Here is a 59,007-nt window from a genome sequence, read left to right on the forward strand (position 1 = left end):
CTTCGCATCCATTATGAACATTTACGTACACACAATATGAAATAAAATGGTAATATCGTTTATGTATTGAATCAATTCTTATGTAAATATTTTTCATAACAAATGATTTGTACTAAAATTACCTATTAATCCTGTTTTTTGCAAAGTTATAGATTCTTTAAACCAAATTTCGCCAACTCGCCTGTTAATCTTGTCTAAAACAAATCAATTTATTGTCAGATAACATATTTCTTCAGGCATTACAGCTTAATTGTAAAGACTTGTCATTAAACTAAGAAAATCATCTTGTTTTCTTATGTGTAGATGACTTTTTAATCGTAAATTTCTCATTAAATATATTTCATCAAATGTTTGTTTCTAGATAAACTCCTATAATTATCGTTAAACTTACTGCAGCAGTGTAATTTATAGTTTCTAAAACAAACAACAACAAATTGTAGACGTGTCCAAAATGTTTATAAAGTGTGGTGATTACTTAGTTTTAACCGAGTTCCCACGACGCTGTTACTGTTAACCTAACTGCCTGTAAGCGGTGCAACCATAATACTTTAAAATTAAAAGTTATTGTTATATGAAATGTGTGAGAATGTTTAATTAAATAAAGTGGGATAAACGGAACTAAGCGCTCATTATAATCCAATGAAAGTGACGACATACACTTACCTAAACATCGTGGAAACACAAAGAAACATAACACAATTACGTAAATATAACGCTTCTGAGAAAATCACAATCCTATTGAGCAATTTCCAATAGCTCGATAGTGTGTTGCATTATCCGCAACTCATTTGGTACGAATTGCGTACATAATACTTTTTGAAAAATACATCATTAAACATTTCTTTCAGAATCGCTTCCTTTCCTTATTAGTCTGAAGTACGTATAATAATAGCCGACTTATAATGGACAAGCTTCGCCGTGTAATGAGTTTTCGAAATAGCCTTAAGTATATATCAACTGATGCAAATTTATGAGAAAACCTGTACATTAAAATAACAATTGTACTGTTTTGTATGTCGAAAACAAACATTTGCCCTGTATTATATCCATGATAATATTTTAACCATTTTTCGATTATATTCGCCGCAGTCCTTATGTCGTCTACTCAAACAAAGATTAGTTACGCATTATTTAACGTGTATCCGAAACTTATCGAAAATTAGTCGGGTGGTAGTTGGACAGGAGCACGCCCTCCGGTGGCGGCACGGCGCGGCGCGGCGCGGCGTCATGTGCTCGCAGTAGTCGGAGTGTAGTTGGAGCGCCGGCCGCCGTCCGTCGCTCATTAATGAGTTGAGCTACAGCAAAAAATATGTTCGTCTATACAATACGGCGGCGCATGACTCGCCGCTCCGCGATCAATTATTAATAAAAAAGCGGGCCGCTTCATTGAAAGGGCGATTAGCTCAATATTTATATGGAATATTCGGTATCAACGGCGCTTTGTGCTCATAATTCGGTGGGTCGTGACGCGGCGTGTTTGACTCTCTGCCGCCCAACGCATAGACCAACTGCTACCCACCGCATGTAGAGGAGATACGCGATTAACAACAAAACAATTTACACCGAACACTGGAATTATCATATAGCGCCTCATTTGACAATATCACTTTCTACCTGCATTCATTCGTAACAATTATAGTATCTGTTTAACAACGACTACGTTACGTATAATTACTATATAACGAAATGCTAGAGAGTACTATGTATTTTTTTCTGAATAGATCCCTTGATCCGTATAAAAATTAAGAATCATCGTTTCTAAAAGAATCTACCTTCACCAATCACAGTCAATAGTCTTCAATGTAGAGTCAACTGAATCTGAGTTCCAAATTTTTATATCAATAACTCTTCAGGTAATCTATGAAGTATTCCTTCTGTCGATATAAATCTGAAAGTCTCCCCGAGTTTTGTAGACAGTAGGCAATAATGAATCGGTTTGTCTGTTACGGTGATATACGAACACGAGCCTACTGCGCTCCGAAACACTTATTATATTGTACTACCGAATTGACTCGCCGACTCTGTAAAGAATTCTTCGCCGTGAAAGCATCACTATATCGACGTTTTATTTAATCTGATATATTTCCACACACATCAATCACAGAGCGCATGCTTATCAAATCAGTAGCGAACTATTAACGGAAATTAATGTTACCTTACATTTAAATATCGACGATACGGTACTTTAATTGCAAAACACTCATTATTATGTCTATTGTGAAACTAATTTAAATGGTATGCAGCTACCGAAAACGTATACTGGTTGTGGACCATGTCGAAAAAACACTATAGGTAAGAGTAAAAACGTGTGTAGATCAACGTACAACTACAAAGTTCGTAAACGAGAACTAGTTTGCTTAATTATAGGATACCGAATAAGTCTAATTCGCAATACCTTTGCCATTGTCTACTTTCGCTACTGTACGTTAAACAAATTAATATATAATGGTAAATAAATTCGCGTACAATTCGAACAGAGCGGTTGCCAGAACGATTTTTCAGTAAAGCTGATGCTAATGAAAAGGCATTTTCACGAGCTTTGGCCCCGGCCAACATGCAAATGTAGTGTTTAATGACGCGCGAAGCCGACGCGCACTACACTGTGGACACAATAAACGTTACATTACAGATTATTGTCAAAACTTGATTCAGACGGAATGTGTGCGGGTCGAGGCGAATATTTTCGACTATTAGTCATATCTTTTGGTGTCTAATTAGAATTGGAAACTACGTCAAGACAAATTTAAGTCGACTCTATTTTTCGTAACGATAAATCTTTATTACTTACTTCACCGTATTCATACAACTTCTGTTTGTATTTATTTTAGATAATTGTCCAGGAAGCACCCAATTTTCAATATTAATGCAAGTTAAAAAAATACAAAGCCAAAAAACTATCGCACTGATTTTTTCACTAGGAATATAGACACACATAATTATTGAAGTCTAATTAATACGTATAAGTCACATAATATTTAAACAACCCAAGGGAAAATCAAAACATTGGCTGCCAAAGCTACTGCTTACTCGTGAAATTACATGAGCACGTCTCTATTAACACACCCATAAATATATTGAAGAAGAAAAGCCCTTCAACCTTGAAAAGGGCAGAGAATGCGGCATGAAACCGCCTCACAATTCTCTGTTAATTTGTCATTATGCAGCAATAAAAACATGGTAAATGAGAGCGACAAAAAACTCGTTCAGACTCTGACAAAAACCGCGAGCTGGGGCGAAATTTGCAAATCATTCCGCCATAATGACGGCCGCTTGAAAAAAATTTAAATATCAAAAGTCCGGACGGGGCGCGGTAATGGTTTAAAATCATTTTTCATTCGAGTCACTCGTGAGTCAGAGAGACTGAGAAAACGGTAGCCGCCGCCGCGCTCCCATTAACTCTAGCCGCCCGCGCTGCGCCACACTCCGCCACTCCGCCACTCCGCCACACCGCCGCGCCACGCCGCCACACTCCGCCACACCGCCACACCGCGCCCGCTGCGGGGTCGCGATTACAATTTTGGACGAGCTCCATCTTTAATTTGTTACCTCTTTCCAAATAAATCTAACAAAAAGTAGCCATCAAGGTCTTGCTCGGGTCGAACTGTAATAGTCTGCAGTTTCTTTTCATCTTTTATTCACAACTTTTTGTCAGCAATTTCGTTCACGTGAACCACTAACACGGACCAATTTAGCACGCAGTTAATAGCATACAGTTAAATCATCTATGTTTTTTGAATAATTTCTTACAGCCTCGTGATTCAAGGAATGTGATGACTTGGATTTCTGTCAGAGGTAAATTTGCATAAGCAAAACATCATTAAGATCTTAATAAACCAATCAGTGTGTATTTTTTGTAAATTTGTTTTTATTTCTAAATAATCATTACAGATGCAATAAAAACGTATGTTATTTACAATTTAAGATTTTATTGTTCCTTATCATTAGTTTTTCTTTTTCTTGTAGGAGGGTTCAAGGGGCGGCAGGCCGCTGTCGAACTCGCTCGCCGTGTGCATGGAGCTCTGTTTGTTCATGACTCTACTGTTAAAACCAATCTTCACTTTTCCAAACCTGAAACAATACAATTTTCATATTAAATCTAGATAGATACCGTTTACTCGTAAACATTCATAATGACAGAAGAATTCACAAATAATAATAATTATTACTTTTACGAATAACTAAGGTCCTTAACAGAAAATATAATCATAACACAGTAACTAATAAATATCCTCTCACCAAGCACCCCTAAAACATTACTTACCCTGGCCTCTTCTTGTCGACCTCATCAGGTACACTAAGTCTGTTCGTTGGCTTCTCTTTCTTCAGTTGGGGATCGCTTTTGCTCCTTCTCGCGAGCGCTGCGGGTGTGTCCCTTAAGGCAAAGGACTTAGCCGCGTGTCCGAGATGCAACTGCTTCGCATCCAACCATTGCCGGACCTCGCGGGGGTAGCCAGAGTAGAACCGCACCCATGAGGTATATGCTACGAAAAGGAACATGCATATAATAACGAAGAGGGGTAGGTTTACAAGAAGTATGCTAGTGAAGGCCCTATGCACATGGCATATTTTTAACGCGCCGACGACTTTTTAAAACGTTTACGAGGCTGTAGATTGTACACAAAGCAAAAACCGCGTTCAAAGCTCGTCTGTATTGCGTTTGTTTATGAACTGTCGAAGAACGGGATGTGGGGGAGGTGCTACTAGTGTTAAGAAGTCTCGTGGTGAAAACGTAAAAATACCTGTATTACAACATATACGCGCCTGTGCTGCCGTATCAGCGCGTTTGTATCAATTCAAATGAGCATTTACCATGCCACAAAATTTTTGTACGCATGCGAAGATTTATTGTCAACTTCTGAATTTCGTATAAAGCACGTTAGCGCACGTCATCTATATGTAATCGTCGCGTTAAAAATAAGCCTTGTGCATAGACCCTAAAACAAATATATCAAAACAAGAAGGGTTAGGAAGGGTATTATGTTATACTATGATTCGTAGTGTTCTAAGGAGTTTATTCGATTATTTGAACGCTACAAATGTTCATGTGACGATAAATGATAGTAAACTAAAACATAAATTATCGACTATGGAGCTAATGACCTTTATTCGATTACCCAAGTTTGGCAACACTTCTATAGATTTTTTAACCCCATTGACCGATGATCGCGTCTCGTCTTAGGCAGGGTGAAAAAAAAACTGCAAAATACTATAAAGTATGATGCGTAGACTCCACAATGAAATGAATATAAAGAAAAATGTAGTCCGCCTACCTCTACTGGCCCTGGCGAGCCACTCGGCGGAGCTGTGCGCGGTGTGCTCGAGCTGCGTCTGCAGCGCGATGGCGGCGCGCGCGCGGTTGGCGGCGGCGGGCGCCACGCTGCGCAGCGCTTCCAACGACTTCGACTCGTCCGCTTGCCGCAGTCTATTGCGTTATGGGCGTTATCTTAATACTTAGAATTGACACAACGAATGGTTTTAGTTTCGTTCAAGTTCACATAAGACAGTCAAATAATTGTTTTTGAAATATTTTTTTTAACTATCAAGTACTGATACTTATGCAGGTTCCTTTTTATATCCTCATATTATCATGAATATATTTTTTTAAATATATACTTTACAAAACTAAACTCTAATTACCGTAAAACGGGCTAAAGGGAATAGTTAATAATTTTGTTCCTTTTCACACTTCCAAGGTTTATTTATCCCGTTTCACTGATGCTTTTCTAAAGCTAACAATCGAGCTGCCAAAACTCATACCGTATCCGCTTTTGTTCTAAATGTCGCACGAACTCTGCCTCGCTGGGCAGTAACATCAAGACGGCCGCGCCGACCTGCGCCGCCCGCCCCGTCCGCCCCACCCTGGCACCATGGAAACATCACCATTAAAGATAAACTTACCTTCTATCGCCCTTATGACATTTTACATAATTATTATGTTAGAAATTTCAATGTCGACCAATGAAAACAATAATTACGTAACATAATGTGTGGCATGCGATTGGTATCAATTGAAAAAATAAAATAGACTTTACAAACATAGCTGTAGATTCCTTATTAATTGACAAATATTAAAATCAAGATTATTATATGTGTAGCATGCTAAACTTTATACTGTTACCACGAAACAACGAAAATAATGTGATATACCGATGCACGTAGTCCGTCGCGGAGGCCGGAGCACAGTACTGCAGCACGAGGTCTACGCGTGGCAAGTCCAAGCCTCTCGCAGCCACGTCCTATTATAAACACGAATGGTTTACTCATAAAAGTGCAGACCAATTTTTTTATGATATTATTTCATGACTACTTTATGAAATATAAAAATTATCTATAACATAATGAAAAGTTAGACACGTGATGGGATTATAATGCACGAGAGAACACAGAGACGAAGCAGTTTGGAACACAAGATTTTCATCGGAAATTGCAAAATTTCTGTTGAGTCAGTATTATCCCAATACACTAAGATAAAAGGTAATTATGATTTTAATTACATACATTAAACATCAAGCCGACACTTTTCATATTTACAAAATATATACCTACCCATCCTTTACTTATCCCATCATTCTTCAAAACTCTGAACTCTAACAGTTCAACATGTAATAACAAAAACGGATCAAAGATTGAATAAAATATGACAATAACAACGCATTAAATTAAAACGGATACAAAGTATAACATGCGTAATATAACAGCGGCACACCGTAACATTGCGGCAACACATTGTAAATTGTTATTTATCGCTACTACCGAAAGTTAGGTGGCGCGGGCGGCGGCGGCAGTGGCGTGCGGCGTGATAGATGTAATAAATACAGATAATAGTATTTAATCGAAGCGTATTGTGTGCTCTGTGGGAGTCGCGCCGACAAACGCTCGGCAGATCGACGGCAGCGGAGCTAGATGAATGACCGACTAATAGACACGCCCGGCCAACAATGCACCGCGGACGAGCAACGCCGACGCACAAAGACGCGCGGTGGCGGTGCCTAGTGCCTGCTGCCAATGCGCACTCCACACTCTGTACCTCTATACGCTCCCGCCAAGAATCTAATGATTCATCAATGTCACGCACTACATTTGGATTTTTTCTTTAAAAAGCAATTAGAAAACGTATTTCATTTATATTTGCAATATATTTGCTAACTTTGTTTCCGAATAAAACTGATGCATCTAGAAGCATACAATTTTATGTCCCTACTTATTCTCCATCAAAAAATGTTTGTCTTGTAAAATGTTATTTAACCATAATGAGATGAATTTAGTTTAAGTAAACTTAGAGTACTCCATACGATGCGAGCAGGTTTTTTTGCACTCTTTCAATTACGTTACCAATTCTAGTCCTAAACTAGCAGAACGAATATGTAACAACTAACTATTCCAGAAAGCTATTAAAAGGCTGATTGGATGTAAAAACGTTTACACTGGTACCTCGGTAAACAGATGGACTCTAGTAGTTTTAATTTGTATTTGTATTTTAACGGCACAGGGATTTTCCTGTTATTTTTAATATTTTATAAGAGCAGTATTTCAAGAAATGTAATTCTAAACATGGGGCCTAATTTATTTAAGTAGTAACACATCCCTTTTACCCGAATAACCATTTTTTTCTCTAAAAAGCAAAAGCTTGTTTTTGCTTCAACAAATTGCCAGGACTCTACACCACCATCACCTAGAATGCTGAAAAAGTAGTATTGTCAAACACTTACCGTGCAAATAAGAACACCGTGTCTAGCTTCTCGGAATTGTTTAAAAACTTCTATCCTTTGTTCGTGTTGCATCGACCCGTGTAGGCTGAACATTTCCAAATCAACAGGTATCAACCCTCCTTCAGACGGCTCATGGTAATCCACTTCAAATTCTGAACTGCTTGACTCCGATCCATCCTTAAAACCACAAACGAGTGTTTCATAATAATAACTATATTTCAAGTTAATTGTTTAATTGAAACAAATTAGCTAGAATATTATGTGCATAATTTGTAATTGTTCTGTTCGGAATGAATTACCTCATCTTTTCCCATCCTATCCGCTTTTCTCTTCTTCGCCTTAGATTTTTCTTGGTCTTTCTTCTTTTTCTTTTTACCAGTCAATACTGTTTCAATCAAGTCAGCGTGATAGTCAACCATTTCAAGTGTTGCCATGAAAACGATCATTTTCCCGCCTTTCTTATTTAAAACACAATGTTCCACTATTAGTGAACAAAGTGTCACTAATCGTAGTTTCATTGGTACTACTAAGAACGTTTGGTTCACCGTTTGTGGCATTACCAATTCATCTTCGATTATTGCCGATTTTACTGCTTCCGTAAATTTATTTCCAGTTTCTTGTGGGTTTATATCATCAATCTGTTCTTTGATATCTTTTGCAGTATTTTTTTCTTCTAATTCCTTTTGAACTTTGAAATACTCATAATCAGAATCACTGTCACTTTCTTCTGTTGTGTCTTTCGGAACACTTTCATATTTTTTATTTTCCTTCTTAGCTGTGGTTTGGAACAAGTCATGTCGATTTAAACCACCAAATTCCTTTAGACCTAAAACACAATATGGTTAGAAAGTTTCTTATAAGTAAAGTAAGCCAAAAATATGACATACCTCCTCTGCGTTCACCTTCTTCTTCCTCAGACTCACTATCGTCTTTGGTCTTCTTTTCTTTTTTATTTTTATTATCACCTACTTGGGTGTTATCATCTTCTATATTTTTATTAAGAGGAATATCTTCCTTTTTATTTGCAATTTTGTTTTCGTCAACCTTTTGTGGTTTCAATGAGTCTGCTACAACTGCTCTGCCCTCTGATGTATCAATGAAAACTGGATCCACTAATGTGATGCCAGCCAAATTTTCCACCGCCTATAGAAATACAAAATAACTAAATGTACGACAAGACAACACAGATATACACTTACACCAGACACAGTCATACTTACTTTTGTAAGCGTAGCTGATAGAAGAATTGTCTGCCTTTCTTTAGACATCAATATATCTGTTAAATGATGTTTCACCTCAGATTTTTCTTCTTTATCATCAATTTGTTCTTTTTCGTTAACATCTTCATCTGGAATCTTTTTTTTTATAGTTTGTTTAACCAAAGCTAATGGATCATATGTGGCTGCTTTTTTATGATCCTCAATACTTTTCACAATAGCTGCCACATCTTTTTCATATCCCATGTCTAATAAACGATCTGCTTCATCTAAAACCAGACAACTACATACAAAGAAATAAATACCACAAGCCATAAAATTATAAATAAGAACAAATATTATACCAATATTGTGCTAACATACCCAGTTTTTGCAAAGTTCAAAGATTGTGTGTGCCTCAAATGATCATTTATCCGACCTGGTGTGCCTACAAGTATGCTTAGGCCTTTTCTTAGTCTAGCTTTCTCTGCTTTCCTTTTTTGCCCTCCACTAAGCAAACCCGGCACAATCCATGTAAAGGGCTGTTTTTAAATATAATATGTATAAGTAAAAAGTAATGCAATACATTGTAAAGACTATTAACAGCATAGTAACAACATTTCTCATACCTCCACAGAAATAAAAATAGAAATGTCCTACCTTAACCAATTTAACAAATAATTCATATGTTTGCACCGCCAACTCTCTTGTAGGCACCACCACAACCACTCTGATGCCATCATGCCTATTTATTTTAGGCCTTATTGCCTGCAACCCTTCAACAACTGGTAGAGCATATGCTAATGTTTTACCTGAACCCGTTTGTGATCTGTTTAAACAAAAACCACCTTAAATCTGTGATCTTGATATGGTATTTGGTATGTTTATTTTAAGTTAACTCCAAACATAAACATTAACCCTCTTATTCACAGACTTTTTATCTAGGGACGGAGTAAAGCTGTGATAACAAGTCTGTTTCTCAATGCTAACGGCATGGCAGCCTTCACAGTGCGTAGCCATAGGGCCATTGTGATTGGCTAATATTGTTATTTATTTATTTATTTACATATTTGTTAAAAACTTACACAGCATATTCTTCTACCTAATGCAATCATAAACTCAGTGAGTTTTTCCGTGCATTATATAATTGACAGAAATATTTTTTTATAATTGTTGTGTACAAGGTATATTACAATAATTTAAATAATATGATATTGTGTATCACCTACTGAGCCGGCCGTCACACTGCGTATCGTTAAAAAGTATATAATCCGGCGGTAGATGTTAATTACAAGTTGAAACAGAGGCTATTTGTTCCTAAGATTTTTAAGTTTCTTTTATCTTTCTTTTTTTTTGCTTAATATTGTAAGCACTTACTTGTTTAATGAGGTCTAAGTATTTTTATCATTTTCTTAATTTTTTTTTTTTAGTTTTTTATTTTATTTATGTTTTGCAAAAAGTATTTTTCAATATTCTCTCATCTATAAATAAGGGGTTAAGTATGTAAAAGGCCTAATAAAAAATGTTACAATAATATAAGTATATACACTATTTTTTAATGATCAAAAATAAAAAATAATATTATTTACTACCTACTAATAATAGTATTAATGCACAAATATTTGACTAAAAAAAATACATATAATTAACCCTAAATATAGGTTATTTTTGCTCAACATTTCATTGAACCATAATTCTGGTTTTCTAGTGTCTATTGGTTCATACAACTTTATAAATTTTACTGTGTCTCATAATTGTCATTCTTTAATAATAGTCTCCTATACGCATTTAGTATTCATAGATGAACATTAATCTGATGTGCGATCTTTAAGGTATTCATTACATGTTATGTCCATAATTTTATGAATATTTTAATTCATTATAGCTTTGTCATTTAGTTATAAACAATTTTAACTGCATGTTCATAATGTCTTATGTCTTTTACATACTCCATTTCTTTTTGTATATGAATATTATTGGTGTACATACAATATAGACACAACAAAATACAAAATAAAATATGACTTTGTTTTAAATGTATAACTAATAATAATATTTTTGTGTAGAACATGATGCCAACTGTTAAAATATTCCCATAGCATTCTTATTTAATAAAAATGTGAATAATTGAATTGGGTGATAAGCCTCCTTATTTCATTATGGTGTACTATAGACGTGACAAATCATACTTGACTTGAACCACTTGTTGCATTTTGACGCTTGAAAGGCAATCATATCTAAACAACAAATATACTTAAAATGTACTCTATAAATATTTAGAATCGCCATATTTCTCCTCATCATTTGATTTAGGTTTTGTAGGTCTAGGACAATTTTAAAATCATTAGGCTATATCTTTTTAAAATAAAAATTTGAATAGTTATGGATTTTCATATTAAAATCAAAACTTTAAATCACACTACGCAAAAATGCACTGATTGTCGCTTCGATATTATTGCCTTTCAAGCGTTAATATACTTTGAAACTTTGAAGTCTATTACCAGCAACAAAAGGCCTACAGACTTGCATATTCACATCCAAAAAGGTAGACAGTGATGATGATGTGTAAGATAGGGATTATGTTTATATAAAAACAAATACAATTAGATTCATACCAATGTATTCCCTATTAATGTAATGTCTATTTACTTGTATGACAAATAACGCAACAAACTCCACTGTACCTGATAAGTATGTCTCGGCCCTGCAATATGACTGGAATAGCATTCTGCTGCACTGTCATAAGCTCTTTCAGTTTTAAATTCTGTTGCAAATTTGCCACACTATGTGAATGTATATTCAAATCTGAGAATGTTTTGCCTGTAAATACTTTCTCTACTATCGGCTTCACGGCTCTCTGGCCTATTCGAGGCACGTCTGGGTTATTTTTGAATAGAGATGATATCCAACCACCACTTCGTGGTTTCTGTGCTATCTGAATATCATCACTGAGTTTTTGATAGTTTTTCCCTTGAAATTTGCCTTTGTTTTCACTAAGATTCCTTAAATTGGCTTCCAAATTATCATTTTTTTCAGCTGGTGGTTGTGTCAACTTGGCTACTTTTTTATTTGGTTCTTCTTCAGTTGTTTTCACATAATTTCCTTTTTGGGCAATAAACCGAGGTCTCTTTCTAGCTATAGTTTTACCAGTAAACTTAGGGTTAGACACAAACTTATATTCAGACGCATCTTTACGCACTGCACCAGGTTTCTTCTTATTCTGAAGAAGTATAGAAATTAAAAAATAATTGTTTCTGCGTATAACTTGATATAATTATAGGAATACGGCACTTACTGTCTTAGCAACCGATATATTTAATTGTAAATCCTCCATAACTTAAAATTAATACAATAATAACAACGTTTTGAGGTTATGTACGCACGTTTGACTGACGTCTCTGACGTTTAGTAGATAAAACGTCCGTTCTAAAACTAACTGTGAAATAAAGAAACACAGCATACATAACTTATTAAAATATTATTTCATAAAAATATCTGTAAAATATAAAAACAGGATATAAGAAAAAATATTAATAAAAAAAAATGGTACAGGGTAGACCTACTACAATAATAATATTCTGTTGTTGAACGAAAATAACAGTGGTATCTTGTTCTTGCCTTATTTCCGGTTGATCATGTTACAAAATAAAATAGGTAAATTAGTAGTTATTTTCATGTAAATCAGCCTAGAGTACGCGAAAATTTATTACTTATAATTAGATAAAATGATATATAATTATAAGTGATAGATAATTAATTATAAATTAATTATATGTAGCGTTCGCATACTAATAGCGGTTGTGAAATAAGTTTAAGCTACTTTACGATCAAAGTTCGATTTTCAGACCTTCTGTAAAGATTCACCCCCTTATTCATAGACGTTTTTTATCGAACGACCGAGTAAGGCTGTGATAACAAGTCTGTTTCTCAGTGCTGACGGCATGGCAGTCTTCGCAGTGCATAGACGTAGGGCCGTTGTGATTGGCTAATATTGAAATACAACAATAATAACCAATCACAACGGCCCTATGTCTATTTCTCAGTGCCGTTGAGCACTGAGAAACAGGCTTGTTATCACAGCTTTACTCCGTCCTTAGATAAAAAACGTTTATGAATAAGGGGGTCAGTAAATATACCTATTATTGTAAGTGTCAAAACATGCTATCGATTAAACGCATAATAGCACTGTTTTGCATCCCAACAAAACAGATATTATGTGTAGAATAAAACACACAGCGTTGATGTGAAGAAGCTGTCTATGGTTATGCTTTGTCTATAGTTATATACCTATATAATCTGTGGATTCTGTTTACTTACACCTTCTTCTCACCAGAGGCGCCACTGTCGTGACGCTTGTGGCGAGTTGACAGTTATTTGAATCATACGTGTCTTCACTCACCTGCAAGAGCCTTGCTGAACGCTGTGTGTTTTATTCTACACATAATATCTGTTTTGTTGGGATGCAAAACAGTGCTATTATGTGCCTTCATAAAACACACAGCGTTGATGTGAAGACCTGTTTGTTATCTGCTGGTGAGAAGGGAGAAATTAAATACCCAAACGCTATGTGATTATTATATTTACCACAATTATATATATATATATATATATATATATATATATATATATATATATATATATATATATATATATATATATATATATATATATATATATATTTTTATTTAAGTAGAAAATATAAAAATTAAAATCGTATAATTCTATCATTTTGATCACAGTTATAAATTCTATTCTCATTATAAAGTAAAATAATCAAACAAAACAAAAGGATAATAATAAAATAACAATTCCTTATTATAAGGTAAAATAATCAAACAAAACAAAACAAAAATAACAATAATAATAAAATAATAACTATTGTTTATATAACTGAGAATGTTCTCTGCAACAAATCTTCAGAATGATCATTCCGTCTTTGTACTCTGCGGCAATAATGATTGGTGAATGTTGACATACTCCTCCAATTACCTCTGTCTAATATTTCTTGTACAGGTCTATCTTCTACCCAACTCTTTGATGCTACTGCTGATCGAATGCTGCCAGGGGTGCATCTATTTTAACTTCCCTGAAAATGGACCTGATCCATCCAGCTATAATTGTCCTAGAAGCTGGTTTAATGACTCCCATAATGGAAATAAAAGGCTTATTATATTACCACCACTGGCTCGACGGTTCTTGGAAATTTTTAAGAGTTTCATGACATGTCGGACTGGGCAAATATTAACATTCTGGTTCTTTAACAAAAGCCAACCTGATTGTTGATGTGTTCCTGTGTCAGTTTTTGAACCAAATTTAGGCCACAAAATAATCTTGTCATTTTCAATAACAAGACTTTCCTCAGTCACCTCTAGCAAGGTTAGGTCATGTATTCTGCGACCAGATGCCAGAAGCAATATTAAAGCTGTACGCCTTGATATGTCAAAAAGTGTCTCACAATGCGGAGTAGCTAACAGCCAGTCAAATAATATTTTAGTATCCCAGATAGGCGTCTTTTTAGTTGGTATCCTAGCCAGCGATATGGCTTTTAATATTTGCTGAATAAAAAAGTTTTTATTATAATTTTCTTTCCACGGTCTACAATGAGTAAATATGGCTGACTTGTGTAGAAGAATTGTATTAAATGCTAGGTTTTCTTTAAGAAAAAGGTTTGCTAAAAATCGAGCAATATCTTCACCCTTTGGAGATTTATCATTAGTGTCATTTGATTTACACCAGGATTGCCAGCGCTTAATCGGAGCCTTATATGTTTCCAGAGTTGAAGAACGCCAGCTGCTATTTAATAATTTTTGTTCATCTACACTCCAATGCGAGATGTGTTCCGACCACCCCCAACCTTCCAAGCCTGGAGATGTATCTTGTCCACCTGGGTAGGTGGTTGCCTGGTGGTCTGATCTATGAGTACCCTCTGCAGGTGCAATATGGTTATTGGATCCTCTATTGCTCGAGTTTGTAGGTCTGGTAACCAGTAACATTGGGTCCACTGGGGTGCTATCACTATGTAAAGACCCTTCGCGGTATTGAGGTGCGATAGAACTCTGGGAATTAGATTGGGTGGTGGAAACACCCAAGCAAGATTGTAGTCCCACTCGCGACTGAATGCGTCGCAGTATACTGCTGATCCATCTTGTGAATCCAGCGTGACGTAACTGGTAACGACGGCGGTGCTTTCGGATGCGAACAGGTCTATATCCGGAACTCCCCATTGTCTGAATATGGCCTCCGTGGCCTGGGGTAACAAGTGCCACTCGGGTACTGGCCGACCCCTCGACAGGCGGTCTGCAATGCCGTTTAGCCTCCCCGGGAGGTAACATGCCGACAGCGTTATGTTGAGCTGCTCGGTTAGCTCCAGAAGCCTGCTGGTGAGATTTAGCAGTGCTATTGAGCGAGTGCCACCTTGATTTTTTATATACGCCACTAGTGTACGATTGTCTGACTGCACTAGGATATGCGCATTTGACAAATTTACCTGCCGACTCTCTATGGCCGCAAAAAACTGCGTACAATTCCTTTACGTTGGAATGCCAGTTCCGCTGGCGTGATGTCCACCTCTTGGCCAAGAACACCCCATTTAGTTGGGCACCCCAGCCTGCATCCGATGCATCTGTGGTGAGGAAATGAGTAATTTCCTTTCTTTGAAGAGAGACCGTACTGTGCTCTATCTCTTTCAGCCACCAATTTAGGTCTTGTATCACACAGGGGGTTAGTAGCCTTCTCTCCCGAGGTCTGGTCTGTTTGAACTGTCTGAGAAAAACCTGGAATTGGCGGCAATGTAAACGGCCCTTGGGTACTGTATGGTTGGCAAAATTTAGTTGCCCTAGCAAGCTCTGAGCCTGTCTTAAGGTACAACTCTCTACCTCTAAAATGCCCCGAATGCTCGTTTGTATTGACTGAACTTTTTTGAAGGGTAAGTTTACTGTCTGGACTTGAGTATCCCACCTGAGACCCAGATACTCTAACTGCTGGGTAGGGATTAGTGTTGATTTTTGGTAATTTATATGCCATCCTAGAGACTCTAAGAGAGTCACGGTTTCCGTAACCTGTTTGGTAAGGCTGAGACAATTCTGGTGGGCCAAAAGGTAATCGTCTAAATATACTATAATCCTGATTCCTCGAGCCCGAAGGATTTCCGCAATCCAATTTGATAGGGCTGCAAAAATTTGAGGAGCAGAGGATAGACCGAAAGGTAAGGCTGTTAATTGCAAGATTTCTTGCTTGTATATGACGCGCAGAAAACGCCTGTGTGTTTCCGCTATGGGTAGATGAAAATAAGCCTGCTGAAGGTCTATCTTCGTTAACCAATCCTGACTTTGAAGGAAATCCATAACGTCCACCTGAGAAATTAATTGGAATCTTTTGTAGCAACATAACTGTTGAGGTTCCGGAGGTCGAAAATAGGACGTACCCCCCCATCTGGCTTCTGAATCAAAAACATTTTTGAAAAGAAACCAGAATTTATTACCAATGGTTTCTCTAGAATATTCTGGGATTTTAATTTGATTATGACCTCTGACATTTGGGCCGTTGTCTTGGTTGTTAAAGCTCTTTGTATATGGCTGTATGGATACTGCAAGGGGGTTTTCGTTTGAAAGGTATACGGCCATAGGTTATAATCTTTTGAATAAATGGGCCTGCGCCCAATTCCTTCCAAACTTTTAAATGATTTCTTAAACAACCCCCTTCGGAAGTGATAGTCACTTTTGTGATGTCTTTGGATTGTGCTTGTATTCTGAGCCTTTTTTACTGTGACGAAAGGGCTGATTCTTCTTAAAATCTGGCTTATTCTTTGGAGTGCGGTGGAACTTATTATCATGATATTTGTTCTTCCTAACATCCTTATTATGTGTAACACGGTTAGAATAAGAAGATGTTGATGGTTTGTCCTCTTTTATGTAGCTTGGAGTATTTAACCAAACCTGTGTACCACCCAAAGACTGTATGACTGGCAACAATTTCTCACGTCCAAATAAATACTCAGAGCTTGGCGGGATTCTCTGTAATGTGGCTTTTAAATTGGGATTGGCTATCTCTTTTAAAATTCTATCACGCCTAGTCTGTATACATTCTCCCCGCTTACCACAAATAACCTGCATTATAGTCTCCCACTTCTTATTACTCTCTGAGTTAGGTCCAAAAAGACCCGTTAGTTTTTCTACCAAGGTATTAGAATTTATATTTTCAGGGTTAGCGGCAGCCCAATTTACCAGACTCTGAAGACCTGTTTGTAATAGCTGCCGTTGCTCCAAGACAGAATTTGACAAGCCTGCTAACACCTGTTCTGTGGACTGCAAATAATCTTTCTGATTGTTGAAATGACAGAGTTCCTCATTAACTTTTAATGCTGTAAACCCTGGGATAGCAACACACGTTTGTAATGCCTTTTTATAACGGATCGATTTCCACACCGGTGAATCAAACATTTGCAACTGTTCTAGATTCCTGAGACGATCTTTATCGGCTACAGGAATAACCATCTTACTATCAAAATCAACGTGAATTTCACCCAAACTAACGTCCGTCTGAGTAGGATTATTTAAAAAGGTGTTTGTGATGTTGATGGAGTTCCTATTAAATTATCCGAAGGTTGGTTTGCAGTATGTAAATGGTACGGTAAATTCGTAAGATAATCTGATATACAAGCTACCTGAGTCATTAATGCGTCTATTCGTGGATCATTGACGGTAGATGAGCTATGTCAGTGATCGTGTTTTGATCGTTTATTCGGCGGTGGGCTAGCGAAACCCTCCTCATCTTCCGAAGATGAGGAAGAAGATGAACTGTGTAAATCTTCACGCGAGCCCGTAGCCCTGTTTTGTTCTCCCTCCGGAGCAACAAAATCAGGCTTATCTTGGTCATAAACACGATTATCACTCATCTTAAAATATGCTAAAGACTTACCGAAGTAAATGATGAATAATTTGGACTTGATGCACTAATTTTGCACATAAAGTTGTTTGCAATTCTTTATCACTGAAACTTCGCGGCAAAACACAGCAAAACCACAAACGCTATGATTCAAATAACTGTCAACTCGCCACAAGCGTCACGACAGGGGCGCCTCTGGTGAGAAGAAGGTGTAAGTAAACAGAATCCACAGATTATATAGGTATATAACTATAGACAAAGCATAACCATAGACAGCTTCTTCACATCAACGCTGTGTGTTTTATGAAGGCACATAATATGATGCTTATATCTACTTAAATAGATTATATTGTATGAACATCTTTTCCAAAGCATACTTATCCTTTTGCGAATCAATATATTAATATTAGGTATCTTATGCCTATATAAAGTAAATTGGGTTTATTACGTGTTACATATATGCGCAAAAAGGAGAATGCCCATTTTTGTATGAGAGTTAGGCTACGCTTGCGTCTGTACAAAACCTTCACAAAACTATAGGGAATATATCCTAATTTTTATACAAATTGAAAACAATTAGATATTCGATGGGAGTTCGGAGTAATCAGAATTTTTATAGCGCGGTTATTTTGAGGTTAAGTATGGACTGCAATAATGTAAGGTAGAAAGTACCTACGTGCCTGATTAAGTTCAATATTGCAGTACCTACTTTTTATTGCTATAAGCGATTAGTGGACGGTCTTTTCGCCTAGCTTCAATTGCCCTCATAAGAAACTGATAGGTACTAACATACTTATCTGATAAGACGAAACTCCAATAAAACTTCTAACATAGTATGGCGGAATATTAGTTTTTCACGGAGCATAAATATGTTACCTAACCTTTTGTGTATATGTTTTTCTGACTTACTACTTATTCTATTACATGGATTACCTAATCTTTATTTCCACCTACCATTATCTCACTCCAATATGGCGTCAACACATATTGTAGAATAGATTCAGCTTAGTTTTTATGACCGGCCTTATACCTGACGCCAACCCTATTTGGAATATTCCGATCCCAGGCAACTCATGTTAAAAATACCGAAATAAAATGTTGCTTGGCCTGGAAATCGAACTCAGGTATTCACTTCACAGCCTTATTAGGCTAATAGTTAATTATCATAGGGAAAGAAAAATAAAACCAGAAATACGAAATCCGATGCATATTTTTATATAGATGTATATTTTTAATAGAGGTATATATTCTTGGCTTCCCAAAATAAAAACAAGAATTTGATATAGCTGCAGCACTTTCGTATATACTCCTGAAGTGAGTGAATGACTTCTTGCAGCGCTGGTCGGGTCATGTCATATTGTTGTTTGTGAACTTCTCTATTAGCTGATCTCCAGCAGGCAGCATAAACTCATTCCAGCCTTGAAACCTAAAATATAATGTAGAAGTTGAGTAAACATGCTCAGATTATTATTATTGTTAAACTGTATTATTTAACTTTGGCAAAATATTTCCCACATTGTGGGTATGTTAATAATAATCTACATAACTTACAAACTGGACAGCTCGTCCAAGGAATATACTTGTCGTTGCTGTGGCGCCGCAATGGTGCAGTCAATACACCGCCGGGATATGCCGTCTCGATTAAGGTGGTAGCTCAAGGTCCATACATTTTTAGTATTAGTAAAATTTAAATTCACGTCTAGTTAGTGATTAGTTCTCGCAGTTGAAAATGTAAAAATAATTAATAATCATGGATATTTCTGCCTTTAAAATTTCGTCATATTAAATTTTAAAGGCCGAAATATCCATGATTATTAATTATTTTTACATTTTTCTTTCAACTGCGAGAACTAATCACTAACTAGACGTGAATTTAAATTCTTTACTTGCCAATACTTGTTTAGTTACCCAGATTAAAGCCGAAACAAAATGTATGAAAATGGACCTTGAGCTACCACCTTAACTGTCCTGGGTCTAGGCTCTAGACGACATTGTGTTGCTTACTAAAAGCCTTCCGTCTCAAAGTTTGAAACGCACACTATACACGTTGTTTTTGAACAGAGGATTTTTCGATTCAACATTAAAATACATAAGAAAAACACTGCAATCTTGAGTAAGATAAAATATATTAAAATATTTTAATGATTTAACATTCAAACAAATCTGAAGTGTCAAAATGTCATTAATTTCAGTTGCCAGTGTAATAAAAATCTGTACCCATATATTCATTAATTAAAAATAAAGTCCAGACATGTTTTAGCTGACTATTGTATTTCTGTCAATGCAAGTACAATTCGCTATTTGTTTGTTTTTGGAACAATTAATATTTTCTCTTCTTTTACCAGCTATTTGGAGTTTGGTCATAATTATTAAGTAAAATATATTATTTTATGACAATATATTTGAGATGAATAATATTTTTAATACATATATTATAGATTCAAGTACGGGCACATTTATTGTACATAATATTTAATTTTTTATTCCTTTTAAAAAGGGTATTTGTTATGAATTGGTATCAATTCGCCATATTAGCAGTACATTATCCGGTGTTTCATTTCCAACAATTAAACAACTTTTTTTTTCATATCTTTTAAACCCCCATTCTCTTATGACTGAAATAAATACGAATGAAGTAATAATTAAAATGATGATTTTTCATGGATATTTGGTTAAGACGCATGACTGACGCAAAGATAGCCTGGTTTTGGGCATTGTCCTTTCCTCATAAAATAATAATTCATAAAAATAAATACTTAACGATTTAATTTCATCAAAGTTAATACAAAAGAGACCTCTGCAACGGGTCCCTCGCCTCTCCTTCGGATTAGCAGAAACCCAAATTCAGTGCATTATACTGAAGAATGGGAGACATTATTATTAAAATTAACCGTCGTTTGAATTCTCCAAATAGAAGATAAACTAATAATAACCCTTGAAATTAAACTAATTTTCCGGATTCTATCGCGGTTTTTTGTTTTTTATTTTTCTCCCGACGTTTCGAAGTGTTAAAGTTTACTGTGAGCTCATTCTGCGTAGATCGGACCACCAACAGCTAAAATTTTAAAAAGTTGTATAATTGTAAAATGTAGGTAGATATTGTAACTTTGACTTTGCGGATGGACAACACCTCAGTCCCCCCCGTGACCATGAAGGCTGCAAAGTCTTCGAAACGTCGGGAGAAAAATAAAAAACAAAAAACCGCGATAGAATCCGGAAAATTAGTTTAATTTCAATGTCTAACATTCGCGTAAACATAATAAATCATTATAATAATAACCCTCTTCAATTACCCCCCTTTTTCACGAAAACCTGTATCCGGACCTGAATATCACGAGTAAACAGTATCAATGTATAAATTATGAATATGCATAAACATTTCCAAGTGTAGATTTGCAAGCACGTGCCACGAATACGAATTTTGGTCAAATCACGTGTCGACACGTGCCATAAAAATATTGCTTTATGCTGTCTATGGGGTGGAATAAATATTTGTAATTTAAAAGGCTATGTTTACAAGAGGTAATACGATTACTTATGAATAGGCGCATTTAGCTATTCAAAAGAAAATAAAGTACGAGAAAATGAGCAAAAATTGGCAAATCGCTAGGGAATTTAATGATTTAACCTACTTGCCTCAAATATTTATTACTTAGGTATATTAAGTTTTGGGATTAATTCCAGAGATTTCATGGGCAATTAGAAGAGATTTAATAAATAAATTAAAGGTGATCTAAATCTAGGCAATTATAATATTATTATGAAGCAAAACTTTTTATTTGTTTGAACGCACTAATCTATACAACTATTTGCTCTGAATCTGAAAATAATTTTAATATAGCAAACTAAAATATCGCAAAACCCGAATTGAATAGGCTATTTTTAACCCAGCAACAACATTTACGCGAACAGGTGCCTCAAAGTTTAACTCGGAGCTTCTACAGAGCCTATTCTATGTAACATGAAAAAATATGGCAACAGAGCACTATGTTAGAAAATTTTGAAATTATAGAAATAATCGTCGCATATACAACTGTCGCTATACATAAATAAATGAAATCTCGGCTTAAAACAACCTTAAATCTGCACACTTGAAATTCTGATAGCGAACGCTGGGCACACAGTGTGTCGGGTTCTGAGGGCCAAGGGAGGTGTGAGGGCGCGACGTGATTACCCGCGTCCAACCGGCACGACCCGACAGACCTCGGGAAGTGGCACCCTCGCACAGGGTTTATTAAAGGATGTTTATTTGTTTGCCATTCGTTTTCTAGAAATTATATCCTGTAAAACTTTTTCATGGGAAACACAAGCAACCATAATATATTTATTGGATAATAAATGTTTTAAAAAATATGACCAAATCTTTCCCACTTGATGTCGTTTTGACAAAATTTTTCCATAATGCTAAAATTACTTGTTGTCCAAAATTTCACCATTAGAGGACACTATCCGTTATTTCGTGCCAAACACAGATTTCCAAACACCTAGATAGGACCTCGTTTCCTTCCTAACGTATGGGCATGTGCCGTTGCAGCGATCTGTAATCACCATTGACTCCGACCTTTTAGATGTATTGAGTATTCGTAAACAGACTATATTAATATCAGCTCTATATTATATACTGTCCCACTGTTGGGCACGGGCCTCCTGCACTGCTGAGAGAAACGAAAACAGACTAATTTGTAAACATATTGACGATGACAGATAATAAGTACCTACCTATCTAAATTTTATTTAAATGCGATCGCACTCGTCGCCAAAGTTCCGGTGATGAGAAAAATGAGTTGTCACTCAGCGTTCACCATACACCATCTCACCAACACACGTGCTTGGCCCTTGCGTAACTGCTCTGTATAGGATCTATGAGTAATGTTATAGCCAAAATAAAATCTTAGAATCATATTAAGTATATTATAGTAGCAATCCGGTCCAGCTTCACACGGGTAGAACTAATTATCTATAGCGAAATGACTGTTGGTTATCCGAACGCCACCAAGCTTCACAGGATCACCCGCAGGTAAATTCAAAGATGACCTTAAAACATCATTATAATCGCTACGACCATTTTGAAGTTCTACGAAACGTACATAGGACATATTTATTTTTATATATTATAACCGTCTATGATTTTAATCCATTTAGGATCTAACCTCCATGTTTTTGGTTTCGATGACATCCGAACTTTCGTTTAAAATCTATCATTACAGTTCTAAATTTAAAAAATATGAACAGTCACGCCGATGCAAGTAAATAAATTAATTAACTTATACAATAATAATTAATTATTGATAAAATAATATAAGAAGCTTCTTTTATTCACTGTTCAAGAAATAGGTATTGAATTTCTTCTTTAATTTTATAGACTAAAACTTAAATAAATATTTATTCGCTTTGTGAGAAATGGCTTTAAAACCGACTACGTGTAAGGAAGCCATAGCTCGATGGGAAAAAGCAAAAAACGAATCTGCCGCTGATGCCAAAGTGGTAGAGCTGCAATTTCAATGGCCTCCTATAGAAAAAATGGACGGCGCACTGTCTACGCTGGTTAATTGCGAGTAAGAGTTTTTATTAAAGTATTATTTAGTGTTTTATTGGCTTGCTTATATTTTATTGCAACATTTTTTTTCACATTGATGCTCCGCTTCTGTTGGTCATAACGTGATGTTATAAGTATAGCCTTCCTCGATGAATAGGTTATCCAACACTAAACATTTTTTTCAATTGGAACCAGTAGTTGCTAAAATTAGTGCGTTTAAGGAAACAATAAACAAACTTTTCAGATTTGTATAATAGTATAGATTTGTAATGTGTAGTTTACTTGCTAATACCACCATCTAAAAACCTTTATAAATTTATAAGGCCTTTATTTAGTGTAAGGTAACAGGTATACAATATTACAACTTTACCGATGTAGATACTATTTCATTATATGTAATACATAACAGGGGATTACAAAATAAATCTATACTATTATATAAAGCTGAAGAGTTTGTTTGTTTGTTTGTTTGTTTGTTTGTTTGTTTGTTTGTTTGTTTGAACGCGCTAATCTCAGGAACTACCGGTCCAAACTGAAAAATTCTTTTTGCGTTGGATAGCGCTTTGTTCGTGGAGTGCTATAGGCTATATATCATCACGCTATACCCAATAGGAGCGGAGCAGTAATGTCTTATCTCAGGAACTACCGGTTCGAACTGAAAAATTCTTTTTGTGTTGGATAGCCCTTTGTTAGTGGAGTGCCATAGGCTATATATCATCACGCTATACCCAATAGGAGCGGAGCAGTATTGTCTCATCTCAGGAACTACCGGTTCGAACTGAAAAATTCTTTTTGGGTTGGATAGCCCTTTGTTTGTGGAGTGTGCTATAGGCTATATATCATCACGCTATACCCAATAGGAGCGGAGCAGTAAAGGCTAAACTCAGGAACTACCGGTCCCAACAGAAAAAATATTTTTGCGTTGGATAGCCTTTTGTTCGTGGAGTGCTATAGACTATATGTCATCACGCTATACCCAATAGGAGCGGAGCAGTAATGGCTAATCTCAGAAACTACCGATTCAAACTGAAAAATTCTTTTTGTGTTGAATAGTCCTTTGTTTGTGGAGTGCTCAAAGTTATATATCATCACGCTATGACCAATAGGAGCGGAGCAGTAATGTCTAATCTCAGGAACTACCGGTTTCAACTGAAAAATTCGTTTTGTGTTGGATAGCCCTTTATTTGTGGAGCGCTATAGGCTATATATCATCACGCTATGACCAATAGGAGCGAAGCAGTAATGGCTAATCTCAGGAACTACCGGTTTGAATTGAAAAAATCTTTTTGTGTTGGATAGCCCTTTGTTCCTGGAGTGCTATAGGCTATATATCATCACGCTATGACCAATAGGAGCGGAACAGTAATGAAACATGTTGCAAATCGAGGAAAAATTATTAGTTTTGAGAGCTCCCGTTGCGTGCGCTGCGTAAACGGTTAAAGTTATGCAACAATGATGTATGACGGGATTGTTTCTTAAAAAGTTCTAAAAAATATATTATAAAACAAAGTCCCCCGCTGCATCTGTCTGCCTGAACGTGTTAAACTCAAAAACTCCCCAACGTATTAAGATGAAATTTGGTATGGAGACAGTTTGAGACCCTGGGAAGAACATAGGCTCCCGGGAAACTACTACTTTTATAAGGGAAAACTTTAGCCTGAAAAACTTTATAACGCGGGCGGAGCCGCGGGCAAAAGCTAGTATTAAATATACACTCAGAAACAGTTTCTATTTTAAATATAGTTTTTTTAAATTTTTATTTTATTCAAAATACAGAATTCTATGACAACGAGCTACAAGTATCGATGACCCTTAAATATATAATCACACAGAACTTCGGCCCTACGCATAGAAATGAAAGTTACAATTTTTTTTTTCAGAAAATTAAGTTTATCTTCGAATATGATCGACAAAATAGCTGGTATCGCCGGTATGAGAAGTCTTAAAATTTTGTCTCTTGGGCGAAATTACATCAAATCTTTAGCCGGAATAGTAAGTAACATTATTATGGTTTTCTATTTCCATGATACCTATATGATACAATAATATCTTGCATTTCTGACTGAAGTTCAACAAAAACCTTCGGTATTACATCGTGCTGTAAAAGTCGATGTAGATTTAAATATATAGCTCTATTTGCAATAAATGTACAATGTTTATTTTTATATATTTAGGAAACTGTAGCCGAGACACTGGAAGAGTTGTGGATAAGTTACAATCCCATCGACAAGTTGAAGGGAATCGGCTCTTTGAAGAATATGAGAGTTCTCTACATGTGTAATAACATGGTTAAAGAATGGGTCGAGTTTAATAGATTGCAGGTAAAAATGACTATCACAATAACAAATAGCGACCATGATCCTTATATTTTGATAGAACTTACGGTGTAAAGCTTGTAACTGTTTTATATTGTCTGAGATATTTATCGATTAAGTAGGTATTTGAAATACTGAATATTTTTTGTTTATAATATACTATACAGATTTAATTATATTCTTTTATACTTAAATGGTGCACTCTACATATCATGATAGTAAAATATTTTTGCTATCGCGGTTTTATATATTTAAATCGGTTAAATACGAAAAATTATTTTATTTTGATGACAAACATTCGCGTAAACATAGCGAATCATTACAGTAACACACAATTATATTAAATATTTGAAATATGGATAAAACTGTAAAGGTGCAACTTCATACCTGCTGTCGGCCTTACAGTATTTGATTCATACCGATGTCGGGCTTAGAACACAATTTGTACATCTCTTAGTATATTGAAGAGCTTATATCCGCTTTATTTGTGGTATATCAAAGGATGACGTGTGTTTTTTTAATCCTAAAATCTAGCGACAGCTTTTATGTTGAGATCTAAGTTGAGTCGTGTAATAGATGTTGAATAACCTGTCGATGGAAGGGACATTATATTTTTATAATTTATACTATACTTTATATAAGTACTAAATACCCCAGATAAAAATTACTCTCCTGGGCCAGTTCAATATAATTATTAATATTATATGATTATTTATTTCTATTTCTTATTTTATTATGTTTTTTGTATAGGGAATTTAATTAATTTATTTTTATTTATAGTGTATGTAGTCAGTGAACACAAACATATCTACTTTTCAGGAATGTACTTCGCTCCGTGAACTAGTGTTCATTGGTAACCCGATATGTGAAAATCAGCCAGACATGGAAACTTGGCGAACTCAAGTCGCGAACAGACTGCAACAATTAATAAAACTGGACGGGATACCCATACTCAGGGAATAGAAATTAGACGAATACTTGAGTATTATTTCACTATCTATATATTGGTATAATATCAGTAACTTAATAAAATGTTTTCTCAGGTAACTAACTCAGTACCTACTTTGAATTTTATTGATAACTTGCTAAGCTTTGGCTACATCATCGTCTGCATGGACTTAAGTGGGTTATAGACGTGCGAGCTTGAAACTCGCGGATCCCAAGATCGCGTACTTACTCGGCTCGACGTCAGCAACACACGACTGACTTGCTCGTACTGTTTGTTTATACTGTTATTTAAAATAAGAACAACGATGTAATTGCGGTCTGGGAAAAGGTATGGTTAATTAAAAGAGAGCGTTAATCGCATATTAATTTAGTAAAACAGTTAAGTATTTAGTAATTATTTACTATAGTCTGAGTCATTATATTATGAAAAACTCTTGAGATTCGTTACATCTGTTATAAGTAAAAACAATACACGTATGTAATTATTTATTTATTGTATCAAAATTGTGACTCGCGGTCCGCAGTGCAGCCACACGTTTAGCCTAGACGAGCTAGGAACCAAGTACCAATTGGTTGGGTTCGCTGAACAAGCTTGCTCGGCGATTTTAAAGTATACGTACTTATACTGACATAAAGGCGAAAAAACTCGTCGATCCATAAGTACGCATACACACTCGAACGTCTATCACCAGCTTTGGATCTATGACAGCCATTTAACCCCTTTCAATACAGCTTCCCGTGACATAGCACCGGCCGACGCGTATAATCCGTCTCCCCATGTGGCTACTGTTTGTCACCGAATTACCCTACATGTTACATAAAATTAAGTTATTTTTCAGTTATAAAATTTTGAACCGCAATCATTGGTGGTTGGCGTGATACGCCCACGAATATTAAAAAAATAAATAGTTATTGCTTTATGTTCGTTTGCCTAATCCTCGCGTCTCTCAACATTTTTTTGCACAGGCATGGAAAATCTATGATTGTATATTATCTATAAATGTATAAAAAGAACATTTAAAATCAAATACAATAGTACCTGCATTCTGCTGCTTGACGTGAAAAATAAGTAATGCAATGATGCTTACCTATACGGAATCTTACAGGCGAGACTTTTTCTTCCTGCCCTATTTTTTGTACTCGAATGTGGGTCAGTGCAACACAATTTATCGACTTTTTTTTTAAAATAAATATAAGACACCAGGAAACTCTAAGTTTAATGAGTGAGATAAGTAATTCAATCACCAGTAGTCACTCATTAAGCGTGAGATATACATATCTTTAGAATAAGGCCATTACAAATGTACTGTCCAATAGCGCTCCTAATAAAATATAACAAATTGGAGAACTGATTGCGTGATACTTTCTTTAACAATAGCTGATCGAGGGTCACTTGTTTAGGTAAGGAATTGAAATGACGATAATATTAGAAATAATAGCTTCGCCGCATCGCCTCGCTGGCTTGACATTTATGACAGATTATAACTCTGGCAACACTAATAACTACAGTACACGCCATCTATCTATTAGGTGACGCAACTAAAATGTGACAGCATTAAGATTGAATTCCATTAATCGAATAATGATTGCGATGGACAGATTGAAGATTACGGAGTAATTCAGATGAATTCGCGGAGCGATAAATTGGCTTATAGTATGGTAAGATCCGTTCACTGGCTATTACTATGGGAAAGCAAAGAGCTTGCTATGAGCATTAGAACTGCATCGTTCAGAACATGATTTTAGATTTTTATTGTTTTTGTTCATAGTACTTACTTACCTACTTAAATCGAACTTGAATCCGCCCTATTAAAAAAAAACACGAATAGTGCACTTAGCCCAATATATGGTCTTATATATCGGGTGAAGTGAACTATTCGTGATGGTAAGATTCTAGGTAGACAACTTAAGAAATAAAAATATGCGTAGCCTCTTTTAAAATGCCTTACGTTTCTAAGCTCTTATAGTTTACATAAATTAAATACCTACGCATCGTAACCTCTACATTCTCCGATATTCGTCTTCCATTAGCCATTATCCCACTCCAATGTAGATTTGCCGAAATACAAATTTTCAAGGATTTCGTAGAAACAATTTAGCTAAGGGAAATTCAAACCTTCCGAAAACTAAAAATCTTCTTTTCTGTTAACCTATACAAAGTTTAGTCTTCCAACCCAGGATCTAACGGTCTTCAGCTCGCTCTTAAACTGTAAATGGACTCTACCTCGAGCTTTAACTCGATAAATCTGTAATAAAAAACATCATGACTCCGAACTAGACCATTGAATCCTTACAATAATGACGATTATTGAAAGCAGTGTATTCGTAAGGTGCAATTAAAGTTTCCTGCGGAAATCGATCCGCAAAAAAGAGTGTGGAAATTGCTAGCTAACTAATAACAACAAATCTCCCCCACATTGACATTAAAAGCCGGCTATTCTATCGCAAATCGGCGAAATCTTCATGTGAATGCGAATCCATTGTCCATTCGGAACTATGATTCGTCATACGTCTCAAAGCCGACTTAATAGCCTGCTTAATTCGCGCCAAAAGGAAATACGAATTGGTTGGGGAGTCCATGCCGGCCGAGAATCCCTCTCGCCAAGCGTAGATGCGCGAATTGCCTCACCATTGTGTTGCTACTAATAAAATTTAATGATGTAAACGGATAGCACGAATTTATCTAATTCAAAATAAGGGGATCTCTCTATAAGGAAATACAATTATGTATATCAATCGTACCAAACTGATTTCATTATACATCTAATATCTACCGCAAATAAATACTTTTAATACATACTTACTGATTTAAAATGTTATGTTGGGATGTATTAAAAAAAAATTTTGGATATCGGACCCCACTGTCTCCACTGGGGAAATGCTGCGAATTGGAAACTGGAATCCCCGGCTTAGCGTCTACAAGGGCCAAGAGGAAAGTAGTTAGGGGATAGCTAGGAAGAAAGTGTGGAGGAAGAATAGGGAAACTTCTTAGGAGAGGAGTAGGCCAGTAAGTGTTCGCGAGCCCTTATACGCCTTGATGTGTATTGGCAACCAGGAGGTGTACACATTTCATTGTGTGCCTAGGCCCGCGACAAATGTTCTCCCGTGCATGGGCATGCATGCATGCTTCTAGGTAAATGGAGGACATTTTTACTCTTTTACCAACAAAGCTGCTCCCATAGACGCAACATCACTATATTTATTACACACTATTTTTCCACAATATGTAGCTAATTATTATAGCAGGAAGAACTTAAAAAAAATTACTTTTCATTCATACATAAAATAATACCTACTTGATATTCCATAATTTAATGGAAAGTCGCTCATTGTGTGTTCAGCGTAATGGACCGATAATTGTCCAGCCAAATAGAAGTAACTCTGTTTTAATCACAATGATGCTCGCACCTACCCTATACTAAATAAACAAATGTACACCCTCTCTAATGCGTACAAAAGCCGCCAACCGCCACGTAGTCCGTCATTATTTAATTATTAATACTACAATCGACCTAATTTTGATTTCTATTTGACATTTCCATTACACACTGTGTCGCCGCGGGCAAAGCACGAAGCAGCCATTTTGTGACATCTGTCCTCGAATGTGTTACGAACTATAAAATTCAATTTCCCCAATCGGCTAGCTCGACACATTTATTATTCATAGGTCGGTACGAAGATGCCCGGCCACTAACAGATGTGATCTTTTACGTGAAGGAATATCAAAAAACATGACGTCGATATAAAAGCAGTGATTCTAAAGGACATGAATTTAATATGAGATCATTCAGATTTGATTTATAAAGGGATTCTTCATATGCGAAAATAATACCTTTGAAAATAGAAATTCGATCGCGTGACGAGTCATTTTTCAAATTACGAGAAATGACTTACGAATCATTTTAGTTATTTAAAATTTGAATCAGATTGTGATTGAACCGCCATGAATTTCACACTCGCTAGCTTTGCTTCAGAAAAGCAATCGAGTTCGTGTCACGCAAGTGGTTCAATTTAATACTTTACGCGATTGATTGATATCCGTTTGCGTAATAACTGTATCGGGGCCCGGTAGCCTTTGAAATGGCCTTCCGAGGAATAAATCAACTAGTGTCGTCGGTAACGCAATCCATTTGCTTTCATATATCTAATAGGTATAATTGCCGTTTTCGCTAATAGCCTCTTTAAGTTAAATGTTGTCGCTTGCAAACACATAAGCCAGCTCGATTTAGTATATTGGGCTGTAATGGCTGATTTTCTAGCTCACGAGATGTAGCCCCAGCAAACGGCCGCGCTTACGCCACTCAAAGGCGGTGAAAATGGCTTAAGTGCTTTCTCTATTATGCTAAGGTCGTTCGTGAAAAGGATAATTTTCAACTTTCTAGCGCGCCCCTCCCGACTGCGCGTTTGAATTGCAAGGATAAGACGCGTATATAAAATGTGATATTACATTAGCGCAATTTATTTTTTTAATAAACATCTATCTATTTACATAAAAGTCTTTGTTAGATATAATTTAAGAGAAACAGCTGATGGGATTCAGATAAAATTTGGCACACAGATAAACAATTTTTACCAGAAAATATTTAGGAAGCCGTCGATACCGGGAAAATAATTTTGGGCAGACTAAGCTGTGACCAAAACCTGGTTAAAAATGTAATGTTAATCGACAAACCCTTGGATATTCGCCAATCGTATTACTGTCATGGAACAAAAACTAGTTGTTTTTTATACCTAATGTAAATAGATCAAGTTTTACTAGAATCTATAGAAATTACTATTACAGTAAAACAAAGTATTTTTCAATAACAAGTAAAGAATATTTATATTCTAGTAGATTCATAATAAGCTAGCGTCAAGTGCGATGATATATTTTTAAGTTGGGTAACCTATTGTCGCTTGCGGCGACGCGGTGAGGGTAGCTAAATAAAGCTTTTCCAACAAACAATAGTTCCGGCCCTTTATCGTGCTCCGAGTTGAGTAAACATTAGTAGTTGGGGCATTGTGAGCGAAACGCTCGGCGCTTACCGCGCTCGCTCCGAGGTCGCGCTCGCCTCGCTCCGCGGTCAAAGTTTACTGCCAGAAAACTCTCCACTTACACCACATTACCTTTTGTTTGTTTGATTTATTTTTCTTTTTATTAAAGAGCTCTTTGCTATAATTGCGGTCACTTGTTATTTAGACAAAGATGCATTGTCAGTACATGTTTACTATAGATAATTATTTATTTTGCATACAATTATTGACGTTTTATGAATCATTACTAAATACGTTGACCCTATATATACAACTACAATAAAGATATAAAAGACGATTTTTTTAAAGGTATTATTTAAGTATAATTAGGAAATGTGCGGAACATGACCTCTTTAGATAGTCATTGTAGATTGCAATATTCACTAATATCGTCGACAACAGCTATTAATGGCGCAAACTAAAAATTACCCCTTAGGTACTGAAACTAAAACCTCATGTAAAACGAAGAAGTCACGATCCCGCCATAAATTACTCTTTCAACATTAACACCTACTTTCCATAATAGCCGATAAACCAAATTTAGTTTTCATGTTACGCACCCTCGTTGCTACTTATAATAAGCAATGATCAATGGAGAATAATCCTATTGTGTCGCGCGCAGACAAAAAACCATGTCTGAATTATTCCGCTACGCTCTCGCGTTAATATCTACATTACATTAGTGCTGAACTTCACTGTGACTGGCACTGCTTCCATATATATTATAATTCTCTTTGGGCACTGCCACTCGTACTACATGTAAAGGATTACGCACGACGCTCCGCACTCCGCAGCGCTGACAGTTGCCGCCTAAACAAAAGAGAAACGACCGTATTTCGAATCAGTACGCATAATGGCTTGTGTTTATTTAATTTAAGTCACTGGCAACACAGAATAATGGCGTGTTTTCGCCGACGGCACTGCTACGTTCTGACTTGAACCGGGAACGCCTCGGGGCAATAAAATTAATGAAGCGTGGAGATGGGACCATTTTACTTGTATTATTCGTCTCCTGCGGCCTCAGACTAGAGCGAATGTCCATTAGTTCTGTTTTAACATGTTAGCGAGGTTGAAACGTAGTAAATGCGATTTACTTTACAGAGAGGGTGGAACAGTAGCCGTAGAGATTTTGTGGTGATCAATAAACAATGAGGTTTGAAGTCAAACTACATACTTTCGCCCTGCTTACATCAGATAGAAAACATTTAGCAAGCCGTGTTTCGAGCAAATAATTTAAAAAGGTTTTAAAATTAAGAATTAAAGGGATTTCCTGAACGGACGAAGCTTCGGGGAAAGCTAGTCGATACTATTATATAAAGCTGAAGAGTTTGTTTGAACGCGCTAATCCCAGGGACTACAAGTTTGAACTGAAAAAATATTTCTGTGTTGGATAGCCCTCGTATCGAGAAAGGCTATAGGCTATATATCATCTCGCAATAACCAATAGGAGCGGAGCAGTAATAAGAAATATTGCAAAAGCGGGGAAAATGTATTACTTTTGAGAGCTTCCGTTGCGTACGCTGCATAAACGGTTAAAGTTATGCAACAATCATTGTCCCTTTTAAAAAAATATATTATAAAAAAAGACCCCAGCCATAGACCTTGGAAAGAACACGTGTATGCTATTTTCTTTTCCGGGGAAATATATAGCGTGACTTTTATAACGGAAAATTTTATCCTGAAAAAACATTATCTCGCGGGCGGAGCCGCGGGCAAAAGCATTAAACTGTAATTTTGCTTAGCATTAACTGTAATACAAAGTGCGCAAAATACAACGTGTGCAGTAACAATGAGTGCATTACATCGCATTAGCGGTTAACTGATGATCAGTGCGATGGAGCTGTTGGGTGGAGGGCGGCGGCGGCGGCTGGCCAGGCGCGGTGCGCGGCTGTTATTCGCGCCAGCCGCGCGTCAAGTTCCTACCGATACCATCTTAATCCGCAAATTCAACTCACCCTCTAACAACCGATCCTTTACTCACTTGTATGGAAAGCTTTTATTTTTACGCCTCAGTATAAGCGATTAGTTAAAAAACCACACATACAAACTGTTTAATAATAGTTTTAATCTTTAATCTACTTATTACTCAAAAAGTCCGTGTTTTCGTGACTGATTTATATAAGAATAATAATTTAATGTGAATCGCACGACTGATAATATATATGTACACCAAATCGAGACGGTATTCCTGTCTCTATTTCTTTCTGGAGCTACTTCCTACAAAAAAAATCCTTAACTATAGAAATTACAGAAATCTACCAAACTAGCAAAACAGAACATAAATATTTTTTTTTTCACCAGACTTGCGTATTATTTTGGCGCATCATTGATATTGCCTAAAGCGAAGGATTAAGAAGACGAAAGAAGAAATCTTCGCATTTTCATAATTCAATTCGCTTTAATAAAATTACAAATAAATATAAATATTTAGTATTCTGTTCGAAAATAATGAAAAAAGTTCTCAACAACGTAGGATATCGCGGGCGTTAAACGGTTGTGGGTTCATTACGGGAGCATGCGCTACCAGTATTAGCATATCAAACGCTTATCTGATGTAACGGCTGCTCGACTCCATTCGGACAACACATTTACCAGGCGCGGACCGAGAGAACAAATACCCTACTTATGTCTTTTATATCATATGAAATTATACCCCTGTTGCACCATTGTTCACTCCTTCAGAAATATAGATACTTATATAGAACGATAAACGACATTTTATATGTATTAGAAAATTATGAGATAAATTTACGAGTCAACGCTATATGCTATTATTTTATGAGAAAAAAAATGCTTACTGTTTAGAGATGTTACACATTTTCGTAGTATTCACGTACCTACCTACTGTTTACTGTAATTACCTTACACCACAGTCATAATGAAATTTGTTTAGGGGTATAATCAAACAATACAAAAATCTGAATTCGTAACTGTCAAGTGGTACAGCTAATGTCCGCATGCGATACAATAATACGATTAGTGAATTAAACAGGCAGTTACAGGAGAGGAAAAGAGATATGCGGTGTCTGATGATTCTTATCGCCCAGTATATATGGCTGAGTTTACCATCGCACCGGCTTAAAACATCATAACTATGGGTTCTTAAATCGTATAAACGTAAGGTAAGAAACTAACAATGTGTGCAGTGACGTTTGATTTTACATGTAAAATATAATTAAGTATATTTACATAATTGGTAGTTATTAAAAAAATGTAACATTTTAAAAAGAAATATTGGGTTACAGAGTTATTAGAACTAAAATGTTATTGCTTTACTTCATATTTTTCAGGATTGACTATACAGGCGTACATACAATTACAATCTATTTGTTTGCAAAAACATCGAATTCGTTTTACACACGAATGATAAACTTTTACGAGGCCTCTACGTAACAACAATAGGCTGAACGCACCCGAGGCCCGGGGGTTTAGTGCGTCCGATTTCCATACAAAAACTTCTATTTCCCGAGCTAAATGGCACGTGAGAGGATATAAAACTGCGACAAAAGTAGAACCAGCTCCGCTACGAGTTATTCTTTTTTATTATTTTACCCTTTAGACACGCACAAATAAACAAATTTAGGCCATACTCCGTTGACCAGCGAGGGATTACGTTGTCTTGAAATAAGAGATCCCGCTTTGATCGATGTACCGGTTGGTTCTCATTGTTGTGCATGAAAAATAAAAACCTATTGATAAATTATACTTAAGGTGAACAAAAGGGCAATTATTAAAAAGTAGTAGTATTTGCTATGCCTTGACAAATTCTTTCTACTGACACAAACACCCAACAAACTCTGGCAGATGCGGCAGCGAGTCGCTCGCCCCGTTACTATTATACCGACTTCAAATAAAGCAGGTTTTCAATTCAACGCGGTTTTTTTTTGTTACCGCTCTACTATATAATTTATTCATCAATTTGGAAAATTCTTTTTTTTATTTAAAAGGATAATATATACTTATATATTTTTAATAAAGGTTCAGCAGTTCGGTTGAATTTTTGTTAGTTATTATTTTTTTTAATGCTCTTCCTCGTTTGTTGACAAAACTATACTATGGACTCACAGGAAAACGTACTCAACTGACAAAAAATAAACAAATATCAACATATAAATAAATCAATGTCTGTTCCTTTACATTGTTCGAAAATGATGTTCTAACGCTATAAAAATATTATATAAATACTGTCTCAGATTCTCCAACCAATTCTTGGAAAACTTAAGTAGGGATCATAAAAACTTATAGAGGAATCCGTAGAGCCATGAATCTACGACACGTCAAGCTGATCTCAAGCCTACGGACTTGTTCATCTCTCAAGGAAGTGATTTGTCAGCGCCGCCCCCTCTCGATTGAATAATTCAAATAATCGAGGTATTTATATGTAAATGGCGGGCCATATCTCCATACGAAAGGGCCGATCGGTACATAAATTTGGCAAAGACGACGAGAAAACTGCGACGCACCACCGATCTGATTTATTCGCTAAGTTTTGGAAAAAGTGGCGCGCGTCAGGAAATGTTTGTCTAATCGCATTTATTGCCGCGACCCGGGATTTTGCGCCCCGTAGCACATAGGGGTGAATTCATTTCAATTCTTTACTGATTTTTATACGAAAACAAATATTTACATTTCGATAAATGAAGGCCACCTCTAATGATTTAAATTTTAGTTAAAGTTAAATTTAGTTGTAATACAGTTTGAATATATCTACTAGTAGCAAAGGATCGATATAACCCGATAGCTGCCGCGCCGGCTTCTCTTTCGTAATTTATGTAAAATCTAATTATTAGAATGATTTGCGGGCCTCATTTATGCAGTACTTGTATGTTGTGTCTGATTATTTTTCGGAAAGCTGCACCATTCGCTTTAGATGTCAATGTACATAAGAACGTATCTATCCAACGTGAATATTATAATAATTATTTATTGTCCAAATGGTGTCGAGCCATGCAGTAGTTAATATTGACTACGGCACATGAACCGGCTCATCTGACTGGTAGGTACTGCTTCAAATAATTTTAATCCGTCGTAGATAGCGTCGTGGTAGCTTCGCGATTATATTTCACAGCGCCGTCGGAAAAGCCCAAACCAAGAGTTCTTATTGTATCGCATAGAACCCGTGCCAACGCAGGCTAGATGTTGATACCTCTGGCCTCGAAGTGTTCAGGTTAACAGTGAAAATTTAATATGTTAAAAATTCATATGTAGATGCCTTCTAATAAGATACACTATGTTATGGAAAGTGTATTCACTAGCCCTTTATTCGATAGCCATTTATTGATAATATATTATGATTATTATCATTGATGATATATTATGTACATACATGTTTTTTGTCGGTAATTACAATTTATAGCTAATTATTTAATTACTTCAATATAATTGAATATACCTACATAGTTAGATTTAGATATTTATTTCTATAAGTGGAGTAAAGCCTATGATTACGCTGTGGAAATGTGAGTAACCATAGAAGATATTTTAGCACGTACTGTTAATAAATGTCATATGTGGGTAAGCGGCACTCTATTAGTCATCGGTCCCGGAGCTCGAGTCCCGGAGCTCGAGTCCCGGGTCCCGTTGCGAGTGCGAACAGAAACACATCAATCATGCTAGTTGAGGAGCACCAACATCGGATAAAGTGTTAATCGCAATTGCCAAGCGCGAATATTGTTCATTTATTCACGTTTCTATTAAATGTCACCGAGTGGAAATATGCTTAGCAATGACTTAGATGGAAACAATAATTACTTTAAAAATAAGTTACTGAAAATAACGCCTCTTTTTTTTAATTAAATACTTAGCTTTTTTTTTGTCACAATAGTTTGATTTTATATCTACTGAAATACAATATGGAAATAGAAAAACTTAACACAATAAAAAGAAATGTGTTATTTCCATGATTTATTAAGGTTTTGTCTTAATTTCCAGACAGGTATTACTTATAGAAATATGCAATTAAAATACAATACCTAGATAGCTAGGTAAGGTATAGGTAGGATCAGTTTTATTTAGTGTATCGCAAAAGCTATCTTTTGAAATATATTTATATAATAAAATGTTTGTTTATGGTTCCCTAAACTCTACCTACATATTTGTCTCGTAAATATCTAAATATGATCTAGCCTTTAAGAATAAATATGCAGATATATACTACCATTACACTTTGCTCTTTATTCCACAGTAAAAAAAATTACATTCGAATCTTTTTCGAATTTGAATTGTCTTACCTGATACCAATAATTATCCTAGAAATGTAATTCTAGTTAAGAAAATAAGTATTTTTAACGTATGTGATACTTGTAAATACGCCCAAATAAAGAAATACATTGGGTTTTCGCGGAATAGAGGAATAAGTGAGCAACAAAACGCACTTTATCAGGTGGCAGCCGCTTTATCCCGCTAATGACCAACCCCTCTGGAGTAATAAAAGTCGATATCAGCCTCCCAACTTTGACCACACGCGAAAACAGTTTTGATCCTTTACATTATTATTATTTTTTGCTTTATTCTCAATTTTAAAAAAATATGTGTCGAGCAAAATATTATATTAGAATATTATATATATATCGCTTATGAACACACACAACAATCAGCATTTACTGATCTTAAGAATAAGGGACAGGGTTTATGGAAAGATAATGGGTATCCTGCTTACCTCACTTATCATACAAAACGCAAGAATAAGCCGTCTCTTTACGTCACTTTTCTGTAGGATATCTAGTGGTTTCATCGCATAAAATGTGAAACATATTTATTTTTCACAAAATTTTTCTTGTTTCTAAACAATACTCCATTTTCTTACAATAATTATTCTGTAGATGCGATTTATTTATCAGTTTAACTTATCTACGTCTAAATAATCATAATAACTCTGAAAGATAAAGTAGGGACTACGCAATATTCAATGTTTTTTTCATTTTTGCTTTTGTAATTCGCAGATTACAGCAATTTAAAAAATGGTTCAAATATCCGAGATCTGACCTAACTAAGATTAATAATTATATTAAAAGCCTGATACACAATGTTCACTTAATTTTTAATTTTATCTGCTAGATAATACGTTAGCTAAGACAGTTAATGCTTAATGTACTTTTTGTTTATCATTTATTTGGGAGCTTGACTTTTGTATTTGGTCAACCTATGTTATATTCGACGAGTAGCGTTTATTCAAACATTGTGAAACATGGCTTACGTACTTTTAATAAGTACCTATATCAATTAAGTATAATTCACATATCTCTCAAAATACTAATAAAGTTTAATAATTTGGCTAACATTTTTTAAAAAACACCAAAACATGTTATAGCAGTGCGTAACCACCGAAGCGCGGTTGAGAATTAGCGGCGGCGGGAAAGAAAAATGATTGTGACAGTCCAGCGAACAACACTAATGGAGTCTGCGTCTGCGAAATGTTCCCACTTACAACCAGTGTTGCCAGAAGGTTACATTTCTTACATTTTTCGTTACTTTTGACTCCCTCGCGTAACATGTAAGTAATTTTTATATTTAAGGCAATTTTCGTAACTTTTGAGAACAACGATATTTGTAATACAAATTTTTTATTGTAAACAGGTTTACGAACGCATTTCTATTCAACGCATCCAAATTGAACGCACCTAAAACTGGCGGGTCTAAAAAGTATTTCACTCCATACAGGATCGTAGCTAGACTTGAATTTTAAGGTAGGGCAGCTGTAATTACAAGCAGGGCGGAAATAAAAATGTTACTAAATCTGATCTGCTCAATCGATTTTTGGTTTCCTTGACTCGGTAACGTGAGTAAAAAAAAAACAGTTTAATACTTAAGTAATTGTTAAGGGAATATACAGATTTAGACAAAATTCCCATAAATCTCGAAGGAGACTTATTTCACCCATCAATACGAATAACTATTACTATGGGACCAACTTCCAAATCGTAAAATAAAAAAACCGCTGCTCCATATATTTTCATTCAGTAGTAATGTACAATTTTGTTAATTATTAAGGTCGGGCATTACTATTTTAAGGTAGGACATTAGTATTTTAAGGTAGGGCATTGCCCCAAAATGCCCCTCCCTAGCTACGGCCCTGACTCGATATCACACTTAGAGATGGCTCGCCATGACAAAATGGAACGTATATTGCATATATTAAAACTTGATTTTGCTTGAGTGTGCGCGCGCACATTTCCTACTTCGCGAGTCCCCGCGGTTTCGTAGCTACAGAAACGCTTACCCAAAACCGCGAAAAAAAAAAATGTAACTTTTGCAGCAAAAATGTAACATTTCAGGAAACGAAACGTAACTTACGACTCAAGGGCCCTGGCAACACTGCTTACAACCCCGAGTGGTGCGGGACTACATGTATTGTACTAATATAATACATAGACTAGCTTACAATTACTATAAGTACTGTTTTTCTCACCTTCTTTAATAACTAATTAATAGTAAGGATCTAAACATTAGTGAAAGTTATTGATATCGTTACGACCTAAACATAATGTTTTAAGATAAAATCAACAGTTATTTGAAACTGCAACACATTGCTAAAACACTAATCCCTAACATAATTGATCAGTGCACAGATACGAATAATACTACAAAAGGGTGTTTATCTATATTCGTGTATCTACAATAATTCAAATCGCCATGCTTCGCAAAGGGCAATTTAAAACGAGCTGAAAACCAGACTACAATAAAGAGGCCCCACCCCAAAGATATAACACTCCCCTCACAAATTAAGTGTAAAACAAACCTAATGAAATTTAAATATCTCTTCGGCGACATAATAACTGCACAAATAAAATCATGTCGCGGGGGAGAGCATAATCGCTTCTATTGTGTACACATTGTACGAAATTATTTCAGTGAGGAGTTTTAGAATTGTGTCGCAGTGAGTCGACATCCACCCTTCATATTATTCTACACACGAACTACGGAGAAACTTTAGTGCGACAAGGTTGTCGGGGTCGCTAATATCTTAAGGAGGGGCGGGGATGCTCTCTAGACAATAATAGGCTCTTAGGGTGATGGCAAGTCTCTCATTGTTGGCTTATGAGTGGATAATTTACAGTAATAAACTTAGCGGTGTACGCAGTAAGAAAATCTGCTTGCATGTTCTTCTCAATAATATACTATGTGTAAACTAGTTTGGCAAATTCGTAAACTAATGCAAGGCAAAGATAAAAGCAATTTATTTTGATTGATTTATGCATAGAACAACCACATTTAGTAACGTTAGTTTTCATACCAGCCGCCTACGTGTTAGAAATGCTCAAAAACTAGAGATTGTTACAATTCTTATTTTTAATCGAATTCAAAAGCGGAAACATTATTATTCTAGCAGATTGAATCGGGTATCCAAACGAATCTTTTAAAACACGTTCTCTCGCCCCTCAAAGGGAAGGATACTAATTTCCTTTCAAGTTAAAAAGAAGCTTTCTTTCAAGAAGTGAAAAAAAGTTACAATCGAAAAGGAAATTTGCGTTTTAAATCTTCTAATGAAGCTGAGAAGTTTGTAATGGAGGGGCGAAAGGCTGCGGATAAATTGAGGAAAAAACTTGAGATGCAATTATGTAGGTATCTATTTACCTACTCGGTCATGCAGTACCTTAAAAAATGCACACTGAATTTTTAATTAACAATATCATCTTTCAAAATTTATCAGAACTAAGTACTATTGATGATTTGGTAACGTGTAATACGAGTACCTACACTATTAGATTTTATTTAAGAATAAATAATATGCTTAAAGTCTAGACTTGGCTATTCACAAGTGAAACGGAATGGTGGTAGGTCTCTCATATGTGAGAGTCCGCCTGGGTAGGTACCACCACAATGTCTATTTCTGCCGCCAACCAGCAGTGTATAGTCACTTCGGTGTATAGTCACTTCGGTTTAAAGGACATTGTAGCCAATGTAACTACTGGACATATAAGACTTAACATTGAGACTTAACATTGGTCTCAGGATGGCGAGCGCAGTGGAATACCAAACACTACTTTGTAATTCAAAGTGTTGGATAGTGTTTCTACTGTTTATGGGCGGTCGTATCGCTTACCATCAGGCGAACGGCAAGCTCGTCTCGTCATTCAAAGCAGTAAAAAAATGAATCCAAATTTTTCGTCAGACGGATAGAAGGATCAATTCAGTAGGAACCTACAGAATTTAGCACCTTCTCCATTAAATCTTGATTGTCACTTATAGCGACAACCATGGCTCACATGCCTTCCTATACAACATCACCCCCTTGATCGGTCTGCGAGAACCCTGAACGAAAGAAACCGATATATCTAAGCAACCGACTTAGGTAGGTACACCTGCATTTTCTAGTAAGTATGACCACAGTACACCAATTAATTTAATAATTGTTACATAATACATGTATGGTAATTTTTATACAAGTTTAATATTAGGTGCTTACTACATAGTATTTTCATACATAATTTAGTATTACTAATTTTATAAAGCCCACAATATCAATTGGCTGTCTCGGTCAGGGGCGTTGATTAATCGATGCACAGAAACTCCAGCACCGTAGAGTAGTGGGTACCGGGCACCTATGATCCTAAGATTTTTTATATTTCTGTTTTTATTGTAAAATGCGGAATGTATGAATAAAATCAGCACGAAACTTCCAAAAATAATTGTTATGTGCACTCGCGGGAATTTTTAAGTCAGCGCCTCCCGATCACGGTGGGGTAAGTGTATTGCGATATAACTGCGACTCGTTTTGATGGAACAGCTAATATAATTTATTTTATATCCACCCGGATAGCAATCACCGTACATAAGGCATTGATACCCGCCATAGTTGCCCACGTAAATGTGTCGTGTTCCGGGATCGACCTGTGTATATGCGGTTCCAGCAGGCCGGCATAATTGGGTCGAATGCCGAGGAATAATCATCTCTCGTTATTCGACATTCTGTTGGACACCACTCCACTTACCATCAAGTGCAGTGGGTCACTTTATGCTCGTATAAAAATAAAATACATACTTAGGGCGTAAAGTGTGTACAAGCGTGTTCCGCCTTTGCCTAATCCTACGGGGATAAAAGACGTTAGTGTGAGTATACAATACAAATTTTATTTATAATAACTTGTTAATGTCGTGGGGAAATGCAAAATCCATATATAGCGGCGAGGGTGCTATAGTTACGCATTCATCTGGCTTCAACACAGTTTTCAACCGAGCGACGCTTTAGCTGGGTTGGATCGCTTCGTGGAATAAAAGGAATCAATAGACATAACGAACAATTTTCAATTTCAATGTTATTTACTAGTTGCATTGTTTGTTGCTCACGAACATGCTATAAACAGGACATTTTTTTTGTATGGCCTACTCTTCGAAAAGACTAGAACATCCGTCCGTCATCTGGGACTCTCAGTAACCGCTAACCTTCTTTATAAGAAATAGCTAAGGTAATTTTTTCGAAAATATTTTACAAATGATTTTGTTGAGTTGGCATTTTTACTTGCAGGTACTATTTTCCATACTAAAGATTTACGTCAGTTACTTTCACCTCTTTAATATGTGCGATTTGTATGAATCTTCTATTCCAAGAAAATATGACATGGGCGTATTTGCGATTAAAACTAGTAAATAAAAATTTGTAGCCGGTTTGTAAAAAAAAGTTTATTTGTATAATATATAAATAATTTCAATACTTTACATACTAGTTAACGACGTTCGTCATTTACTATAAGAAAAGGTAATAGAACATTAAATCACTATATTGAATGAACAAATTATTAATATTCGAATAGTTGAATTCGATAGTAGCCCTAAAAAGTTTAAATACTAACTTGAATACTAACTATTGAGTTGGTACTGATACGAAAAGAATAACTTACAGTGTATATTTAAAATATAACCAAGTCCGCGCTGTTACAAAATATGGAAGCGTTAATGCTATTTAAAGTACAAAACAATATAAAAATAGATAAAACATCACATTAGCACCTATTGGCAGGCACTTAAGTGAAGAATTATACCTATTTATTGGAAAAATTATGCACATCTCAATAAAATATGCAGCAAAAATTCATTGAAACTGTTTATGAAATTGCGAACAATACTCGGAAATTGTATTCTATTACATTTTATTTAAAAACAATCATGCGTGAAAAATTAAGTAAGCAATAATATCCGGTGTGTTATCGCTTGTACGTTGAGTGTGAAGACATTGTGTTCATTGCTGCACGGCCGCGTTGGCGATGATAGAGGGCGAGTTGATTGTCTCGCCAAGGCTCTCCAGCAACTCTTTACGGTAGTCATCGAAATCTCCGTCCACCTGCACAGAATATTTGGATGTTGTAAAAACAATATTTACAAAATGTGAGACTACAGTACATAACAAAGTTATTTAAAATATTAATTTAATTTTTTAATCTAATTTTATGCCCAGGGCAATGTTGCAAAAGTTCGAAATGCAACTATGCTGACTTCTCTGCCATTTTTATGCCGTACCATATTATAGAAAAAAGTTCCGGAAAGAACCTCTACCATACTTGAAATAAAGATACATCGCGAAAATTCACAATTGAACCCAAACATAACACTATAATAGTTTTAAAACGAATTTAACAATAATGTAGCGTATTATAAGTGTTACCTCATTGATGGTCTGGTCCTCGATGACGTAGAGCGCGCACTCGGTCTCCCTGATGAGTCGCTCGTCGTGAGACACGATCACGACGCCGCCCTTGTACTGGTTGATGGCTTCGGCCAGCGCGTCTATACTCTCAATGTCCAAGTTGTTCGTCGGCTCGTCCTGTAACCAACATAGTATGACCTCACGGGTGATACCTATTATATCAGTAGCTAATAGTATGGATACAGGTGAGAATGATTTTGATGAAATTTCGAATAATATTTTTGGGAAGTGATCATTGACATACATGTAGATATCGACCAAATAGTGACTAACCCCCTTATTCATAAACGTTTTTTATCTAAGGACGGAGTAAAGCTGTGATAACAAGCCTGTTTCTCAGTGCCCAACGGCACTGAGAAATAGACATAGGGCCGTTGTGATTGGTTATTATTGTTGTATTTCAATATTAGCCAATCACAACGGCCCTACGTCTACGCACTGCGAAGACTGCCATGCCGTCAGCACTGAGAAACAGACTTGTTATCACAGCCTTACTCGATCGTTCGATAAAAAACGTCTATGAATAAGGGGGTAATAATATAATAATATCAGCCCTGTATTATATACTTGCCCAATGCTGAGCACGGGCCTCCTATACTACTGAGAGGGATTAGGCCTTAGTCCACCACGCTAGCCTAGTGCGGATTGGTAGATTTCACACACCTTCGAAATTCCTATAGAGAACTTCTCAGATGTGCAGGTTTCCTCACGATGTTTTCCTTCACCGTTAAAGCGAACGATAAATACACAAAGAATACACACATGAATTTAGAAAAGTCAGAGACGTGTGCCCTTGGTATTTGAACCCGCGGACATTCGTCTTGGCAATCCGTTCCACACCCAACTAGGCTATCGCCGCTTTTTTTTAATAGTGACTACTAAAACCTATTATAGTGGTGCATTAAACGTTGATCAGACGGTGTTCGTATAAGCTGAATAATGCTCTCGCTGGAAATGTAGCACTGTTACCATCGTACAGCATACTCTCTTTTATAGGGTATTGGAAAAAAAAAACAAAACGTAGTGTTTCCTGACCAGTATGATGACGTCGGGCGCCATGAGCGTGAGCTCGGCGAGAGCGACGCGTGCCTTCTGCCCGCCGCTGAGGTCCTTCATCTTGATGGTGTGAGCGTGGCTCGCCAGCCCGAACGTGCCCAGCGCCTTGCGCGACTTCTCGTACTGCAGCCCGAACAGCCGCTGCAGGTACTCCGCCGGCGACTCCTCCGCCGTCAGGTGCTCGCCGGAGTGCTGGTCGAAACGACCTATCCTCTGACAAACACAAACGAAGCACATTTTACCACATGCACCAAATATAAAAAGCGTCACTTTTCGACGCAATAAAAGTTCATATTATACAACTTATTAAATGTATAAATTTCTACAAATATAAGTACAGTGATGTACTCACCAGTCTGTGATTCCTGATGAGTTCTCCCCTAATCGGGCTCAGTTCACCGACCAGCAGTTTGAGGAAGGTAGACTTGCCCACACCGTTGGGCCCCACGATGGCAATACGCGAGCTCAGGTCGATACCAAAATCCACGCCGTTGAACAATGGCTTTTGACCGGGGAAGTTGAAGTCCACGTCTACAACAAACATATTTATTTACGCCGTGATCCTAATGCCATGTTTCTTTTTATATTTAGAACCCTTTGATATTTTTGAATATCGGACCACGCAGTCAATACTTGAGGAAACCTGCAAATGGGATACTGGTATTCCCTGGATTCGCGACTGCAGCGCTCTGAATGAAAGTTCAGAGAAGATATCTGGAGAAAAGAAATGTGAGGGAAGCAGAAGGAACCGCCTTAGGATGGGAGGAGGAGAGAAGTCCAGAAGATGTTCGCGAGGCCTTATAAGCTACAATGTGAATAAGCAACCATGAGGTATACACACTTAACTATGTTCCTAGGGCCGCGAGAAATGTACCCCCCCCCCCCTCATGTGAGTGCATTCAGTGTGGAGACCGAGCGCACAAGAATTGACACATTGGGAAACACTTTAGTGTCGACTAGTATGCACTAGTCGAAGAGCCGCGAAGATTTTGACAGATGAATTTATTTCCGTAATATGCGGGACTTTTACAATGGGAAAAAGACTCGGACGAAGCCGCAAGCAAAGCTAACTCTGTTAGGTAATGTCTTAGCATTTAATAATGTAAATGAATACTCTTTAATAAATAAAAAATGCTTTATAGCTTTGGCAATTACTGAATGGATTGCCACGCGGTACTCTGTAATTGAAAGTTCTGTACACAGTTACTACCAGGCGAGTGGCACGCTCGTGACGTCACTGAACTGCAATAGAATATATTTGAAGCGTGTACGCACTGTGCAGTCCGAGTATGGGCGGCTGCAGCGGCGGCGGGTCGGGGAAGGTGAACTTGACGACGTACTCCTTGGGGCGCTGCAGCAGCGCGGCGGGCGCGGCGCCGTCCTCGTCCTCGCGCTGCGCCTTCGTGCGGTTCTTCTCCTGCTTGCGCGTCAACGCTTCCTTCTGTTTCTTTTCCTGTTTAAAACCACGTGAGCATTAAAAGAAAATAGGCAAACGTATTGACTCCGAACTTGTACCTATGATTTATCAATCCACAATCCATGCCTCACATACATTGCCGCTAGACCAAAGAGGCGAAAAACTAATCAAACTCAAAACAACTAAGTATCGCAATTTTTTTGCATTACCAAAAGCGAAAACAGCAATATTTTACTTACTTTACACAAATCATAGTTAAATTGAAAATGAACTCACAGCCTGTTTCTTCGACTGTCCATGAGCCTTCAGATCCTTTAATCTCTTCTCCTGCTTTTCGTATTCCTTTATCATTTCCTTGCGTTTCTGCGCATACATTTTCTTAAACATGGAATAATTGCCCTTATAGTAAAACAACTTCTGCTGGTCTAGATGGATGATCTCATTGCACACGTTGTCCAAGAAAGACTGGTCGTGAGACACTACCAGTAGAGTCTTCTTCCAGCCTTGTAGGTAACTGAGGAATGGTAATTTTTGGTTAAAATGTCAACATAATTACAGAGAAAAACATAGGCGTGGCTACAGAGTAGGAGGGTTGCCAACCTTAAATTTGTGATGAATGCATGGAAGATGCCACTCAAATTATCACATATCCAATCCAATACTGCAATTCTCTGGTATAAAGGCATACTGTGCAAAATACTTCTAACGTCGCCCATAAATAATATTAATGAATGTATACTCACTTGTCAAGCCAAATTACGGCGTTCAGATCTAAGTGATTCGTAGGCTCGTCGAGTAACAGAAGTGTTGGTTCTATGTACAAAGCTCTGTTGACAAAATTATGACACATATTTTATTTATGATATTGATTTTTATTCATTATACACACTTTATACAATACAATTATTTTAGTATATAGAGGGACTTAACGACATAGGTATTACATAGTAATCATTCTCGGGTGGTGCAGTTAAGCAGGTAGGACCGAAAATATAGCAAAAGAAAATACTGAGAAAATAATAGATGTTCATAAAATTAATAACCGACGAAACGTTACCTGGCAAGCGACACTCTCATTCGCCAACCACCAGAGAAGTTCTTGGTGGCTCTGTCCTGCATCTCCTTGCTGAAGCCCAGACCGGCGAGGATACGACGAGCTCGCGGCTCCGCTGAGTCGGCGCCGATGGCCTTCAGTTCCGCATATACCTACCAAAAATATCACACACAATATGTTAATTTATTCAACCAACATTACATGATTAAGTAATATTCCTTGCAGATGTGGATTATTAGGTGCACCTACGCTGGTGAAAATCAGATCGAGTCGAGTCTGAACATCGAAATGAAATGATTTATTTGAATCACTAAAATGTTATAAATTATTTAGATTCCGTTAATATTAACTCTTCCACCAATTTGGAAAATTCTTCACCAAACAAAATGGTCCAGAAATTTAAGTATTGTTCTTTTCAAAATTAATTTAGGATATAAACTATAGTGCATGATACAGATAACAAAAATACGATTATTTTTTCGTTTATTAGTATTTAGAGCATTATTCATATACTCATAAAATAGATAATAAATATATATTTAAATTCCAATGTACACAACCCGGCACATGACGCCGCCGTAGGCACAGACAGAGAGTATGTCATTCCCAAGCCGAAAAGATACGACTGTAATTTTATATTAATATAAACCATTTCGAGTCACATGAGTTTTAATGGATTTTAATCATACAATATGGCATACCTCATTTAATCGTTCCTGTTTGCTCAAATTTCCTTTCTCGATTTCGGCTTCCAGTTCCTTGCACTCCTTAAGTAACTCTAGAAGAAAAAATTTCAGTCTTAATTCTTCCTAATACAGAATAAGCAATATAAAAACCAGATGTAATTCATTGTAAAATTTTCTTCTTTCTATAGACTAACGTGTGCTTTATCTATGAGCTAATAGGAACAAAACTTGTTGCTTCTATATGAAGGTTTACGTCATATAATTAGTATTTATTAAGTAAAGTCTAACTAAATTACACATTTATATACTTTAATACATTAATTTTATATTTCATGTTTGTAATATTCTATCTTTTGAAAACACAACCGATGACCAAGCTTAAATATATTTTCAGCTTACCAGTCCTTTTAACATCAGCCTCAAGAATAGTATCAACAGCGCTGAGGTCATTGGCGGTGACCTCCTGCTCGCACAGCAGTATATCAATATGCGGCGGCAGGGGGAACGCGCGCTGCGCCAGGTGCCGCAGCAGCGTGGTCTTCCCGTGGCCGTTGGGCCCCACCAGACCGTACCGCCGCCCGTTCGCGATCAACAAGTTCGCGTTCAAAAACAGATCTTTGCCTTTCGCACTGATCGAGAAATTCTCCACTTTTATGTCCACAGCATTCTCTAATGCTGCCATTTGACCTGATAGAACAAATATATTATATGAATACATAATATGAAATCATTTGTTACATATTTTTTTATTATGGTAAGTGTTATGGCGTCTAGATAGGACATCGACTGACAAGAGACTACCACGCCAGACCAAACAATTGTATCGGCCCGTCCTAAACCGGATATACACAAGCTAAGTCATGAGAAATACCCATATGTGAACCACTATAGCGGGTTCAATAATAACAATAATCATTGATAACAAAAGACGAGAGTGCTCCCAAAACACTAATAACACTCTGACCATAAACATGACTAATTACTTTAATAAATAGTCCAACTAACCAGCGGATTTCTGCGCCTGGCTAACGGTAAAGTTAGCGTCCAAGTCGCTGTGCCCCTGACCGCCTTTTCTTGGTCATCATCTCCATCTGTTTCTCATACTCTTGTTGCTTCTTCAGCTTCTTTTTCTCTTTGTGACTCATTTTCTTTTCGGCGGGCTCTTGCAGTTCCTTTTCAGGGAGATCTGGCACCTAACATTATGGGATAACTTTATGCAGTCGCTTTTATATTAACTAATAAATAGATAATGTGAGTAACATTGAAAGTTATCCATTTTTAACTACATTTGGGTAATCAATAATAACATATTATTAATAGTTTTATACCTTATCCTCGTCTTCAATTTCTTCTTTAACAGAAACATCTTCATGATCGCTCTGAGGCTGCGCCTTTTTCTTTTTGTCCTAAAAATAAGTAACAAGTGAGTGTGTTTTTACATGTTTATTTTCTACTTACTCAACAAAGTTTTAATAAAAAATTCTATTTAAAGCCTATCAATAGGTAACATCTGTGTCATTAATCTATATCATCAAAATATTATGTAGTATTTTTACTAACTTTGACTTTCACTGGCGGTTCTTCGGGCTCTGGGTCTTTCATCTCAAATTTCTTCAATTCTGCTTCAATATCATCAATATTATTTTTCTTTTTATGTTTGCCTGCAATTCATACATGTTATTCATCAATTAAATATTCCTAACAGTCAATGTGCCATACTAGAAAACAGAGCAGTTGTAGAATTATTTTTGAATCTCTTTTTCTTAAAGACAATTTGATGCAGTTTATCAGAATTTTAAAGGGAATATTGTTTTATAAAACAACTACATAATATTTGAAGAAAAATTTACTAAATATATTTATTTTGCACTATACAAGCAGTAATTATATGTGATATAAAGCAATTTAACCAAAATCACCTTTACTTTTGACGACTGGAATAATTAATTCCTCCTCCTCGGATACTTCCATGTTTAGCTCTTTATCACTCTCCTCATCAGGCCAATCTTCTTTCTTACCTTTTACCTGAAATTTATATTTAACATCACATCATCATATTTTTAAATGACCACAGGCCTCAGAAAAGGTTACCATGGTTTTTAAAATTGATTTTATATTTAAATTACATCTGATTTAATTAAAAATTATTAATTGGCCACTTTTACTTTCAACAATTAAATTTTGCAAAGTGAAAAAAAATGTGAAAGCATATGTGAATAATACTATTCCTCCACAAAATGCTAATGTGTGTAGCCAGATCTCAGGATCAATTACCAAGAACGGCCCATGCAGATAGCCCAGAGGGGGATAGATAGCCACGCCCTTGACAATAACAACTAGAAAAGTCTAAAAAAATCAAAAAATGTCAAATTTGGACATAAAAATTTAAAAACATAGAATATAATAAATAAAAAATTATACATACCTTTTTTATTTTTTGGACTTTAGTTACGGGTTTTGCTGTGTTACTGGATACATTACTGACTACAGATTTTGAATCATCATCATCCCGACTCCACTTCAACATTTTTCTTTTTATTTTTAGCTAAAACAAATGTGGTATGATTTTATAAACTTTTCAGTTTCAATTTAAATGTGGATTCATATTAGATTCAAATATTTATTTACTTCCTAGATGTAATACTTGCATTCATATGATATATAAACAGGCTTTAAAAACATAATTTCTTTCAAACTCATACTCTCATGAGATAATAAAATTATATGTAATTTTCTTTTTTTATAAGTAATTAAAAGTAATGCTCATTTTTTGTTTTAAATTATAAAACAAAAAAAAGCATTAAATCATTAAGATAACTTGCAGAAGTTACCTTCCACAAGCTTCTTTTACATCATTAAGAATCACAGCAAGCTAACTTCTACAAATTTTGGAGCTTGCAAGACTTGCAGATTGTCACATGTATATAGAATTGTGGATATATTATTGCTGATAGTGTAAACGCATCATGGAGTTCCTAAGTAATAAAATTGCTGGGAGAACTTGCTGGTTTACCTAAACTGAGCATAAGGTGTAATTAGTGAGTAAAAAAAACTTGTCCTATAACCATTTGTATTATAACCTACTTTTCTTTTTACTGACAGGTTTAACTTCTTCCTCTGGTTCTTCTTGGAGTTCCACATCACTACCTTCAGACGACCAATCATCATCCTTCTTGCCTTTACCTGTGAATATTTCATAATGTACTTGTAATAATATGATGTTATTTATTTAATATACATTTCATAAAAGATGTATAGGCAGATTAAATACTATAAGCTGCCTATGTGTGGCATCTTTAGCTATGCCAGGTCCCGATTCCTTTTAAACCTTAGTGTACAAAATAAGTAAAAAAACTTTTAGAAGCCAAGTAATGAACCCAGAAATAGATTTATCTTGGTGAAAGCAAAACATAGGATGGGGAAACAGCTTTGGTAACAATTTTTTTCTTTGTGGACCTGGTGAAGCACACATGGTTTTCAGGCAGATTGTAGTGGATACTGTACCAATGCTGTTGTTTATGAGACACCTATGTGACCCTCACACTCAGGAGGTGGTCCAACACCTGCTTAAGATTTACATCCATGCCGTAAAAAAATATTAAAATAGTGTAGTAGTATAAAAGTAGATGATAAATTTCATTTAAAAAACGAATTATAGTCACCAAATATTCCAACACAAAACCAGACTGATCAATTCAGTTGTTCTTATGAACATTTAGAAACTTGGGTGCCCTTGTTTATTTCCTTCTATGCATGATTCAAAGTATATTAAAATGATAAGGTAAGTAGATAACCTTTTTTCTTTTTGCTATTTTTGGCAGCAGGCTTAGATGCTGTACTTGTAGCATTGCTCACAACAGACTTGCTGTCATCATGCTCATCATCAGATATATCACCACCTTTCTTTTTATTCTTTCCTGTAAAAAACCATTGTTAACATATCGCAAACTAAACGCCACGACAAAGCATATTCTGTGCACATAATAAAGTACCATTTAAACAATGTTTTAAAAGTTACCTTTCTTCTGTGCCTTTTTTGCTGCAGGTTTAGGGACATCTTCCTCGTCGGATAATTGAACTTTTTTGGGTATATTTTCTTCTTCACTATCACTCCAATCACCTTTACCCTTCTTTTTTCCTTTGCTCTTGCCTTTTGAGGTTATATCCTGAGTGTCTTTTGCTAAGTCGTCTTCGAAGTCTTGGTTTTTTTTATTTCCTTCTTCTTTGACATTTTAAAAATAATTTAATAGTAACTACGTTAGCAATTCAATTTTCGTTTTTGACTACTAAAAACTATTTTAGCCAACGCAACCGTGAAGTTGACTTTGACTTTTAGATTTGACAATTACTAGTGTCGTTTGTCTTCAAGACATTAAATGACAACCTCACGCTCACAGCCAAAATCACAGCTGATCGACTACGCGTAATGCTACAGGCTATAAAGAGAAGTATACTACTTCTTGAGTATGCGAGTATAAGTCTGTGGTTAGAGCGCGCTGGTGGTTTTACTCTGAGGTTTTACGCAAGAAAAGATTTCATTATACTAGTATTACATGTACCAAGCGTATTTTCTTTCTAAAACAATAACTAACACGATTATTTATGACCTAAAGAACGCCAAAAATGATATAATAATTTATTTTATTTTATTCACTTAAGGTCAGGTGGGGCAAGTGCGCCGACGGGGTAAGTGCACCTACCCTAAAAAAATCGAGAACTATTGATGTTATACAATTACCGCAATCTTACATCTATGCTACTAACTGAAATACAGTTCCACTAAAAACATAAATGGCTATGTTCATTTTAATACGATTTATTCGCCATTTTATTTTAAGTGTCATTTAGACCTGTAAACCGAGATGACCCCGTTAAAGATAACATCAAATATTTCAAGATGTTTAACATATTTCTGTAAACCAGTAAGGTGAATACATAGTTTAAACCTTTAATTTTAACTTCCTGCCTGAATTTTATTTATATATACTCAAATAAATTATTTTTAGCAATGCGAAAAAATTTACCTAAAATTGTCGAGTAGGGCAAGTGCGCCACAGTTAATAGTCGTATGGCGCACTTGCCCTGATCCATATATAACCAACCTTTTTGAGAATAAGTTTTACTAATATGAATTGGGTATTTGACATAGTAAAGAAATAAATAAATTTGGTATTGAACATTATATAATTTAAGGTGTTAATTAAGAATATTTGACTTAAATTACAAATAAAAATTATTTAATATTTTATTTTCCTAAATAAAAATAAGAGTTTTTGAATCTGTGCATCATTTACAAGAAACGTCTCAAGCGAGCAAGACTAGAGAACGTGACGTCACGATGTATTATATGTAATGTCTTGTCTATTGGTCTTATAATTCCGAAAAGATTTTGGCGCGTTTCGCAGGTTTCATTAATATTTATTTGATTATTTCGTGTCCAAAGTGCACTTCACCCCGAAAAACAAAACATGGAAATTGGTTTTATTCAAGCGGACAGTGCAAATTTGCCAAAAATTGTGTCTTTTATGATCGCAAATTTCTTTGCCTCAAACTCGGACTTTTGTTCTGCAGAATTGAGGAACGTGAAAACTTCATTGTAAGTACAAAACTATCCTTTTCTGATGTTTTGTTCAATTCACAATAGATTACAGTTTGATTTATGTACTTAGCCTTATTTTGTTTTGCTATAAAATAACCTTTGTGTCATGCATATGATAGGTACATGTTTACTTTGTAGACTATAAATACAAATAATACATTTATTACGTTACCAATAAAATCATAACTTATAAGAATCTTACTCTGGTTAGGTACCTGTTATTTGTGTAAAATCTTTTCAACGAAAAGTTTCTCGTATTGTGGCTATCTGTGATGCTTTATTTCTATTTTACAGATCATCAAGACAGTTGTATGGTGATGATGCTAATTCATATGCTAACTCAAATCCTAAAACATCTAGCTGATTACAAAGTGCCCGACATTCTTCAGTTCTCGATGCATTATTAGATCATCTAGCATAAGAATGGAAGTGTCTGTGAAACGTTTTACCCAAAATTAATGGTGTTTTACACAAGAAAATATAAATTTTGTGGAAAGTCTGACTCGAGCACAACACGAAATTCAAGCATCGCATGAGTTAAGGTATTATTTATTTATAGGTATTTGATTGCATTTTAAATGTGATGTTGCCTTTTTAAATGTGATTTGATACTGTAAGTATTGAACTAATAAGATATTTAAAATCAATGTTCTAGAGCAAAATTTCCAACTTGGGGTCTGTGGACATATCTAGAGTCGGCTGATTTCAATGTTAAAGCTATATGAAGTTTCAGGTTGTGCTTAAGAGAAGCATTTTATTGTGATTTAAGGAGGTCTGTGGTGATCATCTTTGCTCATTTAGTGGTCCACAGCTAAGAAAGGTTGGAAAATGCTGTCTTAGATTAATATATATTGGAATTATATGTTTCCATGTGAGATGCAATCTCAAAATGTAAATTAGTCTTGTAGCTTTGCTAGTCTTTGATGTTTGTGTTCACATTCATATGTGTTGGGCACCCATTCTACAGGGCATCCTAGTGGGGATATAAATGTATATGTGGCCACCAGGCAGTCACTAGTTTAACATTTAAAAAAAATGAATTTTCTTTTCAGGAATAAAAGCATCAAAAGCATTTGATGTTTCACGATGCAAAATAACTGTTGGATCCTTGGTTGCCTTAATAATGGGAGCTAAAGTACCAGATACTCCAACCATGAAAAGAGGAAAATCATTGGAAGAACTAGTAAGAAAGGAGTTGGAAAAAATATGACAAGATTGCAGAATGTGGTTTTATTATTAGCCAAAAATTCCCAATAGTAGCTGCATCGCCAGATGGTATTTTAGAGGGTGACACAGTTATTGAAATTAAATGTCCAACAAGCCAAAAAAGTTTTATATACTATATATGTAACAACACAATCACAGAAAAGTTTGCAGTCTAAGTTCTTTTGCAAATGTATGTGAGTAATTTAACAAAAGGTTTATTTTGTGTGGCAGATTGGGAATTTGAAAAAAATAATAAAGTCCATGTAATACCAATAGAGTATGATGAGATCAAAGTAAATGATATTTTATCTAAAGTTGTAAAGTTTTGGAAGAATAATGTTTACAATCTATTGTAAAACTTATTTTTATAACTTAATATAGGAAAATAAAACATTATATTCTAAATTTTGTTTTATTCGTCAAATGTTTTTAATTAAGGAGCCTAGTAAATTAATTAAGGCACATGCAATAACAATGCAATCGTCCAAAAACTTAATTAAATTTGTATTGACAACTGAATGCGGTTTTAACATTAATAATAATTTTTTATTGTAAATAACCGAATTTGTTTACAATTTCAAAGGTTACAAATTACAAACTTATTATAAAAAACATTGAGAACTCCCTTAGACGTCGGATGACTCTTTCAATGTGTATCAGTAAACTTGCTATCTCCTTAGTTTTTGGAGCTTCAACTTTGGTTTAATTAGACTTAACTGATACACTTGGCGGTCTCACTAAACTGCATCCCTTTTGTAATAACAGTTGCTCAATATGCTTGAATCCTCTATCAGCTAGTATAATCGCACCAGGTTCCCAATGATCTAAAAGTTGCAATTTTCAACCAAACATACATCGCTAATCCTGCCACCATAACCAGGAGAAATGTAGTTAATAATACCATCAGGTGTGCTACTTATAAGGTATTTTATTGTATTGGCCTTTTTATAATCTTGAATAATAAACGAATCTCACGTATTGTTTATGTTAAGAGTATAACATCATGACGTCACGCCCCTTATTTGTCACGTGACTTAGCGTTTCAGTGGGAAACACAAAATGTAATTATTAAAACTGTCTTTTAGCTATTAAAATGGCTCTAAATATAAAAAAAACAATTGTCAAGCGTATCTTTAGTGACTCTAGAACATTTTAAAGTACTTTACGAAAATTTGTCAAATACCCAATTATTATTATTAAAATGTTATACTTAACAGCAGATTTTTTTGTACTCAAGGTATTTTGTTTTCAGCCGACTTAAATAAAAGGGCGTATTAGTTAATTCGTTTTACAAAGAAAAACTGAAATATCTTGGTCTAGAGCAACCTTTACTTGAATAGGGTTGCCGTTCGATCAGGCACGTTATCTGGATACAATGCAGCTAAAACATATCAAATGTCATAAGGCCAAATTCTAAGTAATTGAGTTATAACGCATTCAAAATTGTTAATTCCTAAATTTTTGTATTTTTTAGTTTGTAGAAATAAAATGTAGTTTATATGACGGCTAACATTTTTTTATTCCTACATATCCGCACACAAAACTCTAACTTAGCAAAAAATTATATATCAATAAAAATTCTTAAATGTTTTCAAGCCCTGATTTACATATATATGGCGCACTTACCCGAATTTGATTTGACAGCCATAGTTTGTTATAATATTGATTGATTAAAATTATCCAAGAGCAATGCGTGTAAAACTTATTTCTCTATGGACTAAAGTGAGTGTTTTCTTTATAATGTTTCATATTGGCGTTTATTTTACACAGGCGCACTTACCCCATTTCCGGAGGCAAGTGCGCCTACTACCATTTATTTTTACTTTGAGCAAAATATTATTAATTTATGGTCCGATTTCCTTGAATGGCTATAGGTTGTTATCACAAAATACCAAATATTCTTAAATTAATAAAATTACATTCTTAAGTCAGCACAAAAAAATTATTTTGCATTGAATCCAGCTATGAAAATTTTATGGCGCACTTCCCCGACTGACCTTAGTTCAAATATTGTTAGTATCGTATAGTACATAATCCCAAATAAGCTGTGCTTGCATCTTGGGCTACCATAATATAAGATTTTTTATGTCTTCTTTTGATGATTATGATGAGTCGAGAAACTAACGTCAGTTCCATGTTCCATCTCTTAATCAATTATATGGACGTTCGTGTCGTGTGTATGCTACGTTCTAATAGTGCTGCACAGGCAGCTAACTCACAGCTCCAAAACTTTTGAATCGAACTGTACTAAACGAAATATTATTATTATGAAAAAACTAGTTGATGTTTAAATTAATTGTAAATAACGCTGGCAGCTGAGACTGGCAATGAAAAAGAAGAAAAATATCTATGAAAGAACAAAAAAGAACTCTACAGTTTTCTGTTCATTTTAAACGTACGAAATAAATTTCGATAATGCAGTCGAAACACATTTTTATGAATTATTTATTATTTATATTGATTTTATTTGGATTTTTAACACTATCTAACTGTGCGGGGCAAAATGTAAAGAAAAGAGAAAGACTAAGTGTGGATGAGAATAGAGATGAAAATGGCGACAATAACGACGAATCTAAAGATGAGTCCTTAGATATACCTGTTGAAAACGAGCCCGCTAATGTATCATGTACAAGAAGACAAAACAGCCAGCTGCATGAAATACGCACAGCAAGATACAAACAATTTCCGTTCATGGCTGCCATTATGTCTCATCAAAACGAATATCTGTGTTCAGGTACAGTCGTTTCCAACGGATTAATACTTACTACAGCGCAATGTACACAAAAACCTATAAGTTACGTCCTTATTAACGCTACTAAAGCTAGAAAAGATGACACTACCGTTTCATTGCATATAATAAAACCGAGAAATTTCCGAGCTTCACTGGCGGAGATACATTGAAAGATGTTGCCCTTATACATACGGAAAAACACAACAATACAGTTGCTTCGAAAATAAGACTCAGTAACTTTACAAATGTAAAGAATGTTATCGATTGTGAAGCACTAGGATTTGGATTAAATTCGGAGGTTGGTCAAACGAAAGATTTGCAATACGTAGGTCTTGATAATCGATCAGCATTTGAATTTGGAGACCTTATTAGAGGATATTTTGATTGTGTTGACACAAAAGTCCCAACTTGCTTCAGAGACACTGGTGGTCCCGTTATATATGACAATGAACTTATGGGAATAGTTATCAAAGGCCAAGATGAATGTACTAAAGAAATTACTTCGACATATGCTGTTAACAAAAATGGCAGATATTATACCCACTTACACATTTAAAGCATGGTTGGATGATAAAATAAAGAAGAACGAAGAAATGGAATTAGTATCGTTGGCTACATATCCATCGAAGCCTGTTGCTAAGGTAGCTGTGCAAAAAATAACAAAAGCTGCAGGTTATACTACATCCAAAAACATTATAATTATAGTGGTATGCTCAGTTTCAAATATTTATTTTTGAAGAACCTATTCGAAATATAATGTAAATTTTGTTGCCTATTAAAACTGTTTTAATAGCTCTTGAACTTGTTCTTTAAGAGTACAATACGAAATAATAAGGTCTGTAACACATCAATTAGCATCGATTTTCACTATATTTTTTGGAAAAAACATTTTCCCCGTGTTTACTATGTTAACTTGCACAAAGCTGCCGTCAAGCCCAATCATCTTCCGCTAATCTACTGAGTTAAATTTACGTAGTACATTATAACTCAATCCTGAATCATAACCGCTGGCACATAT

General features: G+C 35.7%; 4 protein-coding genes and 2 long non-coding RNA genes across 8 annotated transcripts; 3 read left to right on the top strand and 3 right to left on the bottom strand.

The window, feature by feature from the left end:
• Positions 1-3,845: 3,845 nt before the first annotated feature.
• On the bottom strand, positions 3,846-17,989 carry LOC115452191 (probable ATP-dependent RNA helicase CG8611). Of its 2 annotated transcripts, XM_037444551.1 has the most exons (14): positions 17,822-17,989; positions 12,201-12,341; positions 11,590-12,125; positions 9,566-9,734; positions 9,290-9,447; positions 8,930-9,209; positions 8,597-8,852; positions 8,009-8,535; positions 7,710-7,886; positions 6,148-6,236; positions 5,758-5,859; positions 5,271-5,422; positions 4,262-4,481; positions 3,846-4,068 (listed from the first exon to the last, which is right to left on the bottom strand). In XM_037444551.1, the coding sequence occupies exons 2-14, from the start codon at positions 12,237-12,239 to the stop codon at positions 3,942-3,944; spliced, it is 2,832 nt and encodes a 943-aa protein (XP_037300448.1). In that variant the 5' UTR covers positions 12,240-12,341; positions 17,822-17,989; the 3' UTR covers positions 3,846-3,941. The 2 variants fall into 2 exon arrangements, with proteins under 2 accessions (XP_037300448.1, XP_037300447.1); XM_037444550.1 differs by lacking the exon at positions 12,201-12,341 and having other exon boundaries at positions 17,822-17,982.
• Positions 17,990-22,944: 4,955 nt separating this feature from the next.
• On the top strand, positions 22,945-26,697 carry LOC115453236 (dynein light chain 1, axonemal). 2 transcript variants are annotated; one of them, XM_037444691.1, is made up of 5 exons: positions 22,945-23,034; positions 23,151-23,343; positions 25,205-25,316; positions 25,499-25,645; positions 26,459-26,697. In XM_037444691.1, exons 2-5 carry the CDS (start codon positions 23,189-23,191, stop codon positions 26,600-26,602), a joined length of 558 nt encoding a protein of 185 aa, XP_037300588.1. In that variant the 5' UTR covers positions 22,945-23,034; positions 23,151-23,188; the 3' UTR covers positions 26,603-26,697. The 2 variants fall into 2 exon arrangements, with proteins under 2 accessions (XP_037300588.1, XP_037300589.1); XM_037444692.1 differs by having other exon boundaries at positions 22,999-23,343.
• A 16,502-nt stretch (positions 26,698-43,199) lies between these two features.
• On the bottom strand, positions 43,200-50,470 carry LOC119190965 (ATP-binding cassette sub-family F member 1-like). The gene is given in 15 exon segments (XM_037444605.1): positions 43,200-43,877; positions 44,199-44,357; positions 45,276-45,509; positions 45,649-45,827; positions 46,572-46,749; positions 46,990-47,227; positions 47,457-47,540; positions 47,771-47,919; positions 48,469-48,545; positions 48,853-49,140; positions 49,459-49,522; positions 49,524-49,646; positions 49,782-49,859; positions 50,014-50,114; positions 50,373-50,470. Coding segments are annotated over 15 exon segments (2,106 nt in total). The 5' UTR covers positions 50,425-50,470; the 3' UTR covers positions 43,200-43,775.
• Positions 50,471-50,945: 475 nt separating this feature from the next.
• On the bottom strand, positions 50,946-52,846 carry LOC119190966. The gene is made up of 4 exons (XR_005113318.1): positions 52,472-52,846; positions 52,248-52,370; positions 51,538-51,636; positions 50,946-50,998 (listed from the first exon to the last, which is right to left on the bottom strand). It is a non-coding gene; the product is annotated as an uncharacterized LOC119190966 (long non-coding RNA).
• A 1,129-nt stretch (positions 52,847-53,975) lies between these two features.
• LOC119191025 lies at positions 53,976-55,154 on the top strand. Its single transcript, XR_005113342.1, has 3 exons — positions 53,976-54,049; positions 54,347-54,594; positions 55,105-55,154. It is a non-coding gene; the product is annotated as an uncharacterized LOC119191025 (long non-coding RNA).
• Positions 55,155-57,603: 2,449 nt separating this feature from the next.
• LOC119190993 (trypsin-like) lies at positions 57,604-58,726 on the top strand. The gene is given in 3 exon segments (XM_037444687.1): positions 57,604-58,118; positions 58,121-58,511; positions 58,513-58,726. Coding segments are annotated over 3 exon segments (1,050 nt in total). The 5' UTR covers positions 57,604-57,673.
• The last annotated feature ends 281 nt before the right edge of the window (positions 58,727-59,007 follow it).

The sequence above is a fragment of the Manduca sexta genome, chromosome 28, assembly GCF_014839805.1.
Source record: "Manduca sexta isolate Smith_Timp_Sample1 chromosome 28, JHU_Msex_v1.0, whole genome shotgun sequence".
NCBI lineage: Eukaryota > Metazoa > Arthropoda > Insecta > Lepidoptera > Sphingidae > Manduca > Manduca sexta.

Coding starts and splice junctions, on each gene's coding strand:
- LOC115452191 (XM_037444550.1), bottom strand. CDS start 17,869: ATGTGCAAAATTAGTGCATCAAGTCCAAATTATTCATCATTTACTTCG. Junction 8,536..8,596: donor AGAAGGTGAACGCAGAGGAG/GTATGTCATATT, acceptor ATTGTGTTTTAG/GTCTAAAGGAATTTGGTGGT. Junction 5,423..5,757: donor TTAGAACAAAAGCGGATACG/GTATGAGTTTTG, acceptor ATAACGCAATAG/ACTGCGGCAAGCGGACGAGT.
- LOC115453236 (XM_037444691.1), top strand. CDS start 23,189: ATGGCTTTAAAACCGACTACGTGTAAGGAAGCCATAGCTCGATGGGAA. Junction 23,344..25,204: donor TCTACGCTGGTTAATTGCGA/GTAAGAGTTTTT, acceptor TTTTTTTTTCAG/AAAATTAAGTTTATCTTCGA. Junction 25,646..26,458: donor TCGAGTTTAATAGATTGCAG/GTAAAAATGACT, acceptor TCTACTTTTCAG/GAATGTACTTCGCTCCGTGA.